Raw genomic sequence first — 57,438 nt, 5'->3', positions numbered from 1 at the left:
AAATGTTACTAACTGTCACAAATTTTTATGGCGATTTGTGAATTCCGTCAGTGGCAAGTTTGTCTTACCTGAGCTGTAGGAACACAGGGAGCTAGTGATGGTCACATTCCCAGAGCACCGTGAGACTACAGTTTCATTAGTGAAGACTACGGTTGTTTAATACGTGTTAGGTGTGTGTTGTCTGATTCCCCTCTGCAGGGCAATTGTGTTGAGGTAAAGTTGGTAGGAAAGTGTGGAGGGGTGTTACAGAGGTATGTGATGTCAGTGTATATGGGTGTGTGTGTGTGAGAGGGGTAGTGAGTATGAAGGTGAGAGAGAAAGTAAGTGGGTGTGAAAGAGGAAGAGGGGGATTGGGTGAGTGGGAGTGAGTGGGAGTGGGAGTGATCAAGTATATGTGTGAGTGTGTGTGGCCCTCTCCCTCACTACCGCAGCATCACCCCCCTCTGTTCCTGGCGGCATTTCCTGCTCAGAGTTCGTCGGACTCAGGCAGGGGTGGCCCGGTCCAGCCGCGGGCCCGGCGGTTGAAGCTGGGCCTGTTGGTGAGGCGGCCGACGTCCGGGGCCACGGCTTCCTCCGGCATCTCCATGCTCTCCAGGTCTGGCACTGCGAACAGCCTCCCGCAGCCTCCGAACGGGATGGCAGCTCTGGAACGGCACGGGGAACAGAACTCAGCCCCACTGAGACAGTACAGGCCCTTCAGCCCAACGCACCTGGACTGATCATAGTCGCACAGCATAGGAGCAGGCCCTTCAGCCCAACATGTGTATTAACCCTAGAGTCAGACAGTACGCAAACAGACCCTTAAGCCCAACATGCCTGTACTAAGTCATCGAGCCCGAACAGGCCCTTCTTCCCAACATGCCTGTACTAACCCTAGTCATGCAGCGCAGGAATGGACCATTTGGTCCACTGTACCTGTACTAACCCTGGAGTCGGATAGCAAGCAAACATGCCCTTCAGCCCAGAGTTTGTATTAACCCCAGAGTCGCACAGCACAAGAACAGGCCCTTTGGCCCAATGAACCTGTACTTGCCAAAGAATCATGCAGTTCACAACACAGGCTCTTTGGCCCAACGTACATGTACTAACCCTATGACACATGAACAGGTCCTTCGGCCCGCCGTACCTGTATTAACCAAGGGGTCATACAGCGCACCAATAGGTCCTTCAGCCCACTGTATCTGTATTAACCATAGAATGGTATAGCACAGGAACAGGACCTTCTGCCCACCCAGTCTGTACTAACCCTAGAGTCATACAGCGCAGGCACAGGTCCTTTGGGTCACCAAGTTTACTGACCTTAAGGTCATTGATTGGGGCAATACAGTGGCACAGCGGTAGAGCCGCTGCCTCACAGCGCCAGAGACCCGGGTTCAATCCTGACCTTGGGTGCTGTCTGTACGGAGTTTGTACGTTCTTAGTGTGACCATGTGGATGTTCACCGGTTGCCCTGTTTTCCTCCCACATCCCAAAGTTGTGCAGGTTTGTAGGTTAATTGGCTTCTGTAAATTGTCCCTGATGTGTAAGATACTGCTGGTGTAGGGAGTGACCGCTGGTCGGCACGGACACGGTGGGCCGAAGGGCCTTTTTCTGTGGTGTAGCTCTGAAGTAAAGTCTAAAGTAAAGGAGCAGAATTAGGCCATTCGGCCCATCGAATTCTTGGGGGGAGGTCACAGTGCCTCGGGTCATTTGTGGTCAACACAAGCTCCGTGCTTTCCCCTGCAAAATGGAGCTCCAGTAAAGGATTATTAGTGAGTTAGCAACACTATTTATGCCCTTAGGTCTAACTTGGATCATGCATTCATTACATGGCACAGTGGTGAAGTCACTTCGGCCCAGAATAAACCAGAGTTTAAATGTTGGACCTGTGCCCTGTACAGAAAGGCCATGTGTTTAATGAATTATATCTGAATATAACATTCTGATATTACCGTGAACACTCATGGTCTTTTTCCCCAGGGTAGTGGGTTGTAAAACTGGAGGGCGCAAGCTTACGTTGCGAGGGGAAAGATTTAACAGGGACATAGAACATAGATCAGTACAGAATCATGATAGGAATAGATCGGGTAGACGCACAGTCTCTTGCCCAGAATAGTTGAATTGAGAAGCAAGAGACACAGGTTTAAGGTGAGAGGCGAAAGATTTAATAGGAATCTGAGGGACGACTTTTTCACACAGAGGGTGGTGGGTAAATAGAACGAGCTGCTGCAGGAGGTAGTTGAGGCAGGCACTATTGCAACGTTTCAGAAACATTTAGACAGGTATGTAGATAGGATAGGATAGCTTTAGAGGGATATGGGCCAAACGCAGGCAGGTGGGCCTAGTGCAGATGGGATATGTTGGTTGGAGTGGGCAAGTTGGGGTTGAAGGGCCTGTTTCCGAGCTGTATGACTCTATAACAGTACAGAAGATAGACACAAAGTGCTGGAGTAACTCAGCGGGTCAGCCAGCATCTGTGGAGAAAAACAATAGGACGTTTTGGATCGGATCCCAAATCAGGGCCAACAACAGATGACCTCAGGAATGGTGGATTCCATCATGGCCCATTGTTGGCAGATAACCAGAGGGATACAAGGATGCGAACAGTGGAACTGGCAGGATGATGGCTGGGGAAGGAACAGGGGACAGGGGAGGGGAGGGAATGCAAGTGAGACCGCACCTGGAGTACTGTGTGCAGTTTTGGTCTCCAAATTTGAGGAAGGATATTCTTGCTATGGAGGGCGTGCAGCGTAGGTTCACTAGATTAATTCCCGGAATGGCGGGACTGTCGTATGTTGAAAGGCTGGAGCGATTGGGCTTGTATACACTGGAATTTAGAAGGATGAGGGGGGATCTTATTGAAACATATAAGATAATTAGGGGATTGGACACATTAGAGGCAGATAACATGTTCCCAATGTTGGGGGAGTCCAGAACAAGGGGCCACAGTTTGAGAATAAGGGGTAGGCCATTTAGAACGGAGATGAGGAAGAACTTTTTCAGTCAGAGGGTGGTGAAGGTGTGGAATTCTCTGCCTCAGAAGGCAGTGGAGGCCAGTTCGTTGGATGCTTTCAAGAGAGAGCTGGATAGAGCTCTTAAGGATAGCGGAGTGAGGGGGTATGGGGAGAAGGCAGGAACGGGGTACTGATTGATAGTGATCAGCCATGATCGCATTGAATGGCGGTGCTGGCTCGAAGGGCTGAATGGCCTACTCCTGCACCTATTGTCTATTGTCTATTGTCTATTGTTTAGAATAGGCCCTTTGGCCCTCAGTGTCTGTGCAGTGCAGGATGCCTGGACTAATTTTATCTGCTTGCACGCGATCCATAATCCCTCCATATCCATGTGCCTATCTAAAAGCCTTTTGACCACTATTGTATCTGAAGGAGGGTCCTGACCTGAAACTTCAACTATTTGAGTTCTTCTGAGATGCTGCCTGACCCGATGAGCTACTGCTGCACTTTGTGTCTTTTTTTGTAATCTAGAATCTGCAGTTCCTTTTTTCTACAGTCATATATATATATATATCTGCCTCCATCACCACCCCTGGCACCACTCTGTGCAAACAAAACATACCCGACACATCTTTGCCCCTCTCATCTTGATGTTAAGCCCGAGAGTATTTGACACAATAACAGGACGTACCTTTAGAAAGATGAGGAGGAATTTAGCCAGAGGGTGGTGAATCTGTGGAATTCATCACCACAGATGGTTGTGGAGGCCAAGCCATTGGGTATTTTTACAGCGGAGATTGACAGGCTCTTGATTAGTAAGGGCGTTAAAGGTTATGGGGAGAAGGCAGGAGAGTTGGGCTGAGAGGGAAACCTTGATCAGCCATGATCAAATGGCAGAGTAGATGCAATAGGCTGAATGGTCTAATTCTGCCCCTATGTCTTATGGTCTTATACCAAAGATAGACACAAAGTGCTGGAGTAACTCAGCGGGTCAGGCAGCATCACTGGTAAAGATGGGTAGGTGATGTTTCGGGGCAGACTCAGTGGGCCAAAGGGCCTGTTTCCACGCTGTATCTCTAAATTAAACTAAATCTCTGCACTCCTTCCAGCTTGACAACATCTTTTCCTATAACAGGGTGACCAAAAGTGGACTGGACTGAAAATGCAGGAGTGGGCAGATTGAACCTCCTACACCTCCCCCCCCCACCCCCCCCCCCCCACCCCGGCACTTACCTGTTGAAGCATCGGTAGGTTTGGGGCTTGGTGTCCGGAGGGGCTTCTGGAAGCTGGTTGATCATCACGTCGATGAGGTGGTCCTGGTACCCCAGAGTGTCTGCCCAGGGCGAATGGTAGGACCTCGGGATGGCCGTGACGTTGAACTTCTCTGCTGGGATTTCCTTCAGTGGACTGGAGTAACCTGGAGAGCCAATGGCAGAGGACCATTAAATCCAGCTGTGGACACCGGGAACTGCAGACGCTGGGTTGCGGAAAAAAGGATGCAAAGTGCTGGAGTAACAGTGGATCAGGCAGCATCTCTGGAGAATGTGGATAGGTGATGTTTTGGGATGGGACCCTTCTTCAGGCTGATAATCTTGGCAGTTGAGACCATCCTCGACCCAAGGGATCATTGATCTCCACCCAGGGACCAACGATCTCCTCCACACACTGGACCATTGATTCCCCTCCACCCAGTGACCATCCATCCATCTTCGCCCTGGGACCATTGATTTCCTCCACCCAGGAACCATCAATCTCCACCCTGGAACCAACAATCTCCTCTACACAGGGACCATTAATCTGCTCCACTCAGAGACCATTGATATTCATACATCTTGGTACCATTAACATCCACCCAGGGACCATTGATCCCCATCCACCCTGGGACCATATATCTCCTCCCCCCTGTAACCATCTATCTCCACCCAGGGACCTTTGCCCTTCCTTCTTCCAGGGACCACTGATATTCCTGGAACCTTGGCACAATTGACTTCCAACCAAGGACAATTTATCCCCTTCCACTCTGGGACCATCTATCTCCTCCACACAGAGACCATTGATTCCCCTCCATCCTGGAACCATCTACTCCATCCTGGAACCATCAATTTGCACTACCCAGGGACAATAGATCTCCTCCATCCTGAGACCAGATCTCCCCTACCCATTAACCATTGATTTCCCTTCTGCCCTGGGACCATTGATCTCCACAGAAGGGTCATTGATCTCCACCCTGGGACCATTGATCTCCACACAAGGGTCATTGATCACCCTGGGACCATTGATCTCCACACAAAGATCATTGAACTCCACATTGGGACCATTGATCTCCACACAAGGGTCATTGATCTCCACCCTGGGACCATTGAACTCCACACAAGGGTCACTGATCTCCACCCTGGGACCATTGATCCCCACACAAGGGTCATTGATCTCCACCCTGGGACCATTGATCTCCACACAAGGGTCATTGATCTCCACATTGGGCCCATTGATCTCCACATCAGGGCCATTGATTCCTCTATGCCCCGAGACCATTGATCTCCACCCTGGGACCATCGCGGTAAGGGAGATCGTAACCTGGAGCGATGATGTTGGGATTCAGCACGACGTTGATGTTCTTGGCCGCGGAGAGCCTGCCGAAGGGTTTTGGGGCGACGGCCGGGCCAGACTGCTTGCCAGGATGGGCGACGTGGACCTCCGAACGGTAGTTCTCCTTCATCCCATCAGCGTTCTGCTGGGCGCTCTGCGGAGCAAGGAAGCAGCGTTTGAGAAATGGGTCGACAGCATGGACACGGGCCCCTCGGCCCACCGAGTCCGCGCCGACCGGCGATCACTCCATACACTCACACTAGCCTACGCACTAGGGACAAATTACAATGTTTACCTAAGCCAATTAACCCACATACCCGGATGTCTTTGGAGTGTGGGAGGAAACTGGAGCGCCCGGAGAAAACCCATACGGTCACAGGGACATCTTGCAAACTCCGCGCCGACAGCACCAGTAGTCAGGATCGAACCCGGGTCCCTGGCCAGGGCCGTTTTTACAGCATTATGGGCCCCCGGGCAAAGCAGTGTACTGGGGCCCCTACCGTTACTCTCCCCCACCGCCCTTTCCCTACCAGCCCCCCTCTGTCGTGCCGGCGAAAAGCACTTACCGAAAAGCACTTAGCGATGGACTTAGGGTGCTACATTGTTGCGAAAAGCACTTACAGATCGCTGTGAGAAGCACTTAGTGACCGAAAATGTTGCGAAAAAAGCACTTATTGAACCTACATTTTTAAAGTAGTATTTATTTATTGCAAGTCACTTAACATACACAGATCAGCATGGGGCCCCTATGCTCGTGGGCCCCCGGGCAAGTGCCCATCAGGCCCATGCGTTAAGACGGCCCTGTCCCTGGCACTGAAATGTAGCAACCGTGCCGCCTGTTGTGTGAGATGGTGCACAGCCCAAACCCTCTCGCCACACAAGCGCAACGAAACAGGGATGCGTGGGTTAACGAATGAGGACCGTTTGACCGCTCTGGGCCTGTACTTGCTGGAGTTTGGAAGGATGAGAGGGAACCTCATTGAAACTTACCGACTAGTGAAGGGCCTGGATAGAGTGGAGTTGGAGAGGATATTTCCACTAATGTCAATTTTATTCTGAGGCTGTGCACTCTGGTCCTAGATTAATGTGAGAGTCTAGGACCAGAGGGCACAACCTCAGAATAAAAAGACGTACCTTTAGAAAGGAGATGAGGAATTTCTTCAACCAGAGGATGGTGATTCTGTGGAATTCATTGACACAGATGGCGGTGGAGGCAATGTCATGGAGTATGTTTAAAGTGGAGATTGATAGGTTTCGTATCCATGTACCTGTCCAAGTGTCCTTTTAAATGTTGTTATAATACCTACCTGAAATACCTCCTCTGGCAGCTCGTTCCATACACCCACCAACCTCTGTGTGAAAAGGTTGTCTCTCAGGTTCCCAGGTGGTAACATGCTTTACAACATCCTTAAAATGTTTGCTGATAGTTCCATAGACTCCCAGACCAGTACTTCCCTGGGACCATCCATCTTCCTCCACATGGGGACCAATGGTCTATTTCTACCCTGGGACCATTGATCTTCCTCTACCTAGGGACCATTGATCTTCATCCACCCAGGAACCATTGGTCTCCACCCAGGGACCATTGATCTGCTCCACCCTGGGTTCATAGATCCTCCTCTACTGAGGAACCACCAATCTTCCTCCACCCAAGGACCATTGATCTTCCTCCACCTGTCCATTGATGTCTCTCCACCCAGTAACCATCAATCTCCTCCAGATAGGGTTCAGTAATCTTCACCCAGTGACCATGGATCTTTCTCCACCCTGAGACCACAGATGTTTCTCCACCAATGGGACCATTGACCTCTACCCAGGGACCACCAATGCTTTACCCTCCCCCCATGAGCCCAGTCAATGATGCTCACGGAGGCGTTGCTTTACCATGTGTCCCGGGCCAGGATGTCCCGCAGCGTTCATGCCACCGAGGCCACTCCTTGCCGGCGCTCCTCTCACCCCTTCCACCGTGAACTTGTCGACTCTCTTCTGCCTCATCTGGAACATCTTGGATCCCTTGTTGGCGAGGAGGGAGAGCTCCTCCATCATCAGGTCCTGGGGAAGACTCACCTTCTTGCCCAGGTCAAGTTGCACTATTGCTGAAAAACACGGAGGGGAGGAAGAGGATGGAGAAGACAACTTGATCGCCAAGAACCAGAGGCAGTTGAATGGCACACAAACCTGAAATCCACACGGAAATGCAGGAAACTCTCAGCATCCCGAGCTGAGCGTGCAATGTTACAGTGTGGCACAGTGGCGCAGCGGTAGAGTTGCTGTTCAGAAGCAAGGCAACAGAGGGGAAGAACCTGTTTCTTTCAAGCTTCAGTACCTTCTGCTGGATGGTGGGGGGGGGGGGGGGGGGGGGGGGAAGGAGAAATGACCGGGGTGGGACAGGGACAAGTCTTTGATTATATTGGCTGCTTTCCCAAGGCAGCGCGAAGTGTTGATGGAGTCGATGGTGGGGAGTCTGGTCTGTGTGATGGACTGGGCTACATACACAACTCTGTCATTTCTTGCGGCCTTGGGCAGAGCTGTTCCCAATCAAAGTTATGATGTATCCCGACAGTATGGGCTGTCCAGGACATTTGGACGGTGTGGATCAAGAGAGGGGGAGACAAGGAGGAGTTTCTTTAGTCAGAGAGTGGTGAATCTGTGGAATTCATTGCCACAGACGGCTGTGGAGGCCAAGTCAAGGGGTATATTTAAGGTGGAGATTGACAGGTTCTTGATTAGTAAGGGTGTCAAAAGTTACGAGGAGAAGGCAGGAGAATGGGGTTGTGAGAGAAAGATAGATCAGTCATGATTGAATGGTGGAATAGACACAATGGACTGAATGGTCCAATTCTGCTCCTTTGTCTAATGGAGGGGGGATATAATCTTCAGTCTCTGGGCGGCATGGATAAATGGGCTGAATGGCTCATCATCGCACCCTCTCGATCCACCGCTGTGCCGTGATTGACCGATCCCTTAGACTTTACTTTAGACTTTAGAGATACACTGCGGAAACAGGCCCTTCGGCCCACTGAGTCCATGCAGCCCAGCGATCCCTGTACACTAGCACTACCCTACACACTAGGGGTAATTTACCATTTACAGAGGCCAGTTGACCTGCAAAGCTGCACGTCTTTGGAGTGTGGGAGGAAACGGGAGAAAACCCACGCGGTCACAGGGAGAACATGGACATTTGGTACAGACAGCACCCGAGGCCGGGATTGAACCCGGGTCTCTGGCGCTGTGAGGTGGTGATTCTACCGCGGCGCCACCGTGCCGCCCCGTCTGACTGATCTCACCTCCCCCATGGACTTCCCTCGCGATGGCCGACGCCTTCTCCTTCCTCTCCCGTATCAGGGAGGCATGCGACATCATTCCCAACGTGCTGGGGGAGAGAACAGCAGAGACGGGGGCTGAGTCATGGAACAGAACAGCACAGATTCAGGCCCTTCAGCCCACAATGTCTGTGCCAGACACAATGCCAAGACCAAATCTTATCAGCCTGCGAGTGATCCTATCCCTGCATTCCCTGCATATCGAAGTGCATATCCCAAAGCCTCCTAAACATCACTTTTATATCTGCCTCCACCACCGCCCCCGGCAGCCATGCTGACTGTCTCTCATTCGCCCTTTCTCTTCCAAATGGGAGTAAATCATATCCCAAACAATCCTCCAATATCTTCCCAACCACTGACATGAGGCCTGTAATTCCCTGAATTCTCTCCACTTGCTTTATTAAACAGTGAAATTACTTTAGCTTCTCTTCAGTCCTCCGGGACCTCACCTGTGGCTTGGGAAGATGCAAAGATCTTTGTCAAGGCCCAGGCAACCTCTCTTGCCTCTCTCAATAACCTGGGATAATATCCCATCCCATCACAGAGAATCATCCATCTTGGTGCTTAATCTACTTGTGTTGCCACTTTCAGTGAGTTATGGACTTGGACTCCAAGACCCCTCTGTACATCATTCTGTGATGGGTCTTGCCGTTAACTGTATACTCTCCCCTTTACATTTGACCTCTCCAAGTCCAACAACTCACAGACTTGCTCGCATTAAACTCCATCTGCCATTTGTCCGCTCATTTCTGTAGCTGATCTAAATCCTGCTGTATACCTTCACCTCTTTCCCCACAGTCTGTGGTCCCAGCAATCTTGGTGTCAACTGCGAGCTTATTAACCAACCTGTCTACATTTAAGTCCACACTGTAGACGGAAGGAACTATTCTCCAGAGATGTGTAGATGTTGCCTTACCCACTGAGTTAATCCAGCACCTTGTGTTTTTTACATTTAAGTCCAAGTCATTTATGTGTGTGTGTGTGTGTGTGTGTGTGTGTGCACGTGCGTGTGTGTATGTGTGCGTGTGTGTTTGAGTGTGCTTGTGTGTGTGTGTGTGTGTGTGTGTGTGTGTGTATGTGTGTATGTGTGCGTGTGTGCGTGTGTGTTTGAGTGTGTGTGTGTGTGTGTGTGTGTGTGTGTGTGTGTGTGTGTGTGTGTGTGTGCACGTGTGTGTGTGCATGTGCGTGTGTGTGTGGTAAACAGCAGAGGTCCCAGCACAGATCCTTGGGGACATATCCACTGGTCACAGACCTCCAGCCTGAATCTTGTCTTTCCACCATAACCCTCTGCCTTCGATCAGTAGGCCAGTTCTGAATCCAAGTGACCAGGTTTAGAGTCAAGAGCATAAACTTGTCATATATGCAATGAACATTTTACTTGCAACAGCACAACAGGTCTGTGAACAGAGTACTCAATAGATAATATAACAAACAAAAAAATATGATGAATAAAATTCCCAATATTAGTGCAAAACAAAGCAAAAGCCCGAAGTCCCCAGTGTCAACCAAGATAGTTCATTGTTCATAGTTTAGCTGGAGTTTGCAGTGTTCAACAGCCTTGGTTGATGGGAAGAAGATGGGAAGGTCTCTGTTAATCCCCTGCATCTTATTCTTCTGGATCAGCCTACCTACAGTATTACTATATGTATTAGTGAGAATAGCTTTAATGTGGGAGGGGAAAGATTTAATTGAAACCTGAGGGGCAGCTTTTGCACTCAGAGAGTCAAGTCAAGTCAAGTCAATTATATTTGTATAGCACATTTAAAAACAACCCACGTTGACCAAAGTGCTGTACATCTGATTAGGTACTAAGGAAAAAAATGAAACATACAGTGGTGGGTGTCTGGATTGAGCTGCCAGAGGAGGTAGTTGAGGCAGGGACTATCATAACATTTAAGACGCTTGTGCAGGTAAAAGGACATGAGATGTTTGGAGCAACATGGGTCAGGTGACAGGAGGAGGGACTGGTGGCAAATGCAGGTTTAACAAAGAAAAAAGACACAAAATGCTGGAGTAACTCAGCGGGTCAGGCAGCATCTCTGTAGAACATGGATGGGTGATGTTTTGGGTCAGGACTCTTCTCCAGACTGATACAAAGGGAACGAGCCATCTTTGTCGGCAGGGAATAATTGGGCTGAAGGGCCTGTTTCTGTGCTGTGTGGCTCGATGAGGCGATGAGTCTATGATCCAAATGCAGTTCTACATACGGACAGCAGTTTATGTCAATGATCCCAGCGAGACTGATCACGTTTCCCACTGTAAGCAAAATATAAAATCGGAGGGGAAGAGGGGAGATTAATCTTTATGTCATGCCTCAGCGGCTGCCATCTTTGCTGCCGATGGCAGTGAGGATTTATTTAAACTAAAGTCAACGTGAAGCAGTCACTGAGGGAATGAGAAAACACTCTGAGAGGAGTCACGATGTGAAACCAGCTCACAATGAGTTAAAATAGCCTCCGAATTTAGTTTGGTTTAGTTCAGTTTATTTTCACGTGTACTGAGGTACAGTGAAAAGCTTTTGTTGCGTGCTATCCAGTCAGCGGAAAGACGGCGTGATTACAATAGTCTAACGCAGTGTGCAGACACAGGATAAAGGGGAGGAGAAAGCTGGAAGTGAGGAAGGGCAGGGCAGAGCCTGGTGAGGTGAGAGGGATAGGTGGATACAGGTGAGGGGTGGGGGTTGATGGGCAGATGGCAGGACAAAGGCCAGAGATGAAAAGACAAAAGGTGTGAGACAAAAGGATTAAAGAGTGCGAATTGTGAAGTTAGAGGAAGGAATGTAGGTGGACAAGGAGGGGGGGGGGAGAAGATGTGAGAGTCCAGGCATGGCACAGGGGAGATAGATGCGGGGAAAGAGAGGAAGGGTTCTGTCGTTACCTAAAATTGGAGAATTCAACGTTCATGCCGCTGGGGTGTAGGCTACCCAAGCGGAATATGAGCTGCTGTTCCTCCAGTTTGTGTGTGGCCTCACTCAAGTAATGGAAGAGGCCCAGGACAGAAAGACATGTGTGGGAATGGGAAGGGGAGATCCAGGGAGATCCAGCAGGCCTTGGCTGGCCGAGTGCAAGTGTTCAGCTGGACTTACTTGTTTAGATGAGTGAAGGGGGGGCTTGAATGAAGTACATTAGATGCTTAAAAGGCTAGTAGTTGGATTTCCTCTTGTGGAAGGATCTAGAGCAAGGGATCACTGAATAAGAGGCGTATAAAATCATGAGGGGAATAGATAGGGTGATTACATGTCATAACGACCAAGATGCCCAATCTACACTAGTCCCACCTGCCCACGTTTGGCCCATATCCCTCTTAACCTTTCCCATCCATGTACCTGTCAAAGTTTCTTTGAAATGATGTTATTGTACCTGCCTCAACTACCTCCTCTGGCAGCTCGTTACATACACCCACCACCTTCTGTGTGAAAAAGTCCCATTAAATCTTTCCCCTCCTCACCTTAAACCTATACCCTCTGGTTCTTGATTTCCCCAGCCCTGGTAAAATACTCTGTGCATTCACCCTGTCTATTTCCCTCATGATTTTATACACCTCTGTAAGATCACCAGTCTTCATGTGGGTGGCACGGTGGCACAGCGGTAGATTTACTGCCACATGGGTTCGATCCTGACTGCGGGTGCTGTCCGTATGGAGTTTGTACGTTCTCCCTGTGACCGCGTGGGTTTTCTCCGGGTGCTCCGGTTTCCTCCCACATCCCAAAGACGTGCAGCTTCGTAGGTTAATTGGCTTAGGTAAAAACTGTCAATTGTCCCCAGTGTGTAATATGGTGCTTGTGTACGGCGTGATCGCTGGTCGGCTGAAGGACCTGCTTCCATGCTGTATCTCTACACGAAACTAAACTAGATGGGGACATTGATTGACAGAGAGGTACAGCTGGGAAACAGGCTGTTCTACCACTCGACTGCACCTACATCATTTATGATGGTAAATTAACTGGTAAGCCAGGAAATGTTTGTTATGTGGGAGGAAACTGAATCATTGAGTATAAGAGTCAGGAAGTCATGATGCAACATTTCAGGACTTTGGTCAGGCTGCACATGGAATATTGCGTGCAGTTCTGGTCGTCCCATTAAGGGAAGGGTGTGGGGAGGGTGCAGAGGAGGTTTACCAGGATGAGGCCTGGATCAGAGGGTATTAGCTACAGGGAGAGGTTGGACAAACGTAGATTAATTTGCCTAGAACGATGGAGGTTGAAGGGAGATCTGATAGAAATATATAAAACTATGAGAGGTGGAGAGCCTTATTACCTCAGGGTGGAAATGTCAAAGCCTAAAGAGAATAAGGTGGGAGAGGGAGACGTTTAACGGAGATGTGTGTACACGGAGGCTGAGGGGAGGCCTAGTAGAAGTATACAATATTATGGGGCATAGACGGGGTAGATAGACAGAACCTTTATCCCCAAGGTGGAAATGTCAAAGACTAGAAGGCATAGCTTTGAGGTGAGAGGGGCAAAGTTTAAAGGAGATGTGTGTACACGGAGGGTGGTGGGGGCCTGGAACATGCTGCCGGAGGTGGGGGCGAGGCAGATACGATAGTGATGTTTAAGAGGCTTTTAGATGATGCAGGGAATGGAGGGATTATGGATCATGTAGAGGAGATTAATTTAACTTGGCATGAAGAGACATTGCAATGCAACTGTTAGCGACTCTGAAAATACTGTTGAGGTGGAGCCACTATTTTCTTGCTGGCAACGGTAGTTACTTTGACAGCGTGTAGAACGACGGGACAATCTGCTTTGATGAAAAAGTAATCTTGGCTTCAGCACTGTAGGGAAGATGCAAATCTCTTCCCACTGATACAGGATGTGATCTGCAAAGATTCCTTGTGTCGATCAGTACTTTCTCTAACTATTACAGGTGTGAGGTACAGGGCATATTGACTTAGTTTAGTTTAGTAATATTGTCACATGTACCGAGGTATAGTGAAAAGCTTTTGTTGTGTGCCACCCAGTCAGCAGAAAGACGAGACATGATCACAATCAATCCAGTGTACACAGGATAAAGGGAATAACGTTTAGTGCAAGGTAAAGTCCGATTAAAGATAGCCCGAGGGTCTCCAATGAGGTAGATGGGAGGTCAGGACTGCTCTCTCACCGGTGATGGGATGGTTCAGTTGTCTGATAACAGCTGGGAAGAAACTGTCCCTGAATCTGGAGGTGTGCGTTTTCACACTTCTGTACCTCTTGCCTGATGGGAGAGGGGAGAAGAGGGAGTGACCGGGGTGAGACTGGTCCTTGATTATGCTGGTGGCCTTGCCGAGGCAGCGTGAAGTGTAGATGGAGTCAATGGAAGGGAGGTTGGTTTGTGTGATGGTCTGGGCTGCGTCCACAATTCTCTGCAATTTCAGGCGGTCTCAGATGGAGCTGTTCCCCCAAACCTGGTTTCATTAGGTTGCACCATGGCTTCGGAATGAAGGAGATTACAGAGAGTGGTGGACACTGCCCGGTCTATCACTGCCCTGTCCATCACGACTACCGACCTGCCCACCATCGAAGGGAACTACAGGAGGCGCTGCCTCAAAAAGGCAGCCACCATCATCAGAGACTTACACCACCCTGGCCACGCTCTCATTTCACTCCTACGGTCGGGAGGAAGGTACAGGAGCCTGTAATGTCCAGGTTCAGGAACAGTTTCTTCCCAACAACCATCAGGCTCTTGAACGCTGCACAACGCTAACCTCAGCAACTATGATCTCCTGTGGACTGTTTCTTTGTTTGTGCTACAGACTTCAGTCTTTGCACTATTGTAGTTACTTAATATTATGGTTATTAGTTTATTGTATTATTGATTATTGTATATGTGTCTGTGTGTCATTGTGTTTACAGGCATGTTAGGCTGCAGCAAGTAAGAATTTCATAGATCTGCTGTGACAATTTTACCAGAATTCTGCCTGGATTAGGGGGCATTAGCAGCAGGGAGAGTTCAGGCAAACTTGGATTGTTGTCTCTGGAACGCCTGTGGTTGAGGGGAGATCTGATAGAAGCCTCTATAATTATGGGATGCATAGTAATTATGGGTAGATAGTCAGAACCTTTCTTCCCAGGGTGGAAATTATCAATAACTAGAGGGCATAAACGTGTGGGGTTGTAGCTTATTTGGCCCCCTGTAAGACGACCATGGTGTGTAGGGAGTGGATGAGAAAGTGGGATAACATAGAACTAGTGTGAACGGGTGATCAATGGTCGGCTCAGACCCGGTGGGCCGAAGGGCTAGTTTCCATGCTGTCTCTCTGAACTAAACTAACTCCAAGTGCAAGCTATTTTCCATATTGAGCCAGCACACGGTATTTTGGCAAGGGTGGAAGAAAGCGTTTTGTTTCATGAATTGTTAAAGCAACCACAGAAATAACAATCTGTGACTATAACGAAATGTGGCCTCTCACCAACTAGAGAGCGGTCCTGGCCACCCATCTACCTCATGGGAGACCCTCGGACTCTCTTTCATCAGACTTTACTGGACTTTACCTTGCACTAAACATCATCCCCTTCATCCTGTATCTGTACACAGTGGACGACTTGTTTGTAATCATGTACAGTCTTTCCGCTGACTGGATAGCACGCAACAAAAAGGCTTTTCACTGCACATTGGTACACATGACAATAAACTAAACAAAACCTGTATCTGTACACTGTGGACGGCTTCACTGTTATCATGTATAGTCTTTCCGCCGACTAGATAGCACGCAACAAAATAGCTTTTCCCTGTACCTCAGTACATGTGACACTAAACTAAACTATACAAAACCTTGGGGGGTTTTCGGTGCCCCCAAGTGTACAGTCTTTTAAGAGTGTGGCAATTTTATGGTATTAAAAGATAGTAGTTTAACAGCTGACAGACATGCACCACACAGTCCACAACCTGGATCATATTCTGCCTTTGTGTTCAAGTAACACTCCAGGCACACAATAAAGTTAAAAATTCCAACAAAGTGCAATATTCCAATGTTTAATCTAGAATGCTACCCAATTGAAGACTGTCACTTCATGCAAGGTACCTGATCAATGGTCGGTGCAGACTGTGTTTTAGATTCTGTGCATCTAAAGAGCTAGAATTAGAAGCAGAGTTTGTCGATCTCCTACCTTTGCTTTGACCCTTGGTAAACCCTCTCCTTATTAATTCTCCTTTTCGTTTGCCTTCTAACTCCCTTCCAATAGACACTCCTGGTTTCTCCCACGCACTCCGTGAAATGAGTGCGGGTCCTGATTCCTCTCTCTCAGTCTCTCCCGGCCAGTCCCAGAAGTGGGAGCTGAGGATTCCAAGTTCCTGCGCAGCCTACATCAGACTTATATTTAGTTCAAGACATCTTTGTCGCCTCTTGCCTGCAACATGTCTGCACAGCTGCCCTGCGCTATAAGCTAACATTGAAAGCTCAAATAGCCTGTCGGATAAACAAGTTGGCAATAGCAAGCGTTAGACCCAGGGGGAGGGATCAACAATGGTCCAATGCATAGCACTTATTAATGTACTAACATATGAACCAGGCCATTCACCCCCTCGGACCACCGTGCTATCATACAATGACAGATCTGATGATTGGAACCCCAACCATTACACTCCCACCTCCCCTTGGTGGAACACAGAACAGTACAGCACAGGAATGGGTCCTTCAGCCCACAATGTCCGTGCCGAACACGATGACAAGTTCATCTAATCTCCTCTGCCTGCACGTGATCCATTCCCTTCCAATCCCTGCATATCCATGTGCCTGTCTGCTCTGCTAAATCATGCCATGCATGAGTACATCATGGTAGTACAAAAAGATAATTAACAGAGTGCAGAATCTCGTGTTACGCTGTAGAGAAAATGCAAGTGAAAAAAAGTGTCTGGGGCGAAACTAGGTAGGTTGGAAGATCGGAAAATTCATCTCTAGCATATGCGAGGTCTGTTCAAGAGTCTGATAACAGAGAGGAAGAAACTGTGTAGGGAAAAAAGCCCTGCAGATGCTGGTTTAAATCGAAGGTACACACAAAATGCTGGAGTAACTCAGCAGGTGAGGCAGCATCTCTGGAGAGAAGGAATGGGTGACGTTTCGGGTCGAGACCCTTCTTCAGACTGTTGAAGGGTCTCGACCCGAAACGTCACCCATTCCTTCTCTCCAGAGGTGCTGCCTGAGCCGCTGAGTTACTCCAGCATTTTGTGTGTACCGAGGAAGAAGCTGTCCCTGAGTTGGGTGGTGCGCGCTTTCAACTTGACTCCATCTACACCACGCGGCCTCAGAAAAAGCAGCTAACACCAAGGACTTGTCCCAGTCCCACTCCAGTTATTCTCCCCGCTCCTGTCCGGCAAAAGGCACAGAAGCTTGAAAGCGCGCGCCACCAGACTCAGGAACAGCTTCTCCCCCTCTGTTATCAGGCTTCTGAACGGTCCTTCCATAAGCTAGAGTACTGTCCGATTCACCTCTACCCCATTGCAGAGATTGGACTTTGGAGGTGGTGCGCTATAACACTGAGAACCGTATTCTGCACCCTGTATCTTCCCTTTTGTACCTGTTGTCCTTGATTTTGCCTCAAGTATTATCTAATCTGATTGGATATCATGCTAAATTTAGAGCAGCACAGTGGCGCAGCGTCCGAGACCTGGGTTCAATCCTGACCTCGGGTGCTGTCTACGTGGAGTTTGCACGGGTGGTTCCCTGTGACCACGTGGGCTTACCTATCTAAATGTTTCTTCAACGTTGTGATAGTACCCACCTCAACTACCTCCTCCAGCAGCTCGTTCCATACGCCCACCACCCTCTGAGTGAAAAAGTTGCCCCTCGGGTTTCTATTAAATCCTTCCCCCCTGACCAGGTGCTCTGGTTACCTCCCATATCCCAAAGATAGCGGGTTTGTAGGTTAACTGGCCCTCTGCAAATTGCCCCCTAGTGTGTAAGGAGTGGACGAGACAGTGAGATAACATGGAACTGATTGATGGTCGGCCCGTTTCCATGCTGTATCTCTAAACGGAAGCAAAGCTTGCAGATGTAGCCCAGTCCATCACACAGACCAAAGGGAACATCTACCCCATTGCGAATATTGGACTTTGTCTCTGGAACTGATGCGCTACAATGCTGAGAACTGTATTCTGCACTCTGTGTCATCCCCTCTGTTACACATATTGTACTTAATTTTGAGTTGATTGTATCTATGTATAGTATTATCTGATCTGATTGGATAGCATGCAAAAACAAAATCTTTCCTCTGTACCTCAGCACACGGTACAATAATAAACCTAAACCTCAACCAATTTCTAATCCAGGTTGAAGCATCTGCATTTCCTCGTGCCTTCAGTTCTATCTGAGAAACGCCCATTTGTAAAAAGAGGAGAATAATTGGGAATCACGGAAAGAAATAACGACCACAATGGGAAATATTCCACATCCGTATGTTTTTATATAACAGCATTTCATTTACATATTATTATAAAAAAAGTTTGCAATCTTTCAGAAATCAGAACCTGCCACACAGCAAGAAGCACAGAGAGAGATGATTTGACCGCCTATTTGCTTTGTTGTTACTATCTGACTGCTGAAAGCAGAATTTAAAGTGTATACTGTCGTGCAAGAGATTAAAAATGGATCTGCTTCAGAATGGGTAGGTATTGATATTTTTTTTGCATACAGATCAGTAAGATTATTGCCACACACAAGTAGAATCCCCGGTTAAGCTCATAATGCATAGAAACAGCCCACTGAGTCAACGTGCAAGAGTCGCCAGGTTTCACAGTCCCAGCTGCAGTTGGCCACATTGCAGCCGTCGCCTCCGTGCGGATCATCCCGCAAAACATCGTCCCTCTCCTCGCCCGGCCACCTTCAGCCTTCGTGCCCCTGGGCACCTCCCGTAGCCGCCCTTGAGGGAGTGGAAGGCGAGACGCCCCAGTCCTTCCTACTGTCTCTTGTCCAGCGTCTGCCATCGTCACCAACTCCCTCCACCCTCCTCTCCGGTCCCCGGTCTTTGGGGTGAGCAGGGGCCGGGCTCAGCGGCTTCCCTCTCCCAGTGACGCAGTGGGTGATTCAGGGCTGCTGCTGGCTGGGGTAAGGCCACGGCTCGCCAGCCAGGACCAAGCTTCTTGCTCATTCCTTTTCAATTTTCTTTAAAAGTTTGCAATCTTTTCAAACTTCAGTGAGATTTTTAATTTGAGAAACGATCTGAAGTTTCTGACTTAGAAACGTCCTGATTTCATTTCTACAAGAACAACGTCCACAGTGACGGGCGCTCGCTGTCTGCACGCAGTTTGCAAGTTCTCCTCTGTGACTGCGCGGGTCGCTTTGCTCCGATTTCCTCCCACATCCCAAAGTTCTGCAGGTTTGTAGGTTAATTGGCCCCCTGGTAAATTGTCCCTAGTGTGTCGTTTAGAACTAGTGTCGGGGGTGATCGCTGGTCGGTGGGCCGAGGGGCCCGTGCCCATGCTGTATCTCCAAACTACATTTAGAATGAAAGCCCATATGGCCATGGGGGGGGATGTGCAAACTCCCCAAACAAGCACCACAGGCACTCTCGCTCACACACGCACAGGCACTCTCGCTCACACACGCACAGGCACTCTCGCTCACACACGCACAGGCACTCTCAGTGCCGGAGGTCAGTACCAAACCTGGCGTCTCTAGGCGCTGTGAGGCAGTGGCTCCACCCGCTGTGCCAGGGACCTCTGTCTACATTTGCCTGGGGACAGGCATGCACCCATTGGGACCATTCATTTGCCACACACACACACACACTTTGAAGCTTGTGGAATAAATTGGTGCGTTAAAGAAGCAAAGTCTGAAAAGCGTTGCGATCTGTAACGTCACCTATCCATGCTCTCCAGAGATGCTGCCTGGCCCATAAGACCATATGACACAGGAGCAGAATTAGGCCATTCGGCCCATCAAGTCTACTCCGCCATTCACTCAGGGCCGATCTATCTATTCCTCTCAACCCCATCCTCCTGCCTTCTCCCCATAAACCCCTGACACCCTTACTTATGAGGAACCTGTCAATCTCCACTTTAAAAATACCTAATGACTTGGCCTCCACCGCCATCTGTGACAATGAATTCCACAGATTCACCACCTTCTGGCTAAAGAAATTCCTCCTCATCTCCTTTCTAAAGGTACATCCTTTTATTCTGAGGCTGTGCCCTCTGGTCCTAGACTCTCCCACTAGTGTAAACATCCTCTTCACATCCACTCTATCCAGGCCTTTCAGAGAGAGGGGGTAAGTTTCAATGAGGTCCCCCCTCATCCTTCTAAACTCCAGCGAGCACAGGCCCAGTGCAGTCAAACACTGGACAAATGAATTGTGTGTTTGCTTCTAGTGAGCAGGTCAGATTAACGCGGCCAGCTGATGTCCGTTCCCAGTGGGATGTTCATGTTCATAAGTGATAGGAACAGAATTGGGCCATTCAGCCCATCGTCTACTCCGCCATTCAATCATGGCTATCTTTCCGTGCCAACCCCACTCTCCTGCCTTCTCCCCTTAACCCCCCAACACCCGAATCTATCTATCTCTGCCTCACAAAAACTCTGACGGCCTCCACAGCCGTGTGTGGCAACGAATTCCACAGATTCACCACCGTCTGACCTTGGGGTGAGTCGCCAACTCGAACTGTGATGGTCCTTCTGGTGAAGTCACTGCTACGGCATTGGTGGGAGGGAGATCCCGGTATTCAGAACGACGAGATGTGTCCAAGTCGGGACGGAGCGCAAGACGTGGCGGGGCAGCGGGTAGAGCCACTGCCTCGTGACGCCAGGTTCCATCCTGACCTCGGGTGCTGCCTGTCTGTGTGGAGTTTGCCCGCTCTCTCTGCAACCGCGTGGTTTCCTCCGGGTGCTCTGGTTTCCTCCCATGTCCCAAAGATGTGCCCGTGCTGGTTTGTAGGTTAATTTGGCCCTTTGGAAAAATTGCCCCATAGTGTGTAGGCAGTGGATGAGCAAGTGGGATAACGTGGAAATAGTGTGAACGGGTGACCGATGGTCGGCACGGACACGGTGGGCTGGATCTGGCAGTCAAAAGCTTCAAAAATAAAGTGTTCGATATCTGTAGACTTCTCTTCGCTGCAGACTCCGTTCCTTCCTCCACAGATGCTGCCCGGCCTCTCCCTGCCCGCTGCACCTCCTGCCCCCGGTGGAGAGGGGAGTCATTGCTCGCTGGCCCTGCCTCTGCTCGCACACCAGCCCCTGGGGCAGAAGTTGTAGTAGCTGGGAGACCGGGCTCCGGAATCGTCCGAGCCCAGGGAGAACTCCGAGTCCGTCAGCGATCTGCGGTACAACCTCAGTGGCGATCGAACGTAGGCGGCCGGAGGGGAGACCCCCGGGGAGAGAGGGGAGAAGGGGGAGAGGCAGTCACTCCGGGGGCTGAAGGGGAACGGCGGCTCTCCGGGAACGCCGGGGGAAGAGGCGCTGGCGTCAGAGAGCTTCTTGCGGCGGGCCGCGCTCACCACATTCTTGGCCAGGAGGTCCTTCAGCCGGCGGCCCCCAGTCACCTCTGACCCCGGCGAGACCAAGGGGGCGACGGGGCTGGGGGGAGTCCGGGGACTCATCGCTGTCTCCCTCTGGATGGTGTCCATGTAGGCCCTGGGACCACTAGTTCTACGTTCCAGGGTGGTCTTCCACGGGGGGGTGACTGGAGATGTCCAACCCTGGTTTATTACAAATATAAAGGGAATCCATTATTTACAATAATCATATTTACAAAACATACAATACCAATGGCCCCACCCCCGTGACACAAAGTGACCAAATATCCATGATACTAAATATTAAATGACTATATGACTGATTAACCCGGTCGTACCCAGCAGTCCCAGAACCCTCCGGGGTGCCCGTGGACACTGCGTGCACCCTGGGCGTGACCCCAGAAAAGGGGCAGGCAGTCGGGTGGGGCAGTGCCCTCTTCCGCCTGGCGCCATGACTTGCGGATGGCCAGCTTGGCCAGGCCCAGGAGCAACCCAACCAGGACATCTTTGGCCCTACCCTCTCCCCTACGCACAGGGTGTCCAAAGATGAGGATGGTGGGTGAGAGGTGGAGCCAGAAGGCAAGGAGCAGCCCCTTCAAATACTCAAACAGGGGCTGCAACCTCACACACTCCATGTAGGCATGGAACATAGACTCTCCCAGCCCGCTGAAGTGGCAGGTGAAAGGAAAGAATTGGATTGGATTACTCCATTAACACCCCCCCCCCCCCCCCCGAGATTGCAGCAGGACCATTTGCAGCAGGACCATTTGGTTGGCCAGGTGGGCTGAGGAATGGTTGAAGGAATTTAATACAGAGAAATGTGAGGTGTTGTATTTTGGAAAAGCTAACATGGGTAGGATCTACACTGTGAATGGCAGAGCTCTGTGGAGGGTGGTAGAGCAGTGAGATCTAGGAGTACGGGTACATACGTCCTGGGAAGCGGTTTCAGTTAGATGGGGTGGCCAAAAAGGCTTTTGGCACATTGGCCATCAGTCAGTGATTGAGTAGAGAGGTTGGGAGGTCATATTGCAGTTGTAAAGACATTGGTGAGGTTGCATTGTGCTCAGTTTTGGTCACCATGTTACAGGAAAGATGTTGTCAAGCGGGTAAAGGTGCAGAGAAGATTTACGAGGATGTTGCTAGGACTCGAGGGCCTGAGCTATAGGGAGAGGTTGAGCAGGCTAGGACTCTCTTCGTTGGAGTGCAGGAGGATGAGGGGTGATCTTATAGAGGTGAACAAAATCATTAGCGGAACAGATCGGGGTTGGCACACAGAGTCACTTGCCCAGAGTTGGGGAATCGAGAACCAGAGAACTTAGGTTTAAGGTAAGGGAGGGAAAGATTTAACAGGAACCTGACAGGTGACTTTTTCCACACAAAGGGTGGTAGGTGTATGGAACGAGCTGCTGGAGGAGGTAGTCGAGGCAGGTACCATCGCAACGATTAAGAAACATTTGCACAGGTGCATGGATAGGAAAGGTTTAGAGGGATGGGCCTAACACACGCACATGAGACTAGTGTAGATGGGACATGTTGGTCGGTGTAGGCAAGTTGGGTTGAAGGACCTGTTTCCACGGTGATTGACTCCATAACAGAAAACTGAACAGAATTAAAAGAAAAAATTCAATAGGAACCAGAGGGGCAACTTTTCCCACACAGTAGATGTAGAAGGGAACATAGATAAGATGTGTAGGAAAGAACATCTTATCTACACATTATTTAACAAAGAAAGAAACAAAGTACTGGAGCAACTCAGCGGGTCAGGCAGCATCTCCACAGAACATGGATAGCTGACATTTCAGATCGGAACCCTTCTACAGACAGGATAATAAGATGAATGGTCAGTCTTTTACCCAGAGTAGGGGAATCAAGAGCCAGAGGAAATAAGTTTAAGATACAAGGAGAAATATTTAATAGGAACCTGAGGGGCAACCTCTTCCAAACAGAGGATGGTGGGAATATGGAACGAGCAGCCAGAGGAGGTAGTTGAGGCAGGAGTAAGAACACTTAAAAGATATTTACACATACATGGATAGAAAAGGTTTAGAGGAATATGGCCCAAACATGGGCAGGTAGGACTGGTGTAGATGGGGCATGTCGGTTGGCATGGGCAAGTTGGGCCGAAGGGCCTGTTTCCATGCTGCATGACTCAGTGACACTTTAACAGTACAGCAGAACGAGCCCTTCCACACAAAGTAACTCAGCGGGTCAGGCACCATCTCTGGAGAAAAGGAATAGGTGACGTTTTGGGTCTGGACCCTGCTTCAGGCAAGTATATGGTGGTCGCTGGTTAGCGTACACCAGTGGGCTGAAGGGCCTGTTTCCACGCTGTATCTCGAAACCAAGCTAAACATAACTGAAACACTCCATGCCTGGCAACATTTTGGTGAATCTCCTCTGCACCCTCTCCAACACCCCTTCCTGTAATGTGGTGACCACAGCAGACAAATGCCGTGCGTGGTTCTGCTCGCCAGGTTACACCTGGAGTTACACTGGAAGGTTCCGACCTTTCTGTAGCTCCCGACTAGAGGCAATGCACAGCCATGGAGGGCAATGCACAGCCATAGAGGGCAATGTCCAGCTGTGAGGGCAATGCCCAGCCCTGGAGGGCAATGCCCAGCCCTGGAGGGCAATGCCCAGCCATGGAGGGCAATGCCCAGCCCTGGAGGGCAATGCCCAGCCCTGGAGGGCAATGCCCAGCCCTGGAGGGCAATGCCCAGCTGTGAGGGCAATGTCCAGCCCTGGAGGGCAATGTCCAGCCCTGGAAGGCAATGCCCAGCTGTGGAGAGCAAAGCCCCGCTGTGGAGAGCAATGCCCAGCATTGGAGGGCAATGCCCAGCTGTGGAGCGCAATGCCCAGCTGTGGAGCGCAATGCCCAGCTGTGGAGGGTAATGTGCAGCCGTGGAGGGCAATGCCTAGCCTTGTTCTGCAGGCTCAAACCTTTGAAGGGACCTTTGACTTTAGACAGAGATACAGAGCGGAAACAGGCTCTTCGGCCCACCGAGTCCGTGCCGACCAGCGATCACCCCGTACAGTAGCATTATCCCACACACTAAGATAATTTAACCATTTTTTCCAAAGCCAATTAACCTACAAACCTGCACGTCTTTGAGATGTGGAGGGAAACCAGAGCACCTGGAGAAAACCAACACGGTCACAGGAGAACGTGCAAACTCCATGCAGACAGCACCCCTAGTCAGGATCGAACCCAGGTCACTGGCGCTGTGAGGCAGCAACTCTACCGCTGCGCCACCGTGCCACATCTGGATACCTCCCTCAGACGGTGCCCATTGACTACGTTCAGTTTAGTTCATCATTATTGTCATGTTTACTGAGGTACAGTGACAAAAGCTTTTGTAGTGTGCTCTCCATTCAGAGGAAAGAGTGCACATGATTACAATCCAGCCTTCCAAAGTGTACAAATAAAGGTTAGGACATTTAGAGTGGTCCCGACCTCCCATCTACCTCACTGGAGGCCCTCAAATTATCTTTAAATGGACTTAACTGGACTTTATCTTGCACTAAACATTATTCCCTCTATCCTGTATCTGGGCACCACGGATGGCTTGATTGTAATCATGTTTAGTCTTTCCGCTGATTGGATAGCATGCCCCAAAAACACTTTTCACTGTACCTCAGTACACGTGACAACAAATATAAGCTAAGCCATATTAAAGTCCAATTAAGGACAGTTCAAAGATTTCCAAAGAGGTAGATGGGAGGTCAGGACTGCTCTCTAGTTGGTGACAGGATGGTTCAGTTGCCTGATAACACACTTCCATCAGATCTCTCCTCAGCCTCTGGCGTTCCGGAAAAAACAATCCAAGTCTGTCCGACCTCCCCCTGTCGCAAATCCAGGCAGCACTCTGGTAAACCTCCTCCGCACCCTCTCCAAAGCCCCCACATCCTTCCTGTAATGGGGCTACCACAACTGCACGCAATACTCCAAATGCGGCCTGACCAAACGGTATAAAACTGCATCATGACTTCCTGACTCTTATACTCAATGCCCCAACCAATGAAGACAAGCATGCTGTACGCCTTCTTTACCAACCTGTCTACTTGTGTTGCCACTTAGAGAGCTACAGACTGGGTCCCTAAGATCCCTCTGTACATCAATGCTGTTGAGGGTCATGTCTTTGATTGTATACTTTCCCCTTACATTTGACCTCCCAAAGTGCAACACTCCACACACTTGCTCGGATTAAACTCCACCTGCCATTTCTCTGCTCATTTCTGTACCTACTCCAGATCCCACTGCACTCTTTGACAGCCTTCTTCGCAGTGCTGTACTTGTCTTGTGCTGTACTGTTCTATGTTGTATGTGAGAGCAATGCGGAAGTATTTCACACAGAGACCACAGTAGTAGTTTCTGCCTCACAGCGCCAGAGGCCCGGGTTCTATCCTGACTACGGGCGCTGTCTGTGTGTGGAGTTTGTAGGTTCTCTCTGCGACCGCGTGGGTTTTCTCCCACACTCCAAAGACGTGCGGGGTTGTAGGTTAATTGGCTTCGGTAAATTGGTATAGGTGGGGGATTGAATCCCAATTTATTCCCTCCACATTCCCATCACCCCACTTTCTCATCCATTCTCTGCACACGAGGAACAATTTACAGAGGACCAGTTAACCAACAAACCCGCACATCTTTGGAGTGTGGGAGGAAACCGGAGCACCCAGAGGAAGCCCATGCGGTCACAGGGAGAGTGTGCAAACTCCACATACATACACACACACACACACACACACCCCGAGGTCAGGATCGAACCCTGGTCTCTGGCATTGTGAGGCAGTGCCTCTACCCACTGCCCCAATAATGATAGGAACCTGAGGGCCAACTTTTTCTAACAGAGTCACAGAGTGGTGGGTGTATGGAACGAGCTGCCAGAGAGGTTAGTTGGGGGAGGTACCATATCTACATTTAAAAGACATTTGGACAGATACATGGACAGGAAAGGTTTGGAGGGACATGGGCCAAATGAGGGCAACTGGGACTAGTGCATCTTGGTTGGCAAGGACGAGTTGGGCCAAAGGGTCTATATCTGAGGGAGAGGGGAAGAGAGAGAAGAAGAGAAAGAGAGAGAGGAAATTGAAAGAAATAGCTTTATTAAAGTGCAGAATACAATCCAGCTGAAGTACAGTAGAATATTTCAGATTACAGAAGTAGTAAATCACAATTCATTGCGAGAGGTTTAATAAATTACAGATAGAGTAAAAGAGCAAGAATTGACAATTTGAGTGCAGTAACATGGGTGTAAGGAACGAACTGCCAGAGCGGATAGTTGAGGCAGGTACTATCACAACATTGAAGAAACATTTAGACAGGTAACATGGATAAGATAGGTTTAGATGGATATGGGACAGATGCAGGCAGGTGCGACTAATGTAGATGGGACATGTTGGCCGGCGTGGGCACGTTGGGCTGAAGGGCCTGTTTCCACGCTGTAGTACTCTGTGACCCAGGCGGTCACAGGGAGAATATGCAAACTCCACACAGACAGAAAACACATGTGGTCGGGATCGAACCCGGGGCTCTGGCTGTGTGAGGCAGCGGTTCCAAAGAGCTGAACGAGGCAGATATGACTGTCGCCCATTTTAAAGGGCATGGAGATAGTTTGGGCTTCAAGTAATGCACAAAGTGCTGGAGGAACTCAGGCAGCATCTGTGGAGAAGATGGACAGGCGACGTTTCAAACTGACCCGAAATGTCACCTGCCCATTCCCTCCACAGATGCTGTCTGACTTGCTGAGTTCCTCCGGCGCTTTGTCTTCTGCTCACGATTGCAGCATCTGCCGTTCCTTGAATTCCATAAACTTCTTTTGCCAGTTTACACAAGGAACTGCAGATGCTGGAATCTTGAGCAAAAGACAGAGTGCTGGAGGAACTCAGCGGCTCAGGGAGCTAGTCAACAGAACAAAGAGATAGAGGCACAAGGAACTGCAGATGCTGGTTAACAAAAATAGACACAAAGTGCTGGAGTCAGGCAGCATCTCTGGTGAAAAGGGAGGGGTGATGTTTCGGGTAAAGCTCATTAACCCTTTGCTGTTCTTTGGAGAAATCGGACTCAGGAGGCCATTTGGCCCATCTTGTCTGACCTGGTCCTAACTTTCCATCATGAGAATCACAGCTCTTTAGATATTTAAGTTTTCCTTAAAAATATTTGGGTGTTCTGCCTGTTTGAACTTCTCAGGCAGCAGATTTGTGACCCTGTGCTGAAAGTATTTGCTTCAATGCCCCTTTAATGCTGCCATCAACGACTCGGAATCCCTGCCTTGGGGGTGAGTGAGAGCATGCGTGTGTACGTCATGGAGAGGAGTGGGTGACGCGGATGAGAGAAGTGAGAGAAAAGGGGGGGGGGGGCAGGAGTAGGGAGGAGAGGGGAAGTGAGGAAGAGGGGAGAAAGGGGAAAAGAGAGTGGCGAGGGGAGGAACGTGGTGTCAGAGGGGCAGCGCACATTTATACAGTGCATTCAGAAAGTATTCAGACCCCTTCACTTTTTCCACATTTTGCTATTTCAGCCTTATTTAAAAATGGATTAAATTCTTTTTTTTTATCATCAATCTACACACAATACCCCATAATAAAAAAGCGAAAACAGGTGTTTACAAGTTTTTGCAAAGTAATTAAAAATAAATAACTGAAATATCACATTTACATAAGTATTCGGACCTTTTGCTATGACACTCAAAATTGTGCTTATGTTCATCCTGTTTCCATTGATTATCCTTGAGATGTTTCTACAACTTGATTGGAGTCCACCAGTGGTAAATTAAATGGATTGGACATGATTTGGAAAGGCACACACCTGTCTATATAAGGTCCCACAGTTGACAGTGCATGTCAGAGCAAAAACCAAGCCATGAAGACAAAGGAATGGTCGGTAGACCTCCGAGACAGGATTGTGTCGAGACACAGATCTGGGGAAGGGTAGAAAACAATTTCTGCAGCATTGCAGGTCCAGAAGAGCACAGTGGCCTCCGTCATTCTTAAATGGAAGAACTTTGGAACCACCAGGACTCTTCATAGAGCTGGCTGCCCGGTCAAACTGAGCAATCGGGGGAGAAGGACCTTGGTCAAGGAGGTGACCAAGAACCCGATGGTCACTCTGACAGAGCCCCAGAGTTCCTCTGTGAAGATGGGAGAACCTTCCAGAAGGACAAGTATATCTGCAGCACTCCACCAATCAGGCCTTTATGGTAGAGTGGCCATGCGGAAGCCACTTCTCAGTAAAAGGCACATGACAGCCCACTTGGAGTTTGCCAAAAGGCACCTAAAGGACTCTCAGACCATGAGAAACAAGATTCTCTGGTCTGATGAAACCAAGATTGAACTCTTTGGCCTGAATGCCAAGCGGCACCGCTCATCACCTGGCCAATACCATAGCTACGGTGAAGCATGGTGGTGGCAGCATCATGCTGAGGGGATGTTTTTCAGCGGCAGGATCTAGGAGACTAGTCAGGATCGAGGGAAAGATGAACGGAGCAAAGTACAGAGAGATCCTTGATGAAAACCTGCTCCAGAGCGTTCGGGACCTCAGACTGGGGCGGAGGTTCACCTTCCACAGGACAATGACCCTAAGCACACAGCCAAGACAACGCAGGAGTGGCTTTGTGACAAGTCTGTGAATGTCCTTGAGTGGCCCAGTCAGAGCCCAGACTTGAACCCGATCAAACATCTCTGGAGGGACCTGAAAATAGCTGTGCATCAACGCTCCCCATCCAACCTGACAGAGCTTGAGAGGATCTGCAGAGAAGAATAGGAGAAATTACCCAAATACAGGTGTGCCACGCTTGTAGCGTCATACCCAAGAAGACTTGAGGCTGTAATCACTGCCAAAGATGCCTCAACAAAGTACTGAGTAAAAGGTCTGAATACTTATGTAAATGTGATATTTCAGTTATTTCTTTTTAATTACTTTGCAAAATTTTCTAAACACCTGTTTTCGCTTTTTTATTATGGGGTATTGTGTGTAGATTGATGATTTAAAAAAATGAATTTAATTGATTTTTAAATAAGGCTGTAACGTAGCAAAATGTGGAAAAAGTGAAGGGGTCTGAATACTTTCTGAATGCACTGTATGTTGGGGAGAAGAGGAGTAAGCGTGCAGGGGAAGTGTGCACGGAAGAGAATGTGAGACTATGGAGGGGTCGTCATGGCAACGGGCCTGGGATTCGAGGCGAGGCCTCAGGGCCTGTATGTTGCTGGAGGGGACAGGCACATGCTCCCCACGCGCGCCACACCACGCACACACATGTGTGACGTTTACAGGAAGACCCCGCGCGGCCTCCACACCTGAGCCTCGAGTCCGGCTCTCCTCGCCGAGAAGCTGGGCCTGGGGGTGGTCGGGGCCGTTCCTCCGCGCCCAGCTCCAGCAGAGGGAGAGTCTGAGCCTCGCATCGCCTCCGTGGCGACGCCGTTGATCCTGGGCCCGGGTGGCCTGGCAGCGGTTGGAGGGGGAGCTGAGCTGCGCCCAGTGGGAGAGGCTCTGGCGGGTGGCAATAACACCAGGGAGGTTGAGCTGATCTGCCGGCAGACTAGGCCCGGAGCCTCGGCCTTGCCATTATAGGCCCCGCCACGGACTAGGCCTGGAGCCTCGGCCTTGTTGCTGTAGGGCCAGCCCCGGACTAGGCCTGGAGCCTCGGCCTTGTTGCTGTAGGCTGTACTTTGGACCAGGCCCGGAGCCCCGGCCTTGCCGTTGTCAGCCCTGCCTCGGACTTGGCCTGGAGTCTCGGCCTTGTTGTTGAATGCACCACCCCGGACTACGCCTGGAGCTTCTGCCTTGCCATTGTAGGCCCTGCCCCGGAGCTGGACCAGACTATTACCGCACTTCCAGCTGGGCGGCAGCGAGGCAGTGGGCGAAGGGGGCCTAGGTGCCGGGCCCTCGATGGTGAAGCGCTCCATGCGAGTCTGGCGTCGGGCGAACAGCTCGGCCCCTTTGCCCCGCACCTCAGACAGGCCCGGCGAGGCCCCGTGCCTGGGTGGGGGCAGCGGCGCCCCCCTCAGCTCGGGAGGCCTCAGGCACGATGCCCAGGCGGGCGCCGGCCGTTCCTCGCCGGCAGGAGGGCCGGGAGCAGGGGACTTGGGCTGGCCTAGCATGCAGGCCTCGGCCCCCAGGCCCAGCTCGTCTCCTGTACCCTGGCCTGGCCCGCCCCCACCTCCACCTCCACCTGCGGCCTTGCGCTGCCCGTCCGCCCCGCGCACCAGAGACAGCAGCTCGGGATTGGGCTCCAGCCTGGGCCGCTCGTGGAAGGTGAACATGGGTCTCCGGCTGGCCTTGCGGAGCCTTGACTGCTCCAGGATGCCCGTCTTGGCCGACCAGGGCTGCAGGGCCTCCTTTGGGGCCTCGGCTGCCCCTCGGGCCTCCCTCGGCAGCTCCAAATAGGCCTCGGCGTGGGCAGGTAGGCCGGGCCCCTTCACTTCCTCAGCCTGAGGCCTAGCTGCCGCCACCACCACCACCACCTTCTCTTCCTTCTCCTTCTCCATGCTGGCCTGCTGCTCGAAGTAGGGCACGCTGGTCTCCTCGGGGCTTAGACATCCCCCGGGCTCCCTGCCCTCTCCATCCGGGCCCGCCAGCCCACCGAGGGAAAACTGGTCGACCCGCTTCTTACGCCGGTTGAAGAGGAGGACACCCTTGGAGTTTGCGCTGGGCGTCGTTGTCAGCTGGGCGGCGATCTGCCGGCTCTGCTGGACCTTTGGTCCCACGACCTCCTGCTCACTTCCTCCCCAGTTCCCGTGGAGACCTGAAGGAAGGAAAGAAGGAAGGAAGGAAGTCGTTAGTGGTCAGGCCCAGCTGGTTAAAACAACACTGAGAGGCACGTTGGCGCAGCTGTAGAGTTGCCTCACAGCGCCAGAGACCCAGGTTTGATCCTGACCACACGTGCTGACTTTACGGAGTTTGTACGTTCTTCCTGTGACTGCATGGGTTTTCTCCGGGTGCTCTGGTTTCCTCCAACTCTCCAATGATGTGCAAGTTTTACACAGGTATGTGATCCACATCCCTCCATATCCATGTGCCTATCCAAAAGTCTCTTAAACGCCACTATCGTATCTGTCTCGTCCTACACTCCTGAAAGTGTGATCCAGGCCCCCACCACCTCTGTTTAAAAAAACACCCATTTGCCCCACACATCTCCTTTAAACGTTCCCCCTCACACATTAAAGCTATGCCCTCTTGTCTTAGACATTTCATCCTGGGGCTAAAGGTTCTGACTGTCTACCTTATCTATGCTTCACATAACTTTCTACACATCTATCAGGTCTCGCCTCGACCACTGATGCTTCAGAGAAAAGAATCCAAGTTTGGCCAACCTCTCCCTGTAGCTGAACACTCTAATCCAGGCAGCGTTCTGGTAAACCTCTTCTGCACCCTCTCTAAAGCCTCTACATCCTTCCTGCAATGGGGTGACCAGAACTGCACGCAATACTCCAAATACAGCCCAACCAAAGTCCGATTGACTTCAGACATCAAGACTTCCTGATTCTTCGAGTCAATGCCCTGACTGATACCATATGCTCAGAATGTAAAGTGCTGCAGTAACTCAGCGGGTCTGGAGAACATGGATAGATGGTGTTTTTGGTTGGGACCCTTCTTCAGACTGGTCTCACTCTTTGCCATCTTTACCCCTCGCTATTTGGTTTAGTCTTAGTTTAGAGATACAGCATGGAAACAGACTCTATGAGCTACCGAGTCCACGCCGACCATCGATCACCTGTTCACACTAGTTCTATGTTATCCCACTTTCTCATCCACTCCCAACACACGAAGGGTAATCTACAGAGGGTCAATTAACCTACAAACACGCAAGTCTTTATTGTAGACAATAAAAGCAATTTGATTTGATTTGATATGGGAGGAAATCCGAGCACTTGGAGGAGACCTACGAGATCACGGGGAGAACGTGCAAACTTCCACAAACACAGCACCCGAGGTCAGGATCGAATCTATGATGCTGTAAGGCAGCAGCTTTACCAGATGCACTACTGTGCTGCCTACTTTGAGTTTGAGTTTCGTTTATTGTCACGTGTACCGAGGTACAGTAAAAAGCCTTTTGTTGCGTGCTATCTAGTCAGCGAAAAGACTATACATGATTACAATCAAGCCGTCCACAGTGTACAGATACAGGATGAAGGGAATAACGCTTAGTGCAAGATAAAATCCAGTAGTCCGATTAAAGATAGTCTGAGGGTCTCCAATGAGGAAGATGGGAGATAGACACACAAATGCTGGAGTAACTCAGCGGGACAGGCAGCATCTCTGGAGAGAAGGAATGGGTGTCGTTTCAGGTCGAGACCTGGCCTTGGGAGGTCGGGACCGCAATCTAGCTGGTGGTAGGATGGGAAAAACTGTTCCTGAATCTGGAGCTGTGTGTGTGTTTTCACACCTGTACCTCTTGCCTGGGGGAAGAGGAGGGGGGAGGGGAGGGGAGGGGAGGGGAGGGGAGGGGAGGGGAGGAGAGGGGAGGAGAGGGGAGGAGAGGGGAGGAGAGGGGAGGAGAGGGGAGGAGAGGGGAGGAGAGGGGAGAAGAGGGGAGAAGAGGGGAGAAGAGGGGGTGACCGGGTGGGTGAGACTGGTCCTTGATTTTGCTGGTGGCCTTGCCGAGGCAGCGTGAAGTGTAGAAGGAGTCAATGGAGGGGAGGTTGGTTTGTGTGATGGTCTGGGCTGCGTCTACAACTCTCTCTCTCAATTTGTTGCGGTTGGGGACCATGCCCAGTTATTGAGGGAGTTCTGGACTCGGAATTACATTGCTTTCTGCGTGTGAATTGGCTGCCAGGGTGCTCCCAATTACACGCGGGACAGGCGCTACATGAATGCATATTTTCTTCCGCAGTTTGCGTGTGTGCTGTTAACGGGAGATGGCGCCACATGTGCAAGCTAAGAGAGTTTGGTTCAGTATATCTGTCCCACAGAATGAAATGGCACATAAGATATTAACGCCCTTAGTCTGTCACCGGCCGACTCCAGCATCAGCACTCTGGTCCCGCGGAGTAGGGGATTAAAGTCTCCTTTCCCGTTTCTCCGGGAAATCACACCACCGTATGAAAGATCAGCAGGGAACACACATTTCTCAGCAAGACACTAATAACATTTCAAAACCAAGTCAGTTTACTGAAAACAAAACCTTCCGAATTAACCCGTTATAACAATTATATTTAATCGGACAACATTAATCACGTTTAAAAAATATATATTTTAGTTATAATTTCGGTTACTGCAAACTTTTATCGTGAAAAATGAATCTTTTTTTAAAAAAAAGTTTGAAACTTTGCCAGTGCCAATTTTATGAAACGACTGTTTACTTCTGTAAGGTTTTTATTTGACTGTATTTGGTGCAAAACGCACAAATGCAGGATTAGTTACTGAGCCCCATGCTCGGAATATTTGTCGTTTCTTACCTTTCCTTCCCCTCCGAGCCTAGATCAAACGGTAACGTTGCCCTCTGCTTTTTGCAATATCATTTCCAACTCTGTCCCGCCCCTTTTTATTCTTGCCAGCGTGCGATTAGATAGCCAGCAACAAATGCATGTGTCTGTCAAACTAACTTTAACTTTCTGTGGAGTGCAATGAAATCACCAGAGCGGATTAAATGGCACAGCGGCTGCATCAATTTCCAAACATGCTGCAGACAGCTGGGATGGTCCTCCTCATGGGTCATAGCGCCCGCCCTCCGACACTTCCCCCTCTTGAAGGCACTGCATTTGCTGGAATCCAGAGCAAAACACACCGTGCAGGAGGATACATCAAGATACGCCAGCACTATGTATCCTTTTGTGTAAACCAGCATCTGCAGTTCCTTGTTTATAAGCACACATTTCCCGAGTAACTCAGTGGGTCGGGCAGCATCGCTGGATAGAAGAAAGAGGTGACGTTTTTGGACGAGACCCTTCTTCAGACTGAGAGTCAGGGGAGAGGGATACTAGAGGTAATGAAAAGGTTCAGCAGAGAACAGGAGGAATCACAGGGGGGGGCAGCCAGAGAGGGTCATGCAGAACTCTTCAATGTCGGGATACCTTGAGAGGTTTCGCAGTGGGGCAGACAGAATGTGCAGGAAGGAATTGCAGATACTGGTTTACACCGAAGAGGGACAGAAAATGCTGGAGTAACTCAGCGGGTAAGGCAGCATCTCACCTATTCCCTTTTCTTCAGAGATGCTGCCTGACCCGCTGAGTTACTCTAGCATTTTAGAAGGGTGCGGAGGTCAAGTCAATTAATATTTTTAAAAGGCAGATACTGATAGATTTGTGATTAGAAATAGCATTAAGGGTTATGAGGAGAAGGCCTCAGGAGAATGGGGTTGAGAGGGAAAGGTAGATCAGCCATGATTGAAAGGTGGTGTAGACTTGATGGGCTGAATGGTATAATTCTACTCCTATCACATATGAACATGAACTTATTTCCAGTTCCTTGTTTCTACATGGAACTAGCGGGAATGGGTGATCAATGGTCAGTACGGACTTGGTGGGCCGAAGGGCCATGCTGTTTCTCTAAAACTAAACTGTACAGAGATAGGGTGAATGCACAGTCTTTTACCCAGGGTAGAGGAATCAGGTTTAATCTGTAACCAGAGGGCACAGGTTTAAGGTGAAGGGGGACGTTTTGGTTACCCTGCTGTAGGAAGGATGTTATTAAGGCGGTAAGGGTGCAGAGATTTACGAAGATTTGCCAGGACTCGAGGGCCTGAGGAGGTGGGTAGGTGGGACTAGGTGGGCATGGATGAATTGGACCAAAGGGCCTGTTTCCACGCCGTATGACTCCTCTTTCTCATCAGGCAAAAGGTAGAGAAGTGTAAAAATGCGCACCGCCAGATCCTGGGACAGTTTCTTCCCAGCTGTGATCGGGCAACTGAATCATCCTATCACAACCAGAGAGCAATGCTGAACTACCATCTCCCTCTTTGGTGACCCTCGAACTATCCTTAATCGGACTTTGCTGGCTTTACCTTGCACTAAACGTTATTCCCTTATCAAGTATCATCGATTGTAATCATGTATTCCCTTTCTGCAGACTGGTTAGCAGGCAACAAAAGCTTTTTACTGTACCAATAAACTAAACTAATCTATGTGTCGATGACTCCAAAAATACGCAGATCAATAATCCATGGATTTGAGGAGAGGTCGTAGAGTCATACAGCGTGGAAACAGGCCCATCGGCCCAACTTGCCCACACTGACCAACATGCCCCATCTACACTTGTCCCACTTGCCTACGTTTGGCCCATGTCCCTCTAAACCTTTCCTATCCATGTACCTATCTAATTGTTTCTTAAACATTATGACAGCACCTGCCTCAAATATCCCCCTCCAGCAGCTTGTTCCATACACCCACCACCCTCTGTGTGAAGAAGTTACCCCTCGGGTTCCTATTAAATCTTTCCCCCCTCAGCTTAAACCTAAGTTCTCTGGTTCTCGATTCCCCAACTCTGGGCAAGTGACTCTGTGTGCCAACCCGATCTGTTCCTCTTATGATTTTGTTCACCTCTATAAGATCACCCCTCATCCTCTTGCGCTCCAACGAAGAGAGTCCTAGCCTGCTCAACCTCTCCCTATAGATCAGGCCCTCGATTCCTAGCAACATCCTTGTAAATCTTCTCTGCACCCTTTCCTGCTTGACAACATCTTTCTTGTAACATGGTGATCAAAACTGAGCAGAGTGCAGCCTCACCAATGTCTTCTACAACTGCAATATGACCTCCCAATTTCCTACACTGTGCAAGAGACTCTGTGCGTCTTCCCGATCTATTCCTCTCATGATTTTGTACACCTCTGTAAGATGGTCGGGAACATGGTGTTATAAAAGGTACGGTCGGTGCAGCTAATTTAAGACACCCATCCTCATGTTTCAGTCAGAGAGAACCAGCAGTGGCAAGCAGTGAGAAATGCATGACAACCAGCTGGGAAATTAATCTACCAGGTGAGTGCTGGAGGATTTGGAAGGATAAATATTCAAAGGCCCAAATGTCTCAACACAATGAGGGGAATAGACAGGGTGAATGCACAACATCTTTTACCCAGAATAGGGGAATTCACAACCAGAAGACATAGGTTTAGGTTGAGGCGCAAATATGTACAAAATCATGAGGGGAATAGTTAGATAGGGTGAATGCAAAGAGTCTTTTACCCAGAGTAGGGGAATCAAGTACCAGAGGGCAGAGGTTTAAGATGAGAGGGGAAAGATTTAATAGGAACCCGAGGGGCAACCTTTTTCACATGGAGGGTGGTGGGTGGATGGAACCTGCTTCCAGAGGAGGTACTTAAGGCAGGTACAATAACATTTAAAAGGAATTTGGACAGGTACATGGATAGGACAGGTTTAGAGGGATATGGGCCAAACGCAAGCAGGTGAGATTAGTGTAGAAGGGGCATGCTGGTTGGCGTGGGCAAGTTGGGCCGAAGGGCCTGTATCTTTGCTATATGACTCGGACTCTTTTGACTGTCTCAAGCTGGTGAGTACCAGGGGAATATTCTGCACTCTGGTATTCTTCTCTTTGCACTGCCTGTTGTGCTTGTGTGTGGTTTGATTGAGCTCATGGATGGTATGATGTGACTGGATAGCACACAAACAGATTTTTTCCACTGTATCTCGGTACCCATGACAATAATAAAACAATAACAATAACATCCTCTCCCTTTTCTCTAATCTCTTGCAGTTCAAAGGCCAACCTGTCAACCTTTGCTCGGGACACAACACATCACACCCATTCCAGTTCCTTTAAACTAACAGAGTTTGAAGAAGAGTCCCAACCCGAAACATCACCTATCCATGTTCCCCCGAGATGCTGCCTGACTTGCTGAGTTACTCCAACACTTCGCATCTTTTTTGTTTCCTAAAGAATAGGGCAGCACAGTGGCGCAACGGTAGAGCCACTACCTTACAGCGCCAGAGACCCGGGTTCCACCCTGACTGCGGGTGCTGTCTGTGTGGAGTTTGTACGTTTTCCCTGGGACTGCGTGGGTTTTCTACGGGTGCTCTGGCTTCCGCCCACATTCCAAAGACATGCAGGTCTGTAGGTTAATTGGCTTCTATAAAATTGTCCCTGGTCAAGTCAAGTCAAGTCAAGTCAAATTTATTTGTCACATACACATACGATGTGCAGTGAAATGAAAGTGGCAATGCCTGCGGGTTGTGCACAAAAAGAATTACAGTTACAGCATATAAATAAAGTTAATAAGTTACTAAACATAGCACAAAAAGTGTCGACAAAAATTTAGTCTCTGGGGTTATCAAAGTTGACAGTCCTGATGGCCTGTGGGAAGAAGCTCCGTCTCATCCTCTCCGTTTTCACAGCGTGACAGCGGAGGCGTTTGCCTGACCGTAGCATCTGGAACAGTCCGTTACTGGGGTGGCAGGGGTCCCTCATGATCTTGCTTGCTCTGGATCTGCACCTCCTGATGTATAGGTCCTGCAGGGGGACGAGTGTAGTTCCCATGGTGCGTTCTGCCGAACGCACTACTCTCTGCAGGGCCATCCTGTCCTGGGCAGAGCTGTTCCCAAACCAGACTGTAATGTTGCCGGACAGGATGCTCTCTACAGCCCCAGAGTGCCAGATCAGCCACCTCCTCCCGGTAGGTGTAACATTGTGCTACAATACGGGGCGATCGCTGGTTGGCATGGATTCTGTGGGTCTAAAGGCTTGATTCCATGCTGGTTCTCTGAAGTTTAAAGTAAAGTCGAAATAAACATCCAGCCTTAAGCAAAGATACAGCCCTCAGACTTCTGGATAGGCAGAATGTTGACACAAAATGTTGGAGTAACTCAGCGGGTCAGGCAGTATCTCTGAAGAAAAGGACTCAGTGAAGTGTTGAGACCCTTCTTCATACTGAGAGTCAGGGGAGAGAGAAACTAGAGGTATGAAAAGGTGCAGAACAAATCAGGGGCGGCACCGATGACCCAGGAAAGGTAGAGTCCACAATGGTCCATTGTTGGCTGTGGAAGAGGTGATAACGAAGGGATTTGAACAGTGAAACTAGCAGGACTACTAGGGTGCGGGAGGGTCAGAGAGACAGGGAATGCAAGGGTTACTTAAAATGAGAGAAGTCAATACTCATACCGCTGGATTGTAAGCTACCCAAGCGAAATATGAGATGCAGTTCCTCTAGTTTTTTTGGGGGGTTTTTTGTTGGTTTTTTTTTCTCTTCTTTTTTTTTTTCTTTCACATTTCAAGTGCATCTTTTTTGTCCACTATACAGATGTCACAAATATACACACGTCACACCTATAACTCAGTCTCAGTTGCCATATCCGACAATTGGGTTGGTAGAGGGGTTCTGGCCCCAAGGACATTATGTTCTGTTTGTAAATGAAAGCCGAGTTCCATTTATTGATACAAAATTAGACAATAGCTACTCATGCCCTTACCGTGATGTTTACTGGGCCGTCAGCCTCTGACGGGGTTCCCTTTGTTAAAGTGGTTATTATATTCACAATGGCTTGCAGTCTGTTTCATTAGAGCACCAGATGACATAAATTTGAGTGTGTCCTTTAACAGTTCCTCTAGTTTGCGTGTGGCCTCACTCTGACAGTGGAGGAGGCCCAGGTCAGAACGGTCAGTGTGGGAATAGGAAGGGGAGTTGAAGTGAGATTCGGGAGATAGCCCCTGGATATGCACATGGATATGCAGGGAATGGAGGGACATGGATCACGAGCAGGCAGATAAGAGTTGGTCTTGGCATCACGTTCGGCACAGACATTGTGGGCCGAAGGGCCTGCTCTTGTGCTGTACTCTTCTCTGTTCTATTTTCTAGGTTCTAAGTACCCCAGATCTGTCGAACTGAAAGATTATTTACCAATTTTTGTATTAAATCCCCTCACAATAAATGATAATATTAGCTTTCCTAATTACATCCTGTCTTTGAAGAGGGGCAGAAGAGGTTAATGTGGTTTAGATGGACACAAAGTGCTGGAGTAATTGTGCAGCTCAGTCACTATCCCTGGAGAACATGGATAGGTTACGTTTCGAGTCAGGACCATTCTTCAGACTTTATAGTTTAGAGATACAGCAGGGAAACAGGCCCTTCGGCCCACCGAGTCGGCGACGGCCATTGATCACCCCGTTCACACTATTTCAATGTTATTCCACTTTTGCATCCACTTGCTACACACTGGGGGGCATTTTACAGAGGGCTGATTAACCTACAAACCAGCACGTCTCTGGGATGTGGGAGGAAAGTGGAGCACCCGGAGGAACCACTCCCACAGCGCAGCGCTCCCTCAGTACTGCCCCTCCCACCTTGTGGCACTCCCTCACTGCCCCTCCCACCTTGTGGCACTCCCTCACTGCCCCTCCCACAGTGTGGCGCTCCCTCACTGCCCCTCCCACAGTGTGGCACTCCCTCACTGCCCCTCCCACAGTGTGGCACTCCCTCACTGCCCCTCCCACAGCGCAGCGCTCCCTCAGTACTGCCCCTCCCACCTTGTGGCGCTCCCTCACTGCCCCTCCCACAGTGCGGCACTCCCTCACTGCCCCACCCACAGCGCGGCGCTCCCTCACTGCCCCTCCCACAGTGTGGCACTCCCTCACTGCCCCTCCCACAGTGTGGCGCTCCCTCACTGCCCCTCCCACAGTGCGGCACTCCCTCACTGCCCCACCCACAGTGTGGCGCTCCCTCACAGCCCCACCCACAGCGCGGCGCTCCCTCACAGCCCCTCCCACCTTGTGGCACTCCCTCACTGCCCCTCACACCTTGTGGCACTCCCTCAGTACTGCCCCTCCCACAACGCAGCACTCCCTCACAGCCCCTCCCACCTTGTGGCACTCCCTCACTGCCCCTCCCACAGTGCGGCACTCCCTCACTGCCCCTCCCACAGTGCGGCACTCCCTCACTGCCCCTCCCACAGTGCGGCACTCCCTCACTGCCCCTCCCACAGTTCGGTGCTCCCTCACTGTCTTTCCCACAGTGCGGCGCTCCCTCACTGCCCCTCCCACAGTGCGGCACTCCCTCACTGCCCCTCCCACAGTTCGGTGCTCCCTCACTGTCTTTCCCACAGTTTGGTGCTCCCTCACTGTCTCTCCCACAGTGCGGCACTCCCTCACTGTCTTTCCCACAGTGCGGCGCTCCCTCAGTACTGCCCCTCCCACAGTGCGGCGCTCTCTCACTGTCTCTCCCACAGTGCGGTGCTCCCTCACTGTCTCTCCCACAGTGCGGCGCTCCCTCACTGTCTCTCCCACAGTGCGGCGCTCCCTCACTGCCCCTCCCACACTACCTCTACTGTAATTGTAAGCCTGTGCTCATTTCCTTACAAACTGTTCTGGGACATTTATTGCTAACAGTGCAGTATCTAATCATCGAGATTTTATTGACAAGATATAGTTTCTAAAGGTCACTGCGTGGGAGGAATCGAGATAACCATCCTTACTTGCTGGAGTTTGATGTGGAGTTTCAATCCCACCAGGGCCCCTGTTTGTGGACCTCTCCTCTTCACCACATTCCAGGGTTTTGTTGATGGGGTCCATTCCTTCGTCCAGGGAGCTGGTCCCTTGCTCGCCAACCTCCTCGCTGACCGTAGGAGCTGGTCCAGAGACCCCGGAGACGTTGAGTGAGAGACACAGCCTTTCCACGTCCACATCCATCATTCCGCCCTTTCCCCCGCCTGCCTCCTCCCATACGTCTGGTGGGGAGGGAGCTGCCCCTCCCACGGACCATGCGGACTTTGGCTCCCGCGTGATGTAACTGCACCGACGCACATCTGCCTCCAACTGCATCTGGCCGGCGTCTCCACAGGGAGGAGGTGGCGGGATGTCCGTCCCACTTCAACGGGATTGAGCCTTGTGTGGCTTGATGAGGACCAACCTTCAACAGGTATCAAGTCCAACCGCAAGATGTCCACAAGATGGAGATAGAAACAAGATGTTCTCCCAGTTCCACGTTTCTTGGCTTGTCAAGGAACAATCTTCACCAGGTATCCAACAGTAAGATACCTCCTTGAACTAAGGTGTTCTCCTAGTTCAATGTTGAATAGGTCCTGCTTGGTGGAGGAACAACTTTCAACAGATATTAATTCCAGCAGCAGGATGTCCATAAGATGGAGATAGATGTCCTCCTAGTTCAACGTTTGTTAGCTTGTTGAGGAACAACTTTCAGCAGGTATCCAACAGCAAGATGTCCACAGAATAGAGACAGAAAGAGGAGGACCTCCCAATTCAACGTTGCTTGGCTTGTCAAAGAACAACCTTCAACAGGTATCAGGCTTGTCAAAGAACAACCTTCAACAGGTATCAGCGGGATGTTTTCCCGGTTCAATGGTGCTTGGTTTGTTGAGGAACAGGCTTCAACAGATATTAATTCCAACAGTAAGATGCCCACAAGATGGAGATAGAAGCAAGATGTCCTCCTGGTTTCAATTGCTTGACTGGTGCCTGGCTTCTTAAAGAACAACCTTCAACAAGTATCAAGTCCTCGTGTTGAGTGTTGCAAACCTCTTGTCTTTTATCGTAGGTACTCAGGACTCCGTCTGACCTTCCTCCTGGCTTGGGCGATGTGTTAAGATGAGGGCAAGTGGTCCTCAGTGTGGAACGATCTGACTTCAGACATCTGGCAACCGGGACCCACACCTTTGAGGGTCTTCAGAGGCAAACTGTAGGCGAGGGGGGATAACGGAGCGGGTAAGTGGAGTCTGACAAACGACTTCATTGCACATGTTAATGATATAGTAGACACGAGGAACTGCAGATACTGGTTTACAACAAAAAAAAGACACAAAGTGCTGGAGTAACTCAGTAGGTAAGGCAGCATCTCTGGAGAACATGGAAAGGTGTTGTTTCAGGTCAGCACCTTTCTTCAGAACGTGTTTTGTGTTTGTGTGTGTGTGTATATGTCTGTATTTGTACATATGTGTACTTGTGTGTATATATTTGCACGACTATACATTGATGCTTGTGAGTAAACAACCATGTGTGTGTATTTGCAGGTGTACAACATGTGTTTGTATGTGTGCATATATGATTAAGTGTGTTCAAGTGTGTGTGCATGTGTGTGTAGAACTGTGAGTGTGTGTGCATTTGTTAGTGTATGTGAGAGACAGTGAGAGAGAAAATGTGAGTGTGTGCGAGTGTGATAAAGAGTGTGTGTAAGAGAGCAAGAGGGAGAGAGGATGAGAGAGAGAATGTGTGAGAGTGTGTGTGTCTGTGTGTGTATGAGTATGTGCATGTATGTGTGTGCAATTCTGTGTATGAATATGTGTGTGTGTGTATGAGTATGTGTCTCACCAATTTCCCTCCTGGGATAAAGTTCTATCATATCGTTTCGTATCATGTGTATGAATGTGTGTGCGTCTGTATGTGTGTATGAGCATGCGTGCGTGCGTAATTATATGTGTGCGTGTGCATAAGAATATGTGTGTGTGTGTGTGTGTATATGTGCATGTGTGTGTGCGCATGCATGTGTGTGTGTGTGTTTGTGTGTGTTTGTGTGTAAGAATATGGAAATGTGCGTGTGCGTGTGTGAGTGTGTGTGTGTGCGCGCGCGTGTGTGCACCTGCGTGTGTGTAAGTGTGCGCATGTGTGTGCATGCGCGTGTGTGTGTGCATTTGTGTGCGTGCATGAGTGTGCGAGCGTGAATGAGTGTGTGTGCACGCACGTATGTGTGTGTGTGTGCACGCATGTGTGTGTGTGTGTGTGCATGTGTAAGCGTGTGTGCGTGTGTCGGTCTCTAAGCCCTTGTCCCGGCCACAGGGTCTCTGTTACTCCGTGTGACACCATGGGCTGTCCCATGGGAGAGCCCAGCCTCGTGCCCCCCTCCTGCAGTCACAGTGGCCCCAGCTGCCAACAGCGGTTGCCCAGACCTACCGTGGACGGCCGAGCCGGCGGGGTGACACTCTGCCGGGGGGTGCCGGGGCTGGTCTCAGTGCCTCCCCATGGCCAGGAGCAGGGGTGCTGGCAGCTGCGGTGGAAAGAAGGACAAGAATCCTCACATCCTCCTCGTCCCGGCACGCACTTCCGTTTCCCGACCGACCACCTGAAAGAGAAGAGTATGACAAGAGAACGTTTAATGTACGGTGGGCATTTGACAGCTCTGGGCCTGTACACATTGGAGTTTAGAAGGATGAGGGAGGACTTCATTGAAACTTACCGAATAGTGAAATGCCTGGATAGAGTGGATGTGGAGAGGATGTTTCTACTAGTGGGAGAGTCTAGGACCAGAGGGCATAGCCTCACAGTAAAAGGACGTACCTTTCGAAAGGAGATGAGGAAGAATTTCTTTAGCCAGAGGGTGGTGAATCTGCGGACTTCATTGCCACAAACGGCTGTGTAGGCCAAATCATTGTGTATTTTTAAAGCGTAGAATGACAGATACTTGATTAGTAAGGGTGTCAAAGGTTATGGGGAGAAGGCAGGAGAATGGGGTTGAGAGGGAAAGATAGATCAGCCATGATCGAATGGTGGAGTAGACTCGATGGCCCGAGTGGCCTGATTTTGATGCTTCATCTATGATCTTATGATTCCTGGCAACATCCACTCTCTCCAGCTTAATGGCATCCTTCCTACAGCAGGTTGAACAAGACTGAACACAATACTCCAAATATTTGGCCAGCTTCTAACAGACGGGGACTTTATGGACAAATCCCAGAGTTTGTCCTGCACGTTTACAGCCGGCTTGTGCCGTGTGCAACTCGTTGATCCAATTATTCAGCGGCTTACATGCCTGTGCTAATTAGACATTCAGCAGATATCAGCCATGATTCAGATGTCTGATGGACTGATTTAGTTCCAGCTGATGACACGGGCTGTTTTCATTTCCAATCGCACCTCACAGAGTGTGCCACAGACCATAAGACCTTAAGCTGGAAGGCTGCAGAGGAGGTTCACGAGGATGTTACCAGGACTGTTTTGTTCAGTTTTTATGGAGTTCAGAACGGAGTTTGTACGTTCTCCCTGTGACTGCGTAGTTTTTCTCCGGGTGCTCCGGTTTCCTCCCACACTCCAAAGATGAGCAGGTTTACAGGTTAATTGGCTTCAGTAAAATTGTAAATTGTCCCTGGTGTCTCGGATAGTGCTAGTGTACGGGGTGATCGCTGGTCGGGTCAGACTCAGTGGGCCGAATGGCCTGTTTGCATACTGTATCAATAAAGTCTATAGTCTAAACTAAAAGTAAACACTTTGTGTTCAGCACAGCAGCAAAATGGTTGAGCCACAAAGAACTGCATCAGCCAGAGAACGGTCCTGACCCATCTACCTCATTAGAGACCTTGAACTATCTTTAATCAGACTCTGTCGGTCTTCAATGTTATATCTTTGCACTAAATGTTGTACCCTTTATCCTGTATCTGTACACTCTGGACGGCTTGATTGTAATCATGTATAGTCTGTCTGCTGATTGTATAGCATGCAAACAAAAGCTTTTCACTGTACCTCGGTACACGTGACAATAATAAACTAAAACTAAATTAAACTAAACTAAAATTAGACTAAAATCATGTACAAAATCATGAGAGGAATAGATCGGGTGGACGCACTGAGTCTCTTGCCCAGAGTAGGGGAATGGAGAACCACAGGTTTAAGGTGAGGGGGGGAAAGATTTAATAGGTACCTGAGGGGTAACGTTTTCACACAAAGGGCGGTAGGTGTATGGAACGAGCTGCCAAAGGAGGTAGTTGAGGCAAGTAACTATCGCAACGTTTAAGAAACATTTAGACAGGTACATGGATAGAACCGGTTTTGAGGGATATGGGCCAAATGCAGGCAGGTGGGACTAGTGTAGATGGGGCATGTTGGTCGGTGTGGGCAAGTTGGGACAAAGAGCCTGTTTCCATGCTGTATGACTGTAAAACGAAACTAAACTGCAGATGGTGGAATCTTGAGTAAAACACAAAAAGCTGGAAGAACTCAGCAGGTCAGGCAGCATCTGTGGAGGACATGGATAGGTGACATTTCGGGTCGAAACCCTCACCGTCCAAATCTACCTGATGCAGGGTCCCGACCTGAATCAATATCCCCTTCCCCTCCACAGATGCTGCCTGACCCACTGAGTTCTTCCAGCACTTTGTTTTACACTTTTTTTCTTATCAACTAACCACCAGGGGGAGTTAACTGCAGGATTGCCGCTGATCTTAAAGTCCCTGAATGTCACCTTCAGCTTTGGAGACTGAGGGGAGACCTGATAGAAGTAGAAAAATTGTGAGAGTTATAGATAGGGTAGGTCAGAACCTTTATTCCAGCGTGGAATTGTCAAAGACTAGAGGGCATACAAACAAAGAACTTCACAGTACTTAAGTACATGTGTCCATAAAGTACCATTGAACCATATAGAGCCATACAGTGTGGAATCACGCCCTTCGACCCAACTTGTCCACGTCGACCAACATGTCCCATCTACAATTCGCAACTCCCTGTTTCTGGCCCATATCTGTCTAAACCTATGCTACTCATTTACCTGCCCAAATATTGTTTAATGTGATAGAACCTGACTCAACTACCTCCTCCGGCAACTCGTTCCATATATCCACCACCCTCTGTGCGAAAAAGTTATCCCTCAGATTCCTATTAAATATTAAACCTATATCTTTAATTAGTCTTTACTGGACTTTGTTCCCTTTATCTAGTATCTATGCACTAGGGACGGCCAGATTGTAATCTTGTACAGTCTTTCCGCTGACTGGATAGCACGCAACAAAAAAGTTTTTCACGTTACCTTGGTACATATGACAATAAACTAAACTATGACCTCTGCTTCTTAATTCCCCTACTCTGCGTACAAGATTACCTCATCCTCCTGTGCTCCAAGGAATAAAGTCCCATCCCGCCCAACCACTCCCTAGCTCAAAGGGAGGCACAAAATGCTGGAGTAACTCAGCAGGACAGGCAGCGTCTCTGGAGAGAGGGAACGGGTGACGTTTCGGGTCGAGACCCTTCTTCCGACTCCCTATAGCTCAGACCCTTGAGTCCTAGCAACATCTACGATGCTCTTCTCTGCAATCATTTTCCCATTTTGCTGTTGGTGAGTTTGCAAGCCTGGCTACATACCTGCAGATGGCCGGGGGAGATGGTTCACTGTGTGAGATTTCCCCTGTAGGACTGAGGGAGAGAGATGGCCCTGTGGTTCTGGAACAAGCTCCTGGAGGCTGCAAACTAACTGGATAGTACCCGTTGGGAGAGGGAGTGAGAGGGAGGGGGTGAATTAAAATGAGAGGAATGGTTTGGGTTTGAGTTAGTGAGATTTAACAAGCTCCCAGTTCCATATTGCTGCAAACGCACACTGTCTCTCCACAAGTCTAAAGCCACTGGTACTTTACTTTAGACTTTAGGCTTCAGCCATACAGCATGGAAGCCGACCCTGTGGCCCACTGAGTCTGTGCCGACCAGTGATCCTCACACACTAGCACTATCCTACACACTGCGCACTACCGAAGCCAATTAACCGACAAACCTGTACGTCTTTGGAATGTGGTAGAAAACCGAAGAAAACCCATGCAGTCCGCACCAGAGCAAACTCCGTGCAGACAGCACCCTGTAGTCTGGATCGAACCCGGGTCTCTGGCGCTGTAAGGCAGCAGCTCTACCGCTGCGCCACTCTGATCTATGAGCACTGTTTTTACAGACCTGTTAAGCTGCTTAGTTTTAGTTTGGTGATACAGCGTGGGAACAGCCCCTTCGGCCCATTGAGTCCACGCTGACGCACGATCACCCGTACATACACACAAAGTGCTGGAGTAACTCAGCTGGTCAGGCAGCCTCTCTGGAGAAAAAGGAAGGGAGAAAAAGGATAGCAGACTTCCTGTCTGAAGAAGGGTCTCGACCCGAAACATCACCTATGCCTTTCCTCCAGAGATGCTGCCTGACCCGCTGATTTACTCCTGCACTTTGTGTCTATCTTTGGTATAAAAAAGCATCTGCAGTTCTTTGTTGCTACAATAAACACCAGTACATTAGTTCTATCCTGCACACCAGGGACAATTTACAGAAGCCAATTAATCTACAAAACTCGCATGTCTTTGGAGTGTGGGAGGAAACCTAGAGCACCCGGAGAAAACCCACGTGATCCCAGGGAGAACGTACAAACTGCATGTGGACAGCAGCCGTAATCAGGATCAAACCTGGGTCTCTGATGCTGTGAGGCAGCAATTTTCAGCAGAGATGACAATTAAACACTCTCGAATGTTCATTTGGGAAAATAGCGGAGAGGCAGCCTGAGGGATTGGCAGGACGAGGAACGGGTTCAGAACGAGTGCTGCTTTGTGTTTAGACTCAGGGTAGATCTCAGCTCCTCCCCTCAACGCCATCTCTCCCAGGGGAAACCGCACCCAAGAAAAAGAGTTGGTTAGGAAGGAACTGCAGATGCCGGTTTAAACCGAAGACAGACACAAAATGCTGGAGGAACTGCCTGCCCTGCTGAGTTACTCCAGCATTTTGTGTCGATCCCAAGAGAAAGAGTCCTGACCTGAAATGCTGTCTGCCCGTTTCTCCAAAGCTGCTGCTGACCCGCTGAGTTCATCCAGTACTTTGTTTTTTGCTCAAGATTCTAGCATCTACAGTTCCTTGTGACAACATCAACTTTCCCTGGCCAGTAACAGCCACGTGTTGTTTGCTTGCGTGGATGGAGTGCTGGACAAAGGCCGCGGCCCAGTCCAGCAGCAGGCCCGGCTTGCCCTCTGTGGGCCAGAGAGTTGCCCGGAAGACCCAGCTCGGCCCCACGCGGGCAAGGACTCACTCGCCCAGGACCCAGGACGGAGGATCCGCCCGGAGGACCCGGCTCGCCCGCCCAAAGTGGAGAGAGTCACATGGAGGGCCAGGAAGCAGACCGGCAGCGGGAGGGAGTGCACTGCCTCGATGGTGGAGCGGGCCGCTGGAGGCCCTGCAGCAGCCTGGGGCTCGGCTGGACCGGGGACAGCTCCAAGAGGCCAAGCGCATGGACCGGACACGACCTTGAGCAGGGGAGCAATGGCGAAGGACACCGTGGCTATACTTGGCCAAGGCGACCCTGCAACATCGCCATGACAACGGGCCTTCATGGCCAGGCCAAGAACACTGCACTTACAACAACTGGGACTTGAAAATGACGACTGTATATTGTCTCAGTGTACTACTGCTATACACTTGTACTGTAGTTGAGATGGTTCTCTAAGATGTACCTATGTGCTTATGTATTGTACTGAACTGTACACAAACAGTAACTTCACTGTACCTCAGCATGTGAGAAATAAAGTGCCATCAAACCTCTGGACCGCAGGGAAGGACAGTGTGGTTCCTTATTGCTTGTAAAAGGCTCTAACCTGTTAGACCATAAATAGAGCAGTACGGTAGAATTGTTTCGTAGGCAGAAGATGGGAGATCTGGAATGAGTTAGCAGGGAAGGGCAAAGGTGAGGGAACGACTGGACTGGTTCAGAGGATGAAAAAGGTCAGTGTGAGAAAGAGAGGTTCACTCTGCGTCCCCCTCCTCCGTCCCCACCCCATTCCTCACCTCCCTCCCTCCCTCCCTCCCTCCCTCCCTCCCTCCCCCATCTGAGAGTGGTGGACACTGCCCGGTCCATTACTGCCCGGTCCATCACTGCCCGGTCCATCACTGCCCGGTCCATCACTGCCCGGTCCATCACTGCCCGGTCCATCACTGCCCGGTCCATCACTGCCCGGCCCATCACGGGTACTGACCTCCCCACCAGTGAAGGAATCTACAGGAGACACTGCCTCTAAAAGGCAGCCAGCATCATCAGACCCACACAATAGACAATAATAGACAATAGGTGCAGGAGGAGGCCATTCGGCCCTTCAAGCCAGCACCGCCATTCAATGTGATCACCCTGACCACGCTCTCATCTCTCTCTTGCCATTGGGAAGAAGGTACAGGAGCCTGCAAACTGTAATGTCCAGGTTCAGGAGCAGCCTCTTCCCCACAGCCACCAGGCTATTAAACATGACAACCTCCAAATGGGCTCCAAACTACATAGATTTGGGGCATTGGTTTTGTCTTTGCACTATTATCGTTTGTTCATTTAAAAAAATATATATACTGAACTTTTTTTTGTTTATTCTTTGTTTTATAAGGTACTGTGTTTACATATCTGTTGTGCTGCTGCAAGTAAGAATTTCATTGTGCTGTTTCGGGACATATGACAATAAAACACTCTTGACTCAGGCATAGATAGGGTAGACAGTCAGAACCTTTCCCCTAGGGTGAAAATGTCAAAGACTAGACGATGGCACAGTGGTGCAGCAGTAAGCATGGGGTTGCTGCCTTACAGCGCCAGAGACCTGGGTCTGATCCTGATTACGATACTGTCTGTATGGAGTTTGTACGTTCTCCCTGTGACTGCGTGGGTTTTCTCCAGGTGCTCCGGTTTCCTCCCACACAACAAAGGCGTGTGGGTTAATTGGTTTTGGTTAAATTGTAAATTGTTCCTAGTGTATAGGATAGTGTTAGTGTACAGGTGATTGCCGGTTGTCGCGGACTAGGTGGGCCGAAGGGCCTGTTTCCACGCTTTATCTCTAGTCTAAAGTCTAGAGGGCATAGTTTTAAGGCTATAGGGAGAAAGTTTAAAGAAGATATGTGGGTCAATTTGTTTTCACGGTGCGGACGGTGGGTGCCTAGAACGCGCTGCCAGGGGTGGTGGTGGTGGAGGCACATATGATAGTGCCATTTGAGGCTTTTCGAGGCACATCGATGCAGGGAATGGAGGGATGTGGATCATGTACAGCAGAGGAGATTAGTTCATCTTGGTATCAAGAACAGTGTGGGTTGAAGGGCCTGTTATGTGCTGCACTGTTCTATGTTCCTTGAGTGATGAGGAAACATTATCTCCTTTAGTTGAAGGAGTGAGAGGCAGTCTCCTTTTGTGAGGCTATCAATTATTTAAGGTGCAGACAAAGACTCAGGCATACGTTGAACTGTGGAACAGGGCTCCCACCCTATAGAGGTTCTCAGTGTACTGAGTGAGTGGTTACTTAGAGCTGGTGTGGAGTTTAGACTTCAGAGATACACCAAACTGGCTTCTACCTGACATCTGTAGCCAAACCAGGCCAGGCCAAGCTGCATGGTGGAGATGGAGTCGATGGTGGGGAGTCTGGTCTGTGTGACGGACTGGACTACCTCCACAACTCTGGTTCTTGATTCCTCCACTCCGGGTAAAAGAGTCCATTCACCCTATCTATTGCCCTCATGATTTTATACACCTCTATAGGATTACCCCTTAGTCCCCTGCGCTGCAAGGAATAAAGTCCTAGTCTACCCAGCCTCTCCCTGTAGCTCAGGCCCTCGAGTCCTGACTTGATCCCCACCCCCTCGCTCTCTATGAGATGAGAGATTCTGTCGGGCAAGACCCTCATTCTCAGAAGATATCTGGTCTGCTGCTGTCTCGTCTGGACTCACACCGCTGCTATTCCTTGCTGTGTTAATCAACTATTTCCAGAACTATTTCCAAATTCTTTGGCTCTCTTAGTGAAATGTCTCTTCCAGATCCACCCTTAACCCATTCATCGCCAGAGCCGCTGTCAATGGAGATCTGACTACTCCATCTTCACTTTATTAAAAACTGTTTTTACTGAGGATTTGCAAGTTCATAAGTCATTGGAGCAGAATTAGACCATTCGGCCCATCAAGTCTACTCCACCATTCATCAGGGCTGTTCTATCTTTCCCTCTCAACCCCATTCTCCTGCCTTCTCCCCGTAACCCTTGACACCCTTACTAATCAAGAACCCGTCAATCTCTGCTTTAAAAATGCCCAATGACTTGGTCTCCACTGCCATCTGTGGCAATGAATTCCTGGATTTGTCATTAAAGCCCTTTGCAGACACTAGTCTCAACATCACTGCTTTCACAGGTTAAATGGAAGACATCTTAGCTTAGTTTAAAGACACAGCATGGAAACAGGCCCTTCAGCCCACCGAGTCCAGGCCAACCATCCATTACCAATTCACACTAGTTCTATGTTATCCCAATTTCTCATCCACTACTTACACACTTGGGGTAATTTACAGCCCGGGTCAATTAACCTACAAACTGCACGTCTTTGGGATGTGGGAGGAATCCAGAGCACCTGGAGGAAACCCACGCGATCTGCCCCAACGTGTGTTGTAATAGTACATGGTTAGTTTTGGAATTCAGGTTAAGAGTCAAGAGTGTTTAATTGTCAAATGTACCGAAAACAGAACCAGGAATTTCTTACTTGCAGCAGCACAACAGGCCTGTAAACACGGTACTCATAGATAACATAATAAACTACAAAAAGTTCAATAAATTTAAAAAACATTAGTGCAAAAAAATGCCCAGTCCCTAGTGCAACCAAGATAGTTAGTATTTCGTAGGTTAGATTAGCATTGTGCAGTGTTCAAGAGCCTAATACTGGTTGTGAAGAAACTGTTCTTGAATCTGGAGATCACAGTTTTCAAGCTCCTGTACCTTCTTCCTGATGGTAGCAGTGAGATGAGAGTGTGGCCAGGGTGTTGTAGGTCTGATGATGCTGGCTGCTGTTTTGGGGCAGCGCCTCATGTAGACCCCTTCGATGGTGGGGAGGGTCAGTATCTATGATGGACCGGGCAGTGTCCACCACTCTCTGTCATCTCCTTCATTCCTGGGCGTTTGGGTTGTTGAACAAGAGGGCAGGTTGGATTATGAGGGAATTCAGAGCAGGTAACGGGAGCTGGACTGAGAGTAAACAGTGAAGGATTATCCATCTTTATCAGCCGGCAGATAGCTTAGAGAATTAGAAGTTTGCAAAGACAATCGTTGGGATGTGGAATGATTTATTGTGAAGCAGATTGATGGAAAATGTGTATCCAAATGCCCTTTGAATGAGGTTATGTTTCAAACTTTGAACTACAGACAATCATGGGTTTACTGGGGACCTTGGGCTTTTTTTGCACTAATATTTTTCTTTAAATTGATTGAGCTTTATTTTTTCTTTAATATGTTATTTACGGACGTGTTGTGCTGCTGCAAGTGAGGATTTTGTGTTCTGTACGAATATAACTGCAGATGCTGGTACAAATCAAAGGTATTTATTCACAAAATGCTGGAGTAACTCAGCAGGTCAGGCAGCATCTCAGGAGAGAAGGAATGGGCGACGTTTTGGGTCGAGACCCTTCTTCAGACTGAGTTCAGATTGTGTTCTGTTGTCGGTACATATGACAATTAAATACACTCTTGACTTGAAGTGTGGTGTTCTTGTTACGAGGGCATTAGATCGCAGACATGTGGCAAAAGGTGGTTCTTCAGCCCATTGTGACGATGCTGGATACAATTTGAATACAATTATATTTAGTCCCACACACCCTGCTAGTTTAGTTTAGTTTCGAGATATAGCGCTGAAACCGGCCCTTCGGCCCACCGAGTCCGCACTAACCAGCGATCCCCGAACATTAACACTGTCCTACACACACTAGGAATAGCTTTTTTACATTTACATTTATACCAAGCCAATTGAGTCACAAACTTGTACGTCTTTGGAGTGTGTGAGGAATCCGGAGCACCCAAAGAAAACCCACACAGGGCAGGGGATGAACGTACAAACTCCATACAGATTCACCTGTAACCAGGATCGAAGCCGGTCTCCGGCACTGTAAGGCGGTTGCTCGACTGCAACACCACTCTGCTACCCATTGTCTATAACCCTTTGAATCCCTATTTCTCCTACCCCTCTCCAAATCCCATTTACAATTATTCACAGAGTTTATAGAATCACTGTCACACATTATGAAAACAGCCCCTTCAGCCCACCGGCACTAGTCCCACCTGCTGATATTTGGTCCTTCTAAACCTTTCATATCCGTGTACGTGATCACATGTCTTTTAAATGTTGTTATAGTGCCTGCCTCAGCTATCTCCTCTGGCAGCTCATTCCATATACCCTCCACCCTCTGCGTGAAAAAGTGACTTAATGACAGCTTAATGATTATATCAAGGACCAGTCTTACTTCCTCTTCTCCCCTCTCCCATCAGGAGGCACGGTGGTGCAGCGGTAGAGTTGCTGCCTCACAGCGCCAGAGACCCAGGTTCGATCCTGACTATGGGTGCTGTCTGTATGGAGTTTGTACATTCTCCCCGTGACCTGCGTGGGTTTTCTCCAGGATCTCCTGTTTCCTCCCACACTCTAAAGACGTGCAGGTTTGTAGGTTAATTGGCTTGGGATAATTGTAAATTGTCCCTGGTGTGTAGGATAGTGCACAAGGTGATCGGCTGGTCGGCGCGGACTTGGTGCGCGGAAGGGCCAATTTCCGCACTGTATCTCTAAAACTAAACTAAAACTCAGAGAAGGAGTGAAATGTAAAGTTGGAGGGAGGGATATAGAGCAGCAGTTAGATTTAGCTCTTAGGGCAAGAGGAATCAAGGGATATGGTGAAAAAGCAGGAATGGGGTACTGATTTTAGATGGTCAGCCATGATCATATTGAATGGCAGTGCTGGCTCGAAGGGCCAAATGGTCTAATCCTGCACCTATTTTTCTATGTTTCATTCAGTTCCAAAATTCACCAGGTTTTCGGTTGAGTTCACTCGACAGATGTGACCCAGCATGTCTGTCCAACCACCTCCATGAATCAATGCATCCTCTCCTAGTCTTTACTTTCAGTTCCTCAAAGGCAGGAAAAAATTGTTTATAGCACCAGAATTATCACTCAGAGCTCTATAGATAATAGAAAACAGATGCAAAATGTCACTCATACTGAGGTGGTATTTATCTGCCTGTTGGACTTGACTTTAGACTTTAGAGATACAGCGCAGAAGCAGGCTCTACATCTCACCGAGTCCGCGCCGACCAGCGATCCCCGTACACTAGCAATATATTACACACTAGGGACAATTTACAATTATTACCAAAGCCGATTAACTTACAAGCCTGTGCATCTTGGAGTGTGGGAGGAAACCGGAGCACCCGGAGAAAACCCACACGGTCACAGGGAGAACATACACACTCCACACACACACAGCACCCGTAGTTAGGATCAAAGCCAGGTCTCTGGTGCTGTGAGGCAGCAGCTCTACCACTGCCCAGTACAGCACAGGAATGGGCCCTTCGGCCCACAACGCCCATGCTGAACATGACGCTAAATTAAACTAATCTCCTCTGCCAGCACCCGATCCATATCCCTCCATTCCAAGCATATCCATGTGCCTTCCAAAAGCCTCTTAAACACCACTATCGTATCTGCCCCCATCACCACCCCTGGCAGTGCGTTCCAGGCCCCCACCACCCTCGATATAAAAGCGTACCCCACACATCGCCTTTAAACTTAGGTGCTAATACCTCTCGTATTTGACATTTCCACCCTGGGGTCAAAAGTTCTGACTGTCTACCCTATCTATGCCTCCCATAATTTTTTTTAATACTTCTGTATGATCTCCCCGCAACCTCCAGCACTCCAGAGAAATCAGTCCAAGTCTGTCCAAGCACTCCCTGTATCTAATTTCCTGTAGCTAATCCAGGCAGCATTCTGGTAAACCTCCTCTGCACCCTCTCCAACCCCTCCCTGTATCTAATACCCTCTAATCCAGGCAGCATTTTGGTAACCCTCCTCTGCACCCTCTCCAACCACCTCTCCCTGTATCTAATACCCTCTAATCCAGGCAGCATTCTCCTTGACTGAGCTACAAACATCTGTACCGCGATGTGGGGGAGAGACTTTTCACGAGAGCAGAGGGGGAGCCATTCGGCCCGAGGAGCCCGTTCTAGGATTGAACAGGCAGGAGCAACAACAACAACAACAACAACAACGTCAATAGACCTGGAAATCTGGGATTGTCAACAGGTCAATCAGCATCTATCTGTGGGGAGCAGTGGGGGAGACCACAAACAGGCCGGTAAACAGCCTCGTAAATCTCCGCGCATAGTTGTATTTCCCTCCTCTGTCTCCCAATTTCTTCATTTTGGGTGGGGGTGGGGGGGGGTCCAACTCCGAGAATTAATTATCTGCACTTTAGATGCACGGGGCACCTTTTTTTTTTGGTGCAGAAAATAATAATATTCGGCGAGTTAAGTCTTGGCCCCTTAGGGAGAAGGGGACTAGCATGGGTGTGGCGGGCCGAAGGACCACCCCTCGGCTCTGCAGTGAATGGTGGACCGTCTCCCTAAAGTCTATGTTTCCATCTCTCTAGGAGATCGCCCGTCCCCCCATTTCTGGCATCGTGTAAGGGCTAGTATAGCGAAAACAGGCCGAAGGGCCTCTTACTCTTTCTCCTCTCTCTTTGCAATGATGGGTAGACTGTTTCCCCCTCTCTCTATCTCTCTCTGTCTTTCGGGCCCGTACATCGTCCCGTCCCCCCTCCATTGCTGGGGGCTAGTATAGCTAAAATAGGCCGAAGAGCCTATCTCTCTGCTTTACAATAAGGGGTGGGCAGCCTCAGTCTGGTTTTCCTTCTCTCCGGCCCGCCATGTCGCCACGTCGCCTTCCCTTGCTTGCATTGTGGAGGGGCTAGCATGGGTATACCGGGCCGAAGTCTCTCTCTCGTTTTCTCTCTCTCTCTCCCCTCTGGTCTGATGGGTGGACGGTCATTGTTTCTCTCTCGATCCGGCTCAAGACATCGCCCCGTCCCCCTCCCTTATTGCATTATGTAGGGGGCTAGTATAAGTATAACTGGCCGAAAAGTCTGTCTCTCTCTCTGCTCTGGTCTCCAATGATGGGTGGGCGGTCTCTGTTATTTTCTCCCTCCGGCCTGAGATATCGCCCCGTCCCCTTGATTGCATGGGGGCTAGTATGAGCATTACGGACCGAAGAACCCGCCTCTCTCCTTGCATTGCAATGCTGGGTGAATGGTCTACAAACTCTCCCTCTCTGTCCGTCTGTGTGTGTGTGTCAGTCTGCCTCTGGCCCGGGACATCGTCTCTCTGTCTGACTGTGTGTGTGTGTGTGTGTGTGTGTGTCTCTCTCTGGCCCAGGACATCGTCTCTCTGTCTCCCCCTCCTATATTGCTCTTGTTGTGTAGACGTTGTCGTTTCCCAACCCTTGCCCCAGCCCAGACACACAGACAGCCCGGACCGTGTCCGTCTTACCTGCGGCGTCGACAGGACCTTGGGTCGGGGAGACAGAGAGAGAGGGAGGGAGGGAGAGAGAGAGCGAGAGAGAATCTCCTGCCTTGCTGCCCGAGTCTCCACTGCCCCGTGTCACTTACACAGACGGGGAGGAGGGAGAACGGAGGGGAGGGAACCTAATCAAATAGAATTTCTTTTGTTGACCTAGTTAGGTCTGGAGGGGAGGGAAGGGAAGGGAAGGGAGGGAAGGGAGGGGGAGAAATGAAGTTAAAAAATCAAACTTGTTAAAGCTGCCAAAGTTGCTTGAAGAATTTTTTTTCTGTCTTACTCTGGTTAGTTAGAAAGCAAATTGCTTCAGAATTTCCAAAGATCGGGTTACAAGATTTCAGAAGTCAAATCGGTAAAGAAGGGGGAAGCAAAAAAAAATATTGGACGAGCGCGAACTTGTCTTGAAATGTCAGGACAGTGTCTTTGGCGGAGTTCCTTGGCGTAACGTGTTTCAAGGGGTGAATTAATCACAGTCAGACAGTGGGAGCCATCGTTGGCACAGGTCGACACAAAGTACTGGAGTAACAGTGGGTCAGGCAGGCAGCATCACTGGAGAAATATGATCTTTTTCCTCCAGAGATGCTGCCTGAGTCGCTGAGTTCCTCCAGCACTTTGCATCTATCTTACGTGTAAACCATCATCTGCAATTCTTTGTTTCTATCATTTGGCATAGATAGGGTAGACGGTAGAGGTGCTGCCTCACAGTGCCAGAGACCTGCGTTGTGATCCTGACTACGGGTGCTGTCTGTACGGAGTTTGTACGTTCTCCCTGTGACCCCATGGGTTTTCTTCGGGTGTTTCAGTTTCCTCACACACTCCGAAGATGTGCAAGTTTGTAGGTTAATTGGCTTTGGTAAAATTGGCCCTAGTGTGTAGGATAGTATTAGTGCATGAAGTGATCGCTGGTTTACGCGGTCTTTGTGGGCTGAAGGGCCTGTTCCTGTGGGGTGCTTCTAAAGTCTAAAGTAAAGTCTAAAGTCAGAACCCTTTTTCCCCCCAGGGTGGAAATGTCAAGGAGGGTGTAGCTTATGTGACAGAGGGCAAAGTTTACAGATGTGGAAAAAAGTAACTCAATGCGTCAGGCAGCATCTCTGGAGAATATGGATAGGAGCTTTTTGGGTCAGGACTCTTATTCACTGATTTAAAGGAGATGTGCGGGGCAAGTGCTTTAACACAGAGGGTGGTGGGTACCTTAAACGCACTGCTAGGGGTGGTGATGGAGGCAATTATAGGTTTATTTTTGTC

The 57,438-nt window shown here is 49.6% G+C and overlaps 2 protein-coding genes across 2 annotated transcripts; both read right to left on the bottom strand.

Annotated features, from left to right (window-relative positions):
* Positions 1 to 466: 466 nt before the first annotated feature.
* Positions 467 to 8,882, bottom strand: LOC144599889 (myozenin-2-like). Its single transcript, XM_078411159.1, has 5 exons — positions 8,807 to 8,882; positions 7,404 to 7,615; positions 5,508 to 5,661; positions 4,167 to 4,350; positions 467 to 644 (listed from the first exon to the last, which is right to left on the bottom strand). The coding sequence occupies exons 1-5, from the start codon at positions 8,880 to 8,882 to the stop codon at positions 467 to 469; spliced, it is 804 nt and encodes a 267-aa protein (XP_078267285.1).
* A 9,335-nt stretch (positions 8,883 to 18,217) lies between these two features.
* synpo (synaptopodin) lies at positions 18,218 to 56,291 on the bottom strand. The gene is made up of 5 exons (XM_078411158.1): positions 56,167 to 56,291; positions 43,040 to 43,208; positions 40,612 to 41,829; positions 29,554 to 31,001; positions 18,218 to 21,447 (listed from the first exon to the last, which is right to left on the bottom strand). Exons 3-5 carry the CDS (start codon positions 40,955 to 40,957, stop codon positions 20,947 to 20,949), a joined length of 2,295 nt encoding a protein of 764 aa, XP_078267284.1. The 5' UTR covers positions 40,958 to 41,829; positions 43,040 to 43,208; positions 56,167 to 56,291; the 3' UTR covers positions 18,218 to 20,946.
* Positions 56,292 to 57,438: the final 1,147 nt, after the last annotated feature.

Source organism: Rhinoraja longicauda, chromosome 14, assembly GCF_053455715.1.
Source record: "Rhinoraja longicauda isolate Sanriku21f chromosome 14, sRhiLon1.1, whole genome shotgun sequence".
Lineage (NCBI taxonomy): Eukaryota > Metazoa > Chordata > Chondrichthyes > Rajiformes > Arhynchobatidae > Rhinoraja > Rhinoraja longicauda.
This window is presented reverse-complemented; position numbering and strand designations above follow the sequence as displayed.

What these genes read in the sequence shown, in the direction of transcription:
- LOC144599889 (XM_078411159.1), bottom strand. Translation starts at nt 8,882, where the DNA reads ATGATGTCGCATGCCTCCCTGATACGGGAGAGGAAGGAGAAGGCGTCG. An exon ending in GAGGGAAGTCCATGGGGGAG is followed by an intron (nt 7,616 to 8,806) that starts GTGAGATCAGTC and finishes CGTGTTTTTCAG; the next exon opens with CAATAGTGCAACTTGACCTG. An exon ending in ATCCTGGCCCGGGACACATG is followed by an intron (nt 5,662 to 7,403) that starts GTAAAGCAACGC and finishes AGCGCCCAGCAG; the next exon opens with AACGCTGATGGGATGAAGGA.
- synpo (XM_078411158.1), bottom strand. Translation starts at nt 40,957, where the DNA reads ATGCAGTTGGAGGCAGATGTGCGTCGGTGCAGTTACATCACGCGGGAG. An exon ending in TCCACATCAAACTCCAGCAA is followed by an intron (nt 31,002 to 40,611) that starts GTAAGGATGGTT and finishes TCCTTCCTTCAG; the next exon opens with GTCTCCACGGGAACTGGGGA. An exon ending in GAGCCGGACTCGAGGCTCAG is followed by an intron (nt 21,448 to 29,553) that starts GTGTGGAGGCCG and finishes GTAATAAACCAG; the next exon opens with GGTTGGACATCTCCAGTCAC.